Source organism: Salmo salar, chromosome 13, assembly GCF_965601325.2.
Source record: "Salmo salar chromosome 13, fSalSal1, whole genome shotgun sequence".
Taxonomy (NCBI): Eukaryota; Metazoa; Chordata; class Actinopteri; order Salmoniformes; family Salmonidae; genus Salmo; species Salmo salar.
This window is the reverse complement of record NC_138303.1, coordinates 27,868,738-27,925,687: the sequence shown is the minus strand read 5'-3', so window position 1 is coordinate 27,925,687 and position 56,950 is coordinate 27,868,738. Positions and strand designations below refer to the sequence as shown.

Here is a 56,950-nt window from a genome sequence, read left to right as displayed (position 1 = left end):
ACATGACATCACTTTAGAGTGTATCCTTCCTTCAGCACAATATGTCGGCCTTTATAAAGCACACGTTTATATCATATTCGACATTGTTACTCATGTCACATTTGACATTGGTGATTATGTCACACAGTTATGCCACATTTATCAACCCTTTATAAAGCATGACATACGGTTATAGATGCTTTGTAACACATTTATTTAGTGCTTATGAAGGTATTATGAAGGCTTTATGAAGCCTTTATAAGCTGAACGTAGTTTAAAGCGAGACCAAAAATGATTCTTCACTCAAAAATGAAGGAAAACTAACATCCAGAGGACCTATCATGCTTTCACTCCCTCCTCTCTACCTTCTCTTCCTCTGTATCTGCCACTTTCAACCGCAATTTCAAGCTTTTGCCTCTAACCCTAGGAAACTCTTTTCCACCTTCTCCTCCATTCTTAATCCTCCACCCCGTCCCCCTCCCTCCTCCCTCTCTGTGGACGACTTTGTCAACCACTTTGAAAAAAAGGTTGACAACATCCGCTACTCATTCACTCAGTCTATTGAGTAAACTGGTCTCACTCACACATAACTACCCTTCGCCTTGACCTCTTTCTCCCCTCTCTCTCCAGATGACATCCTGCGACTAGTGAGGTCTGGCCACCCGTCAACCTGCCAGCTCGACCCCATTCCCTCCACCCTTCTCCAGACCATCTCTAGAGACCTTCTCCCATTCCTCACTTCCCTCATCAACTCAGCCCTGACCTCTGGCTGCGTTCCCTCTGACTTCAAAATGGTTCGAGTTACTCCCCTCCTCAAGAAACCAACTCTCGACTCATCTGATGTCAAAAACTATAGATCTGTATCCCTTCTTTCTTTTCTTTCCAAAACACTTGAACGTGCTTTCTCTTATCAACTTTATTGTTATCTCTCTCAGAACAATCTTCTTGACCCTAACCAGTCAGGCTTCAAGACGGGCCACTCAACCAAGACTGCTCTTCTCTGTGTCATGGAGGTTCTCCACACTGCCAAAGCTAACTCTCTCTCCTCTGTTCTCATCCTCCTAGATCCATCCGCTGCCTTCAACACCGTGAACCATCAGATCCTCCTCTCCATCCTCTCCAGGCTGGGCGTCTCATGCGCTGCACACTCTTGGATTGCATCGTACCTGGCAGGCCGCTCCTACCAGGTGACGTAGAGAGGATCTGTGTTTTCACCACGTACTCTCACTACTGGTGTCCCCTAGGGCTCGGTTCCAGGCCATCTCCTCTTCTCTCTATACACCAAGTAATTTGGCTCCGTCATATCCTCACATGGTCTCTCTTATCATTGCTATGCGTTTGACACTCAACTACTTTTCTCTTTCCCCCCTTCTGACACCCAGGTGGCGACACGCATCTCTGCGTGCCTGGCAGATATCTCCAGTTGGATGTCGGCCCACCACCTCAAGCTCAACCTCGACAAGATGGAACTGCTCTTCCTCCCGGGGAAGGCCTGCCCACTCAAAGACCTCTCTGTCACGGTTGACAACTCCACAGTGTTGCCCTCCCAGAGTGCAAAGAACCTTGGTGTGACCTGAGACAACACCTAGTCGTTCTCTGTATACATCAAAGCAGTGACCCGCTCCTGCAGGTTCATGCTCTACAACATCCATAGAGTATGACCCTACCTCACACAGGAAGCGACGCAGGTCCTAATCCAGGCACTTGTCCTCTCCTGTCTGGACTACTGCAACTCACTGTTGGCAGGGCTCCCTGCGAGTGACAATTAAACCCCTGCAACTTATCCAGAACGCTGCAGCCAACCTGGTTTTCAACCTTCCCAAGTTCTCTCATGTCACCCCGCTCTTCCGCACACTCCTCTGGCTTCCAGTCGAAGCTTACATCCACTGCAAGACCATGGTGCTTACCTACGGAGCAGCAAGAGGAACTACCCCTCCCTACCTTCAGGCTATGCTCAAACCCTACACCACAACCCAAGCACTGTTCTGCCACCTCAGGTCTCTTGTGGTGGGAGGGCAGCTCCCGCTCAGCCCAGTCCAAGCTTTTCTCTGTCCTGGCACCCCCAATGGTGGAACCAGCTTCCCCATGAAGCTAGAACAACAGAGTCTGACTCTACTGACTCTACTTATAGCTACGTTATTGAGGAATCGTGTACTTTCTATGCCTCTGATATGTGGTTGTCCCACCTAGCTATCTTAAGATGAATGCACTAACTGTAAGTCGCTCTGGATAAGAGCGTCTGCTAAATTACTTAAACGTAAATGTGTAGTGTGAGTGTACATACACCTTTTGTTGTGCAAAGGTATATGGTGGATATTGTGTGCGACTGTGAGTGAATTAAAAAAAAGTTAATTCTCAGAACTGCTCTGGAAAGCCAGATACACTTCTAATAGGGTTTTCAGGAAGCAGTTAAAGACTCCTAGTAGGCTTCCGCATGCATTAACATACTGTAGGAATCAACCCATGTCCAGTCCTGATACCAAAGCAAACAAAGACGGAAAGTCTTATGGAAGGGGAGAGGAAACCCCTCTCATCAAGGTTTTTTAAATGATGTGGCTATGTGAATGGATTCACTGGACGCCTCTTCCCGACAGCTCAACAACTGTACCTTCTGCACATGTGCTTGTTCAGCTGTCCTGTGACGCCACTGAAAACTACAGTGTAGGAGTAAATGAGGCATGGAGCATGGGGCTGGAGTGAAAGTATTATTTATTGGATGGCGTTTGAGATTAGTGACAGACTGGATCCCTTCAGTAGATCATCTCCCTATGCATCAACACATCTCCTCTTGCAAGCATGCAGCTATCCCCCACTCATCCTGAGACAGAGAAGAGATGAGAACACACTCAATAAGTACATAGTACTTTAAAGTATTTTTTACTTAATTACTTTACACCACTGCAGTTCACACATCACAAACCAATGAAAATTTAGAACTGAAACTCAATATCACAAGCAGTCTATACCTTTCACCAGGGGGAAGGACATAATCCTAAAATACTAAGATCTTGCCTTGAATTGTCCAAACAAGCTCCTATCCATTGATACCAGTTGATGCAGTGTGTGAGGCCTTACCTGCCCTGTGCAGAGCGCAGTGCAGTGGCTCGGCTATGGTTGACGTTCATCTCCATCAGCAGAGGGATGGAGGAGAGGTTGCAGGGGGGAGAGGCCATCTTCCTGGCCAGCTGCATGTTGTTCATGGTCAGATTACAATGCCACAGTGTGGGTAGCTGGCCCCTCAACAGCTCCCTGAGAGAGACAAAGCACTGAGTTACTGTATCTGTACCAATTAGGAAGGGAAGGGAGAGCTGAGGCTGAACATTGCAGTATGGTTACATGACTGCAGTATCTTAATAATAATTTACTGCAGCAACATAAAGGCCATTTAATGAGTTCACAATACTGGGGTTTGACAGTGGGAGTCCCTGTACCTATATAGAACAAGAAGGCCCGCACACTGTTAAAGCTCCCAATTCACCGCTTTATTGATAACGTTTCGATCCAAAATGGATCTTCGTCAGGTCAAACACACTGAGTGTTCACATCCCAAAATATACACATTTCACCTCACATTACCATGTGACGCATGATGGGTGCAAAAAAAAACATTTGTATATCTCTAATAATTAAATAACAATGAGATGGGTACATGTAATGGTTCCAGAAAATAATATATATTTACAAAATAACCATGTGGGTAACCTGGAAGGGAAGACAAATCAAAGTAAAGTGACATATTCAGGTAACAAATGGTCTGATATCAAACTCTTGATTCAGACCTCTAGGAAACATGGTACACAAACGGTAAATCCAATAGAATTCTCTTCTCAATAATAGATTATCAGTATCTCCGCCCCTCCTAGGAGTCTTAACATGTTCGATGCCAAAGAGCTAATGTTGTGACGAGTCCTGATATTACTCCTGTGTTCTGCTATCCTTGTTTTCAGAGCTTGTTTTGTTTTTCCTACATAGCATAGACCACAAATACACTTGATCAGCTATATCACATTGTTTGGGGAACATGTAATGATGCCCTTAACCTTAATGGCCTTGCCCGTACCTGACTCCGCTCAGGGGTCCGGCCATTGGAGCGGGAATCACCAGGTGGGGGGCCTGGGCTGGAGTGGGCAGTTGGCGGCGCTGGCAACCAGGGTTCAGGGACCACGTCAGCTTGTGGGACTTGATGGCCAGATGTTGACGGGAGTGGCTGGGGCACGGGAACGGGGTGAGCAGGTGCACATTGTAGTCTTGTCTTATCTGAGGAAATTGTAGGAATTGTGGTTGATTTATTTATTTATTTTAAAGGTGCTGTGCGGGAAGTCTTTTGTATCATCGTTTACTAATCTAGCCATCTACATTTCAAAGTATAATATGAAGTATGGTTGTACAGTCCAAACAATACGCTGTGAAATACCTTCTGAACAGCCATTACTCTTGTATATTTTCTGTTGAAATACCCAACAAATACCCGACGGAGATAACAAAAGTCGGAAAACTGTACCGCCTACTGCCAGAAGCAGGATCGCTTCACATAGAACGGATATAGATCAACAGAGTTTGCTTTCCATGGGAATGACCATTCTAAAAAGTATGTGTTTGAGGAAAGGCTCTGAACCCATGGGGTTTCAAATGTTCCATTGAACAGCTTTAACATTTTAAATGACCACAACATTATTAAAGATAACCAACGATAAAGCCACATGAAAAGCCATACCTTTTCAAAAGCACTGAAATGAAAGTGAATGTAGCAACCATATTAAGGCTTGTGTCTACTATTCTTCCTCACCTCACTGAAAAGATATAGCATGCGAGCAAGGCAGGTCTTGCGGTTGTGTTCAATAGCAGCTTGTTTAGCACTCCACCGACGTAACGTCCGTTTCTGGTACACATCCAGTTTTGTCAGGAAGGAGTATATTTCTTTTACCGACTGCCCATCCTTTAGCTCCCGAGCAGCAAGTAACTGCATATTCAGATTGTAACTGAAAAGAAAAAATAGAGGTTGAAAAATAAGTTGAATTCCAAAAATACAAGTTCTGATCAATAAATGGTCACGTGAATCATATGAACAAAACAATTCTACCAAAAAAGAGTATGAGCATAAATTCTTATCATACCTGACTTGCTGCACTGATCTGTAGGCCATGAACTTGCGGAGCAGGCAGGCCAGTCTCATCTCATCCATGCCCAGAATGTGTGTGATGAGGTCCTTGGCCATGCTGTACAGCTCAGTGGAGATCTCCCCGCTGATCGCCGCCTGCCTCAGGAGATTCAGGTTGGTCCTCTGAGACACCACGTTCACCTGGTAGGTCGCCCCCACCATCACCGTTTTCTCTATCTTCCTCCCCTCCTCCTCAATCTCCATCTTATACCGCTCCATGTCCCCCTGGTTGGCTGTCTCTATAAGTCTGGGTTTCAGTACTTGCCTCGTTGTCTGATGTGGAGTATGTCTCCTCTTGATTCGCTTCTCTACCGGTACTTTGACAGTTTTCTCAATGTGGTGGTGGCGTTTCTTCTCCACTCTGATCTCCTCTTCCTCTACAAAGCTGTCAGAGGACGAGATGGAGAAATGGCTGGTGGATGGCTGTTCCTCCTCAGTCTTGGTCTCCTTATCCAACTTGTTGTTCATGTCTATGAGGTTCTCCAGGGTCAGGCGCATCTTACAGGCCTGCTGCTTGCTCATGTTGTTGATGTTCTTCAACTGGATCAGGACCTCAGACACAGAGTGACGGCATTCTTGGTGGGGTCCTTTCTTGGAAGCTGACTTGGCGTTCTTGTCTTCTTCTTTCATGAGCATGTGCACATTGGCACCCAAACTCTCAATGTTCTGGTCATGCCTGATGAACATAGAGTTGATCTCTTTGAGCATGTCCCCTGGTGACTTGGTGGTGTCGTCCCAGAACCCCTCCCGGGCCACTTTGTCCTCCTCAAACGGCATGCCCAGGATGCTGTCTGTAAATTTCCGATGGAGTTTGGAGGTGATGTTGTTGAAGGAGTCTCGGATGGTTTTCTGAAGGATGATGTAGAGTTTGATGGCGTCATTGGCCTTGTCTGCCTCTAGGCCTATACCCTTAACACTGAGGGACTTTTCAATTATGTTGAACACAGATGACTGGAAGCCATCCAAGAGGCGGGTGCTGTTCTTCTCCATGGCCTCAAAGAGGTCCAATTCATCAGGTGATGGCTCGGGCTTGATGTCCTCTTCAGACACAGGGGAAGGTGTGGGAGGTATCTCCTCTTCGTACGTCTCCTCTTCGACATACTCCTCCTCAATGGGCTCTGGCTCCGTCCCAGCCGCAGTCTTGGGTGGGCTCTTGGGTAGCTGTGGTTCCACCACTGATGGGGCTATCTTTGGCTTCTTAGACAGAGGGGGCCGTCTGGGATATTTCGGCTTGAATGAGGCTGAGGTGCTCTCTGGCTGGGTTTGGCTCTGAGTCATGGGGAATTCCATCACCGGCTCAATCACTTTAATCACAGGACCCTGTTGACCTGACCTGACCATCCCATCCAGCTTGTGGATCTGGAACTTGTGCGCTGCGATCTCCTCCTGAAGGTTATAGTTATCTCCCTCCAGTTTGGTGATCCTTGTCTTGCCCCCTTCCAGCTCTGCTCTGGCACGGGCCAGGTTAGCACGGCAGTCATCAGCCTTCATCTCATCCAGTTGGGCCTGGGCTTTGTGGGCCTCGCCAGTGCGCTCCTGCAGAGCCTCGTTTAGGTTGTGGAGCCCCGTCTGAATGAACTTAAAGGCCATGCTCATGGCCTTGTTGCAGGACATGGACTTGGCGATGTCGCCCAGCATGAAGGACAGATCTGTGGAAGACTTGGTGGCCAGGCTGGGGTCCGCCATCATGCGGTCCACTGTGGGCGGCTGCAGCTCCTGGATCTTCAGTATCGTCCTGGCATCGACTTTTGACTCCAGCCACCAGTGCCACACACCTCCCTTCTTATGTTCTGCTTCTTTCTTTTTGGTTCTCCTGGTGTCGAGTTCAAAGAGGAATCCACAAAGCTCATGAAGACGTACAATGCAAGCTTGGATGTCCGACATGAACCTCTGGATCTTGTCTTGCATCTCCTCAACCCACTCCTCAGTGATGCCATCCACCTCCCGGAAGTCCTCGTCCTCCTCAACCTCCCCCAGCTCCTGGTCTACAGCAAACAATCAATAAAATAAAATTGTATTAATAAAGCCCTAACAAATGTCACAATGTTTTTTACAGTGTCCTAACTTAAACTCCTGAAGAGCAAGCAGTGTATAAAAATGATTGTACAGAACATATATCACAACCATGGTATGAGCATTAATTGCTGAAGCACTTTGGTCCAATTCTAAAGCACTTTGAACAGCTTTTTGCACTGTGCCACTCACTCATGTTTCTGAGCCACTGGAGGACCACGCTGAGCTCATTTTCCTTGTCCAGGCTGGACTGTAGGAATGCTTGGATAGTGACGAGCTGCTGGCCACGCCTACGCTTCTCCTCCAGATGCTGTGATTGTGTTATCAGGTCATCATCCTCCTCCTCTACAGCCGAGGCAAAGCGCATGCGGTACAGCGCCTTGTTCACACTGTTCAGGATCACGTGCAGTCTCCCTGCCATGTCCTGTAGGTATTTGTATTTGTATTTATTAAGGATTCCTATTAGCTGCTGCCAAGGCCGCAGCTAATACTACTAATAATACTAATAATACTACTACTACCACATATCTACAATACAAAATCCACGTGTACGTGTGTGTAGAGTGCGTGTCTTATCATCTGCATGTGTAAGCGTGTGTCTGTGCCTCTGTGTGTGTTTCTTCACACACAGAGGCACATGTCCTGATCTCGCATCAGGATGGTTTGTATGAGGCTAGGAGATACTGGATAGGCCTACATGGAATACTACTACAAAGACTATTGTGTAACGATGGAAGGGGAACAGCAGTAGAGAGACTTGAACCTGACTCTGAGGTTACAGTGGGGCGAGTGCACTACCACCTGTGCTGTAAAAACATGAATGCCACACTACTATGAAGTGATTAGATGAAGAAGTAGAACACGTGGCATCATGAAAAAGTGCTTCTCTGCCATATGACCTACAGGTAGTGAGGGGAAATTGGTAACTATGCTCATATCTCATTCCAGCTAACACATATGTTTCTTAGAGCTTGGTGAGATCGTGGTTGTCCTATGGTTATTTTGCATACAACTTTCACACAACTTTCTGGGAATGTTGCAGGATAGTTGCTTGGCTTTGGAACATTCTCAGCACATTTAAGGAATTTGACCAAAAAAAACATACTTTACTTATGTGCTTGGAGTTTTAATAATAATTTTTAATAATCTTATGTTTCACTATTCTGCCATAATACCTATCAGACATGCTGCGCAGTAATATCGTAATATGAACCCTAAACCATGTATACCAGCCAAAGTTACGCCAAAATAAGCTAGCGGTGTTATTTAAATTGTTAATGACACATTCAGGAAGTTTTAACAAAGTTATTCAAAAACCTCCAAATAACATAATTTCTGTTCTCAGAGCATTAATAAAACCTCCCATGAAAACTTTCAAGGATCCAGAGTAAAATGTTCTCTGAACCCAGCACAGGCGAAATTTTGACTTCTGTTCTCAGAACGTTTAAAAAACGTTCAGTTTTATCGGCCAGGAAACTTGTAGCTTCATTCCAACAACCAATGTAAAACCAAAAACATATGTTCCCACAACTTCCAGGGAACCAAATATGCTAGCTGGGCTCATATGCTCTTCTTAAAATGCATATTTTTATGACAATTCTTCACAGCAATAATTGCATATGGGCATGGGCGTTACAAATGGAACCCTTTTTAGAATGTGACTCACTCGTTTAGCTCGACCCATTTCAGCAATTTCCAATTTCCTCAGTACCACCTCAACGGAATGTGGTACTTCTTGAGGTGTAGAAAGGATCTTGTCCAAATCGATATCACTCATAGTTGGTTTCTCCTCCATTTTCCCCTTTGATAAATAACTATTTCTCTGAAAATATAAATACAAATAGATATACTTTTGAAAGAAAAATAGATATGATATAATCTCCTATTTATCTCATGGGCTCTTTAAATAAATACACATTAAGTACCAAAAAATAAACATTTTTGATGAAGCCGAGGCAAAGTCTCATTCGTTCAGAACTGAGAACTTTGAAACACACTAACAAAATAATAATAAATTACGTCATATACTTTGTTACATCATAGACTCCTTTCAGTTTTGGGGAGGAAATTCGATTTTACAAGGGAAACCTAGAATTATTGTAGGCCTATGTGGATTTCTCCATCACCATTCTGAATAATAGCTTTTGCCCAGACATACTCTGCTATTTTCCCAGGAATGAGCTAACACTGCATGGCCATCTGGTCAAATTACTCTCACATCAGTGGCTTTGCCTCTATTATACTCCCTGCTATCTTTTAACACAGATACAAGACCATTCTACTGTCAATTTACAGAAAAAGACTAACAAATACAACATGTTATTCAATAAAAATAAAACAGATTGCTTAGCTAGCTACATGCGTTTGTCTTGTTGTTCATATGGCCGCCATAGAGTAAGCACAGCCAAAATAAACGTTTTTATATTTTTCTATATTATTTATTTACCATCATCAATATGTGTGGTTTGTAAATGGGGATAAAATGGTGACTACAGCCAGTGTTTTTAATGGGTGGGGTTAACTCGTTGGGGAGGATCGGGTTAAAGTTGAAAGTTGAACAATTTTCCTTTTGTTGTCTTTTGTGTTAAGCAGAAGATTGGAACCCGATCGAGCAGCAGCGTCTCTTCCCTTTTCCCCGAATCCTTTTAAAATTCCCTCCCGAACCTCTTCCCTTAATACCCTACCCTCCCCCTGAACACATCTCACAGTACGGTTCAGGTAAGGCTGCCCTAACTACTGCATTTTCTTTGGAGTGAAGGACAGGGTTAACGGCGCCTGAACGAGTCTCAGGACCTAGGCCGCAACATTCAAAAGTGCGGAGTATCGTTACACATGCTAGTTTGCTAACATTGTGATCATTCTGATTTGATTAACGTTAGTTAGCCAGTTAACGTTTGATATCTTCCTTTTTAAACTAGTTAGTTAATGGTTTTAAAAACAACCTAACGAGAAAACATGCAGCTTGCACAATATTGATGTATCCACACTACTGTACCCAAGGTATGGATAGTTCTCATTAATTGATTCATTTAGGTTTTTCAACTCTAACTAGTTTAGCTAGCTAGCCAATGTCACTGCTAGCCATACTGCTAGCTAGCTAACTCGTTGTCATTTCAAGTAGGCACGTGAAGCTTTGGCATTTTATTTCCACTATAGCAAGCATTCTGATTTATATCCATAAAAACAATGCTAGCTAGCAAACGTTACTACTAGCTAGCTACTACAGTAACTTTGTTTTAAAGTGTTTTGTATTTTCCAAGGTGTAAATAAACGTAGGTAGCTAATGTTAGCAACTAAGTCTAGTTAGCGTCGCTACACAGGGCTGTTTCTTCCAGAGTTGTTTTACGTTAGCTAATCAATAGGCCTTTAACTAGCTAGCTACTATTATTATCTGAACCGGTACACTGCAATGTGAACCGAGTCAGTGAATCTTGGGTGTAGTTAATGAATCAAGTTAATCGACGTGATTCACTTACGAGATGGCATCATCAGACTGGTACTATATCCATCTCATCTGGTCAGCACATTCAGCTGCTAGCTTCACTCTTTTCAGCTTAACACTCTATATAGAACAGTAGCTAGTTTTGGTTGTTGGTTGCCCTCTAACTTAACACTTGGCCATTTATCTCTCTGGTCCCTCTTGTCTTGCAGACCTGATACTTTTGACCAGAGACTCGACTTCTTGGCCAGTCTAGACTAAAGACACTACAACAGCTATGGACACCAGTGTGGTTGAAGGAGGGCTCAATGTCACCCTTACCATTAGACTACTTATGCACGGAAAGGTGAGTGTGAACAGGAGATGGGTGATAGTGTTATGACCATTACACCATGGTTGTTCCATTCACAAAACTCATTCATTACTGTGAATAGTCAGCATAAACCTAATCTCTTGCCACTGTCTTTAGTCAGGCACCAGAGACTAGCATAAACCTTGCACACTACATTGGATAACTTGGATATAATGGGCAAAACTAATACAGACAGGTTTCTTTCAATCTTGAGTAAAGCTATTAAGTGAATATGAAAAACGGATGGATTAGTGACTGTGTTATTGCTTTTCTTGTCTGCAGGAGGTTGGAAGCATTATTGGCAAGGTGAGTGTGCCTTTTTCCTGATGTTTCTCACTGTGTTCGGCTTTGCGCTGATCAATCATGGCTGTGACTGTTGTGTAAACATCTAGCTGCGTTTAGCAGCGTAGGTATATTTACATAGTGTTGCTCCCCATTGTATGGGTTGCACAAAAACACTCCATGGGAAGATAGAACTTAAATAATATCCATTTCAACTTACTGTGCTGGTGGGCAGGACAGTTGGTCATTATGAGAGGGGGGATTTCAGACAAAATATTGAAAGTGATGTATTATTAAAAACACTTTCCAAACGTGGGTCTGTTGTAGACTCACTTCCTATCTGCTTACCTCATGTCAAAATAAAAGTCCTGCACATGCGCCATATGTGGACAAAAAGTAATAACTTGCGGGGGACTTTTACTTTTATTTGGTCTACAACTGACCCAAGTTTGGAAAGTCGGTTTAATAATGCATTCTTTTAGATATTTTCTCAAATCCCCCCCCCCCCCGTCATAATCACCAACCGTCCTGCCCACCGGCCCAGTAAATTTGACTGTTTTTGTGCAACCCAATACAATCGGGAGAAACAGTAGTGAATGTAAATGCACCTGCCTTGCTAAAAGCAGCTAGTAAATATTGTGGTTCCTGTAATTTATCTGCAGAAAGGAGAGTCTGTGAAGAAGATGAGAGAGGAGGTGAGTTGTCTGTCATTGCATTGAGGCTGTATAGAAGTGTTGAAAGGAGTTTGAGAGAAGTAAACAATTCTATACATTTTCCATGTCTGATTCTGACTCGTGCTTCAGGGTTGACAGATTGCAATTTTAGAACCAAAATCAGGCTGGCACTGACAGCTTTAATGACTGAATTCCTAAATGCAATGAAATATATGGAGTCTTAATATTTTAGCGTTGTAATAAAGAAACAAGTGACTTTGTCTTGTGCAGAGTGGTGCTCGTATCAACATCTCAGAGGGGAACTGCCCAGAGAGGATCATCACCCTGGCAGGCCCCACCACCGCCATCTTTAAAGCCTTCTCCATGATCATCGAGAAGCTGGAGGAGGTTCGAATGACTCCTAACTACAGATTTCAAACAGGCCATGTATAACTCCCGAGTGGTGCAGCAGTCTAAGGCACTGCATCTCAGTGCAAGAGGTGACACTACAGACCCTGGTTTGAATCCAGGCTGTCTCACATCCGGCTGTGTTTGGGAGTCCCATAGGGCGGCGCACAATTGGCCCAGCGTCATCCGGGTTTGGCCCGGGGTAGGCCTTCATTGTAAATAAGAATTTGTTCTTAACTGGCTTGCCTAGCTAAATAAAAAATGTTTAAGTCTGACTGGAATTGTATTACAATGAAATTGTAAAGAAAATAGTTTTTATGCACCCATAACCACACAATTTTAGAGTAAAAATACTAGTAGCAATTTCTGATTTTTCATAGTAAAGATCCTAAAACATCTATACGACCTACATTCTAGGTCTTTGGACTGACGTCATCCTGACCAGTGTCTCCTGTTCTATTCCCCACAGGACATCAGCAGCTCAATGACTAACAGCACAGCCACCAGTAAACCGCCAGTTACCCTGCGCATCGTTGTGCCTGCCAGCCAGTGTGGCTCGCTCATCGGCAAGGGTGGCTGCAAGATCAAGGAAATCAGAGAGGTAAGTACAGTACAGCCACACAGGAGGCAGTCATCATCACAGCTGGGGGTTTCATGAGATATATTCTAAAGAGAAGTATTGACAATGGAAATTCATCCAAAACCTTTTTTGACTGTTTGGCCAGTGAATGGAAGATTATTGCCCAACACCTGTCGTTCAATACTATGATCCAACCTTTACTGACACCAGGGTTCTTTTCGCCTAAGAATAATGCATCTTTGGCACTGGGTCACCACATGAAATGTTAATGTTTATTCAAAGAACTAGCTATATTATTATTTATTATTAGTATTATTATTAGTAGTAGTATAATTGTCTGAAGATATTTTAAAGAGAACTGTATCTCTGTAGTCGACAGGAGCTCAGGTGCAGGTGGCAGGGGACATGCTGCCTAACTCCACGGAGCGTGCCATCACCATTGCAGGGACCCCCCAGCCCATCATCGAGTGTGTCAAGCAGATCTGTGTCGTCATGCTTGAGGTAGTAGTATGGGAACAATGGCGCACTACCCCTTATTTGTCTTAGATTGTCAGGAATGTTACTTAGCTTCCTGATTTGATAACCATTGTTTTTCTACATTTGAAGTGCCTGCAAAATAACTACTGTGTATGTTAGAGGTCGACCGATTATGCTTTTTCGATACCGATTATTGGAGGATCAACGATATTGATTAATCGGCCGATTTTATTATTTTTCTAATATATATTTATATATTTTTATTATTTATATATATATATATATATATATTTATTTTTTATTATTTTTATTTATTTATTTATTTTTTATTATTTATATATTTTTTATTATTTATTTATATATAATAATGATAATTACAACAATACTGAATGAACACTTATTTTAACTTAATATAATACATCAATATAATACATCAATAAAATCAATTTAGCCTCAAATAAATAATGAAACATGTTCAATTTGGTTTAAATAATGCAACAACAAAATGTTGGAGAAAGTAAAAGTGCAATATGTGCCATGTAAAAAAAAGCTACCGTTTAAGTTCCTTGCTCAGAACATGAGAACATATGAAAGCTGGTGGTTCCTTTTAACATGAGTCTTCAATATTCCCAGGTAAGAAGTTTTAGGTTGTAGTTATTATAGGACTATTTCTCTCTATACCATTTGTATTTCATATACCTTTGACTATTGGATGTTCTTATAGGCACTTTAGTATTGCCAGTGTAACAGTATAGCTTCCGTCCCTCTGCTCACCCCTACCTGGGCTCGAACCAGGAACACATCGACAACAGCCACCCTCGAAGCAGCGTTACCCATGTAGAGGAAGGGGGGAAACTATTCCAAGTCTCAGAGCGAGTGACGTTTGAAACGCTATTAGCGCGCACCCGGCTAACTAGCTAGCCATTTCACATCGGTTACACCAGCCTAATCTTGGGAGTTGACAGGCTTGAAGTCATAAACAGCGCAATGCATTGCGAAGGGCTGCTGGCAAACACACGAAGGTGCTGTTTGAATGAATGCTTACGAGCCTGCTGCTGCCTACCATCTCTCAGTCAGACTGCTCTATCAAGTCATAGACTTAACATAATAACACACAGACATACGAGCCTTAGGTCATTAATATGGTTGAATCCGGAAACTATCATCTTGAAAACAAAACGTTTTTCCTGTCAGTAAAATACGGAACCGTTCTGTATTTTATCTAACGGGTGGCATCCCTAAGTCTAAATATTCCTGTTACATTGCACAACCTTCAATGTTATGTAATAATTACGTAAAATTCTGACAAATTAGTTTGCAACGAGCCAGGCGGCCCAAACTGTTGCATATACCCTGACTCTGCGTGCAATGAACGCAAAATGACACAATTTCACCTGGTTAATATTGCCTGCTAACCTGGATTTGTTTTAGCTAAATATGCAGTTTAAAAAATATATACTTCTGTGTATTGATTTTAAGAAAGGCATTGATGGTTAGGTACAGTCGTGCAATGATTGTGCTTTTTTCGCAAATGCGCTTTTGCTAAATCATCGCCCGTTTGGCGAAGTCGGCTGTCTTTGTTAGGAAGAAATAGTCTTCACAGTTCGTAACGAGCCAGGCGGCCCAAACTGCTACATATACCCTGACTCTGTTTGCAAGAGAGGTGACACAATTTCCCTAGTTAAAATAAATTCATGTTAGCAGGCAATATTAACTAAATATGCAGGTTTAAAAATATATACTTGTGTATTGATTTTAAGAAAGGCATTAATGTTTATGGTTGGCGCAACGTGTACCTAAGCGATTATATGCAACGCAGGACAGGCTAGATAAACTAGTAATATCATCAACCATGTGCAGTTAATTAGGTATTATGATTGATTGTTTTTTATAAGATAAGTTTAATGCTAGCTAGCAACTTACCTTGGCTTCTTACTGCATTCGCGTAACAGGCAGGCTCCTCGTGGAGTGCAATGTAAGGTTAGAGTTTTTTTTTTTTTTTTTTATCTGCTAAATCGGCGTCCAAAAATAGATTTCCGATTGTTATGAAAACTTGAAATCGTCCCTAATTAATTGGCCATTCCGATTAATCGGTCAACCGCTAGTGTGTGTATGTATAGTTTCCGGTTCCTAATAGTTGATTTGTTTCTCTCTCTCTTCAGTCTCCGCCTAAGGGTGTAACCATCCCTTACAGGCCCAAACCCTCAGGCTCTCCCGTTATCTTTGCAGGTGGTCAGGTAAATAAACCAACCTAATTAATCAACTAATTAGTCTGCAATTCATGTCAGTTGTTTGTTAATTAAGTTTCCCTTCTAAAGTGATAGCATTGTCATTTGTTTTAGGGAAGTTGAATACCACTGTATCTTTAGGTCTGTGTTACTACATTTAAGTAGCATTATTCTGCACTGTGCAGATGTCAGCACCATTGCCGATTGGCCAGCGTTTCTATGTTAGAAATCCCCTCCAGTAATTGTAGAGTAGCTGAGCTGACAGATGGGTTGAATGCCAGCTGGAGGGTGCATATGCCTTACCCGCGTGACCATATCATTGTTTTGTGTGTAATATGTTCTTTGTGTGTATATACACAGTGCCTGTCTTAAGTATTCACCCCCTTTTGGATTCATTCACATTTTATTGTTACAAAGTGGGATTAAAATTGATTTCATTGTCATGTTTTGTCAACGATCTACACAAAATACTCTGTCAAATGGAAGAAAAATGTATTTATTTTTTGATTAATGAAAAATAAGACCCTAATAAACAATGATGCGTATTCACCCCCCTGAGTCAACAATGCATGTTAGAAACACTTTTGGCAGCGATTACAGCTGACTCTTCTTGAGTAAATACTTTGCACACCTGGATTTTGCAATATTTGCCTATTATTCTTTTCAAAAGCTGTCATTGTTGGGGATCATGGTTAGACAGCAATTTTCAAGTCTAGTCATATATTTTCAAGTAGATTTAAGTCAAAACTTGGCCACTCAAGAACATTTGCGGACTTCTTGATAAGCAACTCTAGTGTAGATTTGACCTTGTGTTGTAGGTTATTGTCCTGCTGAAAGGGGAGTTACTTTCCCAGTGTCTGGTGTAAAGCAGACTGAACCATGTTTTCCTCTAGGATTTTGGCTGCGCTTAGCTCCTTCCCGGTTCTTTTTATCCTGAAACTCCCCAGTCTTTACTGATGTCAAGCATACCCACAACACTGCAGTGACGTGTTGGATTTGGGCGGCAGGTAGGCTAGCGTTTAGTGTTGGGCTAGTAACGGAAAGATCGCTGACAAAAATGTGTGCCCTTGAGCAAGGCGTCTCCACAGTGGAGCTCTGTTAGAGTGACCATTGGGTTCTTGGTAACTTCTCTGACCAAGGCCCTTCTCCCCTGACTTCTCATTTTTGCCGGGTGGCCAGCTCTAGGAAGAGTATTGGTGGTTCCAATCTTCTTCTGTTTAATAATGATGGAGGCAACTGTGTTCTTGAGGACCATCAATACTGCAGAAATGTTTTGGTGCCCTTCACCAGATCTGTGCCTTGACACAATCCTCTCTCGGAGCTCCACGGACAGTTCCTTCGACTTCATGGCTTGGTTTTTGCTCTGACATGCACTATCAACTGTGGAACCTTATATAGACATGTCCAGTACATTTAATTAAAGATCAATGACTAATTACAATAAAACATTTTAAAGAAAATAAATCCATTGGTGGTGACTACTTATGATGCGTGTTGATGTATGAATTACCCCATAGCATTTTTCTCATTCCAGACATCCAAGGTCATAGGTCCCCAGTGTACTATAGCCTGTTTATTTGCGTGTTTGTCTATACATTCACTTGGTGTGTATGCATGTGCATGCACTTTGTTTCTGTTTCCCTTGCGCCCTCCTAAGTGCTGTTCTCTCATTGCAGGCATATGCTGTCCAAGGACAGCACGCCATTCCACAGCCTGACGTAAGTGAAGGTCATTCTGTAAGTGAGCCCATATATCTACACATACAGTCAACCCTCCTGGGTAGCCATGGCATCCACCCTCTATTACATGCTGTACTTTTTGTCCCTCCCCCCAAAGCACCCAAGTTCCATTTTGTGTTTCAATTCATGCAATGCTAAGGCCTACTTGTAGTTCTAAACACAGTTGGTTGTTTCAATGACTATTTGTTGCCGTGTGTATTGTTTAGTTTCTCTGCACACCAATTATGTTTGATCGGAATTCTGAATTTAGGCTTTGACTCATTGGCTTGATTGTTTGTGATCCTATGCTAGTCTTCTACTGTCAATCAATCCATTGTGTTGAGTTGCTGCATGTATGGTAATTATAAAAAATTGACAGCACATAGTACTGTAAAGTAATTGCTCAGAAGCCCCGCATTCCGGCTTCCTGAATGGCGCAGTGGTTTAAGGCACTGCATTGCAGTGCTTGAGGTGTCACTACAGTACCGGGTTCGTTCACTGGCCGTGACCAGGAGTCCAATAGGGCGGTGCACAATTGGCCCAGTGTCGCCCGGGTTAGGGGAGGGTTTGGCCAGGGGGACTTTACTTGGTTCATCGCGTTCTAGCAACTCCTTGTAGCGACTCCTTGTGTACAGCTGGCTTTTCCAGGTTAAGCGGGTGGGTGTTAATGAGCGCGGTTTGGCAGGTCATGTTTCGGAGGACGCATGACTCGACCTTCGATAATTGGATCACAATTGGGGAGAAAATAAAAGAACCCCCCCATTCTCTGATATGTAGGATGCATGCTATTTCAGCCTATGGTATCGGCTGCCAATTGCCTAAATCGTTCCAGTATCAGACGATAATTTCATAGCCAATGTTTTCTGCAGATATTTCGTAGTGTTAAATCTTCGCCAATAATTTCTGTGTTGACAGAATTTTCATTTTTATTTTATTAGGATCCCCATTAGCTGTTGCAAAAGCATCAGCTACTCTTCCTTTTGTCCACACAAAACATGACATAAATCAGAACATTAATAGACAAGAACGGCATCAATTTAGAAAAGGCACACGTAGCCTACATTTTTTTATATATATATATATATATATATATATATATATATATATATATAAAAATGTAGGCTACGTGTGCCTTTTCTAAATTGATGCCGTTCTTGTCTATATATATTTTTAACCTTTTATTTAACTAGGTAGGTCAGTTAAGAACAAATTCTTATTTACAATGACGGCCCGGACAATGCTGGGCCAATTGTGCGCCGCCCTATGGGACTCCCAATCACGGCCGGATGTTATACAGCCTAGATTCGAACCAGGGACTAGTGACGCCTCTTGCACTGAGATGCAGTGCCTTAGACCTGTGTGTGTGTGTGTGTGTAACTATTTACCTGTACTAGAATGCTTAAAAGGCTGCTAAAATTTGAAGTATCAGGGTTTTTTTGGCAAGGAAAATATCGGATATCGGCCAAAAAATGTCATATCGGTGCATCACTAACAGAAACCCAGCCTACAACCCCAAACAGCAAGCAAAGCAGATGTAGAAGCATGGTGGCTAGGAAAAGCTCCCTAGAAAGGCAGGAACCTAGGAAGAAACCAAGAGGAACCAGTCTCTGAGGGGTGGGAAGTCCTCTTCTGGCTGTGCAGGGTAGAGATTAGAACAGTACATGGCCAAGATGTTCAAATGTTCATAGATGACCAGTAGGGTCAAATAATAACAATCACAGTGGTTGTAGAGGGTGCAACAGGTCAGCACCTCCGGAGTAAATGTCAGTTGGCTTTTCAAAGCCGATCATTGAGTTAGAGACAGCAGGTGCGGTAAAGAGAGAGAGAGAGTCGAAAACAGCAGGTACAGGACAAGGTAGCACGTCCGGTGAACAGGTCAGGGTTCCATAGCTGCAGGCAGAACAGTTGACACTGGAGCAGCAGTACGACCAGGTGGACTGCGGCATGGTCCTAGGGCTCAGGTCCTCTGAGAGAAGATTGAGAATTAGAGGGAACATACTTAAATTCACACAGGACACTGGATAAGACAGGAGAAATACTCCATATATAACAGACTGACCCTAGCCTCCCGACACAAACTATTGCAGCATAATTACTGGAGACTGAGACCGGAGGGGTCGGGAGACACTGTGGCCCCGTCCGACTATACCCCCGGACAGGGCCAACCAGGCAGGATATAACCCCACCCACTTTGCCAAAGCACAGCCTCCACACCACTAGAGGGATATCTTCAACCACCAACTTACTACCCTGAGACAAGGCAGAGTATAGCCCACGAAGATCTCCCCCACGGCACAAACCCGAGGGGGGCGCCAACCCTGAAAGGAAGATCACGTCAGTGACTCAACCCACTCAAGTGATGCACCCCTCCTAGGGACGGCATGGATGAGCACCAGTAAGCCAGTGACTCAGCCCCGTAATGGGGTTAGTGGCAGAGAATCCCAGTGGAGAGAGGGGAATTGGGCAGACAGCAAGGGTGGTTCGTCGCTCCAGTGCCTTTCTGTTCACCTTCACACCTCTGGGTCAGGCTACACTCAATCATAGGATCCTGAAGAGATGAGTCTTCAATAAAGAGCTCTATAGGAGAAAGCCCTGCCTCCAGCTGTTTGCTTAGAAATTCTAGGGACAATAAGGAGGCCTGCATCTTGTGACTGTAGGGGTAGGTATGTACGGCAAGACCAAATCGGAAAGATGGATAGGAGCAAGCCCATGTAATGCTTTGTAGGTTAGCAGTAAAACCTTGAAATGAGCCCTAGCCTTAACAGGAAGCCGGTGTAGAGAGGCTAGCACTGGAGTAATATGATCACATTTTTTGCTTCTACTCATTTTATTTAGTGCTTTATCCGGGTAGCCGGAAAGTAGAGCGTTGCAGTAGTCCAATTTAGAAGTGACAAAAGCATTGATTAATTTTTCTGCATAATTTTTGGACAGAAAGTTTCTGATTTTTGCAATGTTACGTAGATGGAAAAAAAGCTGTCCTTGATATGTTCATCAAAAGCGAGATCAGGGTCCCGACTAACGCCGAGGTCCTTTACAGTTTTGTTTGAGACGACTGTACAACCATCAAGATTGTCAGATCCAACAGAAGATTTCTTTGTTTCTTGGGACATAGAACTAGCATCTCTGTTATGTCTGAGTTTTAAAAGTAAAACATTTGCTGCCATCCACTTCCTTATGTCTGAAACACAGGATTCCAGGGAGGGCAATTTTGGGGCTTCACCATGTTTCATCGAAATGTACAGCTGTGTCGTCCTCTTAGCAGTGAAAGTTAACATTGTTTCTGAATGACACCACCAAGAGGTAATATATATATATATATATATATATATATATATATATATATATATATATATATATACTGCTCAAAAAAATAAAGGGAACACTAAAATAACACATCCTAGATCTGAATGAATGAAATAATCTTATTAAATACATTTTTCTTTACATAGTTGAATGTGCTGACAACAAAATCACACACAAATAATCAATGGAAATCCAATTTATCAACCCATGGAGGTCTGGATTTGGAGTCGCACTCAAAATTAAAGTGGAAAACCACACTACAGGCTGATCCAACTTTGATGTAATGTCCTTAAAACAAGTCAAAATGAGGCTCAGTAGTGTGTGTGGCCTCCATGTGCCTGTATGACCTCCCTACAACGCCTGGGCATGCTCCTGATGAGGTGGCGGATGGTCTCCTGAGGGATCTCCTCCCAACTCCCGGACAGTCTGTGGTGCAACGTGGCGTTGGTGGATGGAGCGAGACATGATGTCCCAGATGTGCTCAATTGGATTCAGGTCTGGGGAACGGGCGGGCCAGTCCATAGCATCAATGCCTTCCTCTTGCAGGAACTGCTGACACACTCCAGCCACATAAGGTCTAGCATTGTCTTGCATTAGGAGGAACCCAGGGCCAACCGCACCAGCATATGGTCTCACAAGGGGTCTGAGGATCTCATCTCGGTACCTAATGGCAGTCAGGCTACCTCTGGCGAGCACATGGAGGGCTGTGCGGCCCCCCCAAAGAAATGCCACCCCACACCATGACTAACCCACCGCCATACCGGTCATGCTGGAGGATGTTGCAGGCAGCAGAACGTTCTCCACGGCGTCTCCAGACTCTGTCACGTCTGTCACGTGCTCAGTGTGAACCTGCTTTCATCTGTGAAGAGCACAGGGCGCCAGTGGCGAATTTGCCAATCTTGGTGTTCTCTGGCAAATGCCAAACGTCCTGCACGGTGTTGGGCTGTAAGCACAACCCCCACCTGTGGACGTCGGGCCCTCATACCACCCTCATGGAGTCTGTTTCTGACCGTTTGAGCAGACACATGCACATTTGTGGCCTGCTGGAGGTCATTTTGCAGGGCTCTGGCAGTGCTCCTCCTGCTCCTTCTTGCACAAAGGCGGAGGTAGCGGTCCTGCTGCTGGGTTGTTGCCCTCCTACGGCCTCCTCCACGTCTCCTGACGTACTGGCCTGTCGCCTGGTAGCGCCTCCATGCTCTGGACACTACGCTGACAGACACAGCAAACCTTCTTGCCACAGCTCGCATTGATGTGCCATCCTGGATGAGCTGCACTACCTGAGCCACTTGTGTGGGTTGTAGACTCCGTCTCATGCTACCACTAGAGTGAAAGCACTGCCAGCATTCAAAAGTGACCAAACATCAGCCAGGAAGCATAGGAACTGAGAAGTGGTCTGTGGTCACCACCTGCAGAACCACTCCTTTATTGGGGGTGTCTTGCTAATTGCCTATAATTTCCACCTGTTGTCTATTCCATTTGCACAACAGCATGTGAAATGTATTGTCAATCAGTGTTGCTTCCTAAGTGGACAGTTTGATGTCACAGAAGTATGATTGACTTGGAGTTACATTGTGTTGTTTAAGTGTTCCATTTATTTTTTTGAGCAGTGTATGTAGTGAAAACAAGAGGTCCTAAAATGGAACCTTGAGGAACACTGAAATTTTACAGTTGATTTGTCAGAGGACAAACCATCCACAGAGACAAACTGATATCTTTCCGACAGATCAAATCTAAACCAGGCCAGATCTTGTCCTTGTAGAACAATATCCAAAAGATGGTATCAAAAGCAAGTGCAGTCTCGGTACTATGATGGGGTCTAAAACCAGACTGAAGTGTTTCGTATACATTCTTAGTCTTCAACAGCTTTTTCTAAAAATGTTGAGAGCAGTGGGAGATTTGAAATAAGCTGACATTTTTGTACATTTTCTTTTTAGTCTTAAGTTTTTTTATTTTATTTTTCTGGATCAAGGTTTGGCTTTTTCAAGAGGTTTTTATTACTGCCACTTTTAGTGAGTTTGATACACATCCGGTGGATAGGGAGCCATTTTATGCTCAACATATGAGGGCCAAGAACAGGAAGCAGCTATTTCATTAGTTTAGTTGGAATAGGGTCCGGTATGCAGCTTGAAGGTTTAGAGGCCATGACTATTTTCACCAATGTGTCAAGAGATATAGTATTAAGAAACTTCAGTGTCTCCCTTGATCCTCGGTCCTGGCAGTGTTGTGCAGACTCCGGACAACTGAGCTTTGGAGAAATATGCAGATTTAAAGAGGAGTCCGTAATTTGCTTTCAAATGATCATTAACTTTTTCGTCAAAGAAGTTCATGAATTTATCACTGCTGAAGTGAAAGCCATCCTCTCTTGGGGAATGCTGCTTTTTAGTTAGCTTTGCAACAGTATCAAAAATAAATGTATGATTGTTCTTATTCTCCTAAATTAAGTTGGAAAAATATGATCGAGCAGCAGTGAGGGCTCTTCAATACGGTACTGTCTTTCCAATCTAATCGGAAGACTTACAGTTTGGTGTAACACCATTTCAGTTCCAATTTTCTGGAAGCTTGCTTCAGGGCTCGGGTATTTTCTGTATACCGGGGAGCTACTTTCTTATGACAAATGTTTTTAGGGGTGCGACTGCGTCTAGAGTATTACGCAAGGTTAAATTAAGTTCCTCCGATGGTTAACCAATTGTTGTACTCTGATGTCCTTGGGTAGGTGGGGGGGGGGAGTCTGGAAGGGCATCTAGGAATCTTTGGGTTGTCTGAGATTTTATAGCACGGCTTTTGATGATCCTTGGTTGGGGTCTGAGCAGATTATTTGTTGTGATTGCAAACTTAATAAATTGGTGGTCCGATAGTCTAGGATTATGAAGAAAAACATTTAGATCTACAACATTTATTCCACAGGACAAAACTAGGTCCAGAATATGACTGTGGCAGTGAGTACGTCCGGAGACATGTTGGACAAAACCCACGTAGTCGATGATGGCTCCGAAAGCCTTTTGGAGTGGGTCTGTGGACTTTTCCATGTGAATATTAAAGTCACCAAAAATTAGAATATCTGCCATGACTACAAGATCCAGTAGGAACTCAGTGAGGAACGCTGTATACGGCCCAGGAGGCCTGTAAACAGTAGCTATAAAAAGTGATTGAGTAGGCTGCATAGATTTCATGACTAGAAGCTCAAAAGACCAAAACGTGGTCATTTTTTTGATGTTGTGTGAATTGAAATTTGGAATTGTAAGTGTTAGCAACACCTCTGCCTTTGCGGGAGATATGGTCACTCGTGTAACCAGGAGAAGAGGCCTCATTTAACACAGTAAATTCATCAGGCTTAAGCCATGTTTCAGTCAGGCCAATCACATCAAGATTATGATCAGTGATTAGTTCATTGACTATATCTGCCTTGGAAGTGAGGGATCTAACATTATGTACCTTCCGCGTTCAACAGGAAGTGACGTCAATATGCGGGCTATGGATTCAAGTTGTTTCCCCTCATCAATCTACACACTACCCCATGTATAAAAAAAAATTTATAATAATGAAATACTACATTTACATAAGTATTCAGACCCTTTACTCAGTACTTTGTTGAAGCACCTTTTGGCAGTGATTACTGCCTCGAGTCTTGGGTATGACCCTACAAGCTTGGCACACCTGTATTTGGGGAGTTTCTCACATTCTTCTCTGCAGATCCTCTAAAACTCTCAGGTTGGATGGGGAGCATCACTGCACAGCTTTTCAGGTCTCTCCATAGATGTTAGGTTGCGTCAAAGTCCGGGGTCTGGCTGGGCCACTCGAGGACATTGAGACTTATCCCGAAGCCACTCCTGCGTTGTCTTAGCTATGGTTGGGTTGTTTGTCCTGTTGGAAGGTGAACCTTTGCCCCAGTCTGATGTCCTGAGCACTCTGGAGCAGGTTTTCATCATGGATCGCTCCGTACTTTGCTCCGTTCATCTTTCTCTCGATCTTGACTGATCTCCCAGTCCCTGCTGCTGGAAAAACATCCCCACAGCATGATGCTGCCACCACCATGCTTCACCGTAGGGATGTTGCCAAGTTTCCTCCAGAGGTGACGCTTGGCATTCAGTTCAATCTTGGTTTCATCAGACCAGAGAATCTTGTTTCTCATGGTCGGAGACTCTTTTTGGCAAACTACAAGCATGCTGTCATGCGCCTTTTACTGAGGAGTGGCTTCCGTCTGGCCACTCTACCATAAAGGGCTGCTTTGGTGGAGTGCTGTGGAGATGGTTGTCCTTCTGGCAGGTTCGCCCATCTCCACAGAGGAACTCTGTCAGTGACCACCGATTTCTCAGTTTGGCCGGGCGGCCCGCTCTAGGAAGAGTCTTGGCAGTTCTAAACTTATTCCATTTAAAATTGGAGTCCGCCGTGTTCTTGGACACATGCTGCAGACATTTTTTTTGGTACCTTTCCCCAGATCTGTGCCTTGACACAATCCCGTCTCGGAACTCGACAGACAATTCCTTCGACCTCATGGCTTGGTGTTTGCTCTGACATGCACTGTCAACTGTGGGACCTCATTTAGACAGGTGTGTGTGCCTTTCCAAATCATGTCCAATCAATTTAAATTACCACAGGTGGACTCCAAGTTGTAGAAAACAGGATGCACCTGAGCTCAATTTCGAGTTTCATAGCAAAGGCTTCTGTTTTAAAATGTATAATTTTGCAAATATTTCTAAAAACCTGTTTTCACTTTGTCATTATGGGTTGTTTAGAATAAGGCTGTAACGTAAGAAAATGTGGAGTCTGAATACTTTCTGAATGCACTGTATGTGTACTCACTCACAGGCCAGTCTATTTGGTACACACATCTAGTACCGGGTTGGACCCCCCTTTGCCCTCAGAACAGCCTGAATTCTTTGGGGCATTCTAAAAGGTGTCAGACACGTTCCACAGGGATTTTGTATGTTCCAAGATGCTCCATTGGCTTGAGGTCTGGGGACTGCGCAGGCCACTTAAGTAAACTGAACTCACTTTCATATTCCAGGCAAAGTTTTTCCAGTCCTCAATTGTCCAGTGTTGGTGATCGCGTACCCACTGGAGCCGCTTTTTCTTGTTTTTAGCTGATAGGAGTGGAACCCGGTGTGATCGTCTGCTGCAACAGCCCGTCCGTGACATGGATAGACTAGTTATGCATTCCGAGATGCCGTTCTGCACACCACTTGTACTGCGCCGTTATTTGTCTGTTTGTGAGCCGCCTGTTAGCTTGCAGAGTTCTTGCCATTCTCCTTCGACCCGTCTCAACAAGCTGTTTTCCCTCGGGGGACTGACGCTGACGGGATGTTTGTTTGTTACACGATTCTCGGTAAACCCTAGACACTGTCGTGTGTGTGAAAAGACACGTGATTCATTCACTGTCTGTAGGTGCGATACATTTTTGTGAACTGGGTTGTGTACTTAATGAAAGTGTGTGTACAGTACCAGTCAAGTTTGGACACGCCTACTCATTCAAGGGTTTTCTTTATTTTCACTATTTTCTACATTGTAGAATAATTGTGAAGACATCAAAATGATTAAATAACAAATGGAACCATGTAGTAACCAAAAAAAGTGTTAAGCAAATCAAATTATATTTTAGATTCTTCGAAGTAGCCACCCTTTGCATTGATGACAGCTTTGCACACGCTTGGCATTCTCTCAAACCGCTTTCCCAACAGTCTTGAAGGAGCTCCCACATATACTGAGCACTTATTGGCTCCTTTCCCTTCACTCTGCGGTCCAACTCATCCCAGACCATCTCAATTCGGTTGAGGTCGGGTGATTGTGGAGGCCAGGTCATCGGATGCAGTACTCCATCACTCTCCTTGGTCAAATAGCCCTCACACAGCCTGGAGGTGTTTTGGGTCATTTGTCCTGTTGAAAAACAAATTAAAGGCCAAACCAGATGGGATGGCATATTGTTGCAGAATGCTGTGGTAGCCATGCTGGTTAAGTGTGCCTTGAATTCTAAATAAATCACAGACAGTGTCACCAGCAAAGCACTATCACACCACCTCCATGCTTCAGTGGGAACCACACATGCGGAGATCATCCGTTCACCTACTCTGCGTCTCAGAAAGACACGGCGGTTGGAACCAATAATCTCAGATTGCCACCGGTCTAATGTCCATTGCTTGTGTTTCTTGGCCCAAGCAAGTCTCTTATTCTTATTGGTGTCCTTTTTAGTAGTGGTTTCTTTGCAGTATATTGACCATGTCCTGGTTCACGCAGTCTCCTCTGAACAGTTGATGTATTTCTTATGGATCCCCATTAACTAAGGCAGCAGTTACTCTTCCTGGGGTCTAGCAAAATTAAGGCAGTTAAATGTTGAGATGTCTGTTAATTGAACTGATAAGATTTATTTGGGCTACAATTTCTGAGGTGTAGATAACTCGAATGAACTTCCTCTGCAGCAGAGGTCACTGGGTCTTCCTTTCCTCTGGCAGTCCTCATGAGAGCCAGTTTCAGCATAGCGCTTGATGGTTTTTGCGACTGCACTTGAAGAAACTTTCAACGTTCCTGAAATTTTCCAGATTGACTGACCATGTCGTAATGTAATGATGGACTGTCATTTCTCTTTGCTTATTTTGAGCTGTTCTTGCCATAATATGGACTTAGCCCTATTTGGTAAAAGACCATCTTCTGTATACCACCCCTACCTTGTCATAACAACTGATTGGCTCAAACGCTTTAAGAAGGAATGAAATTCCACAAATTAGGTTTTAACAAGGCACACCTGTTAATTCAAATGCATTCCAGGTGACCACCTCATGAAGCTGGTTGAGGGATTGCCAAGAGTGTGCAAAGCTGTCATCAATGCGGATACTTTGAAGAATCTAAAATATATATTTTGATTTAACACTTTTGGTTACTACATGATTCCATATGATATTTCATAGTTTTGATGTATTCACTATTATTCTACAATGTAGAAAATAGTACAAATAAAAACCCGTGTGTGTACAATCCTTTGACTGGTACTGTATATATAATTGTGTTGATCATAGCCCTCTGTCTCCTGACTTATGATGTCTGTCTCCTTTCATTTTCCCCTCTTCATCTCTTTCCATCTCTCGCTCTTCCTCTCCACCTTTCCATCTCTCTCCACAGCTTACCAAACTCCACCAGCTGGCCATGCAGCAGAGCCCTTTCCCCATCGCTCCCAACAACCAGGGTTTCCAAGGTAGGTCACAGAGGAAGGATGGAGACAGGAAGCATTTGATTGACATGTTATTTGTTTATACGGTGCATTGTGTGCAATGTTTGCTTTGTAGGTACTGAGTGTTTTTCTCTCTTTAGCTGGGATGGATTCTTCTGCACAAACTAGTTCCCATGAGCTGACCATTCCAAACGATGTAAGTGTCCCAGTCCACCCTTGAATTCTCTCACCTGTTCTCGTTACTTCAGCTGAAGTTTCATGTAAATAATTCAGCCATTTGGTTAGTCTAATTGTCTAATATACTTGTCTGATCTGTGTTTTTAGCAGAAACATGTTTAAATCCAACTTCCATTTACAGTGCGTTCGGGAAGTAGTCAGACCCCTTTGACTTTTTCCATATTTTGTTACAGCCTTATTTTAAGATGGATTAAATCAATTTTTTTCCTCAATCTACACTCAATACCCCATAATGAAGAGAGAACCAGGTTTTTAGAAATGTTGGCAAATCCATTAAAAAGAAAAAACATACCATATTTACGTAAGTATTCGGACCCATTGCTATGAGACTCGAAATTGAGCTCAGGTGCATCCTGTTCCATTGATCATCTTTGATGTTTCTATGACTTGATTGGAGTCCATCTGTGACAAATTAAATTGATTGGACATGATTTGGAAAGGCACACACCTGTCTATATAATGTCCTGCAGTTGACAGTGCATGTCAGAACAAAAACCAAGCCATGAGGTCTAAGGAATTGTCCGTAGAGCTCTGAGACAGGATTGTGTCGAAGCACAGATCTGGGGAAAGGTACCAAAAAATGTCTGCAGCATTGAATGTCCCCAAGGACACAATGGCCTCCATCATTCTTAAATGGAAGAAGTTTGGAACCACCAAGAACCCGATGGTCACTCTGACAGAGCTCCAGAGTTCCTCTGTGGAGATGGGAGAACAGCCATCTCTGCAGCACTCCACCAATCAGGCCTTTTTATGTTTGAGTGGCCAGACAGAAGCCACACTTCAGTAAAAGGCACATGATGGCCTGCTTGGAGTTTGCCAAAAGGCACCTAAGGACTCTGACCATGAGAAACAAGATTCTCTGGTCTGATGAAACCAAGATTGACCTCTTTGGCCTGACTGCCAAGCGTCACATCTGGAGGAAACCTAGCACCATCCCTATGGTGAAGCACGGTGGTGGCAGCATCATGCTGTGGGGATGTTTTTCACCGGCATGGACTAGGAGACTAGTCAGGATCGAAGCAAAGATGAATGACGCAAAGTACAGAGATCCTTGATGAAAACCTGCTCAGGACCTCCGACTGGGGCAAAGGTTCACCTTCCAACAGGACAACAACCCTAAGCACACAGCCAAGACAACGCAGGAATGGCTTCGGGACAAGTCTCTGAATGTCCTTAAGTGGTCCGGGCTTGAACCCGATCTAACATGTCTGGAGAGACCAGAAATGGGTGTGCAGTGACGCTCCCCATCCAACCTGACAGAGCTTGAGAGGATCTGCAGCGAGGATATGCAGAGAAGAATGGGATAAACTCCGCAAATACAGGTGTGCCAAGCTTGAAGCGTTATACCCAAGAAGACTAGAGGCAGTAATTGCTGCCAAAGGTGGTTCAACAAAGTACTGAGTAAAGAGTCTGAATACCTATGTACATGTGATATTTCCGTGTTTCATTTTTAAAAAATACATTTGCAAGAATTTCTAAAAACCTGTTTTTTCTTGTGAGTGGATCGATGAGAAAATAGAATACGTTTTTAACATAACAAAATGTGGATAAGGTCAAGGGTTCTGAATACTTTCCGAATGCATTGCATCTCTTGAAGTGGTTGAAATGTCTTGTATTCTCTGACTCGTTCTCTCTTCCCTTCCTTGCCTCAGTTGATTGGCTGCATCATTGGCCGTCAGGGGGCTAAGATCAATGAAATCCGTCAGATGTCTGGGGCTCAGATCAAGATCGCCAACCAAGTGGAGGGCTCCTCTGACAGGCAGGTTACCATCACCGGCTCCCCTGCCGGCATCAGCCTGGCTGAGTACCTGATCAACGCCAGGTAAGGGACAACACACTGGAACTACTGATATGTCATGGTTCAGAATAAGAGGACTAGACTAGCATGATGGAAATCAAAGCAGCTTGTATACAAACGGTAGTTTGTTTTGATTCACCTTTTGTTTGTTGTGTTGCTGTAGGCTGTCCTCTGAAGCTACTGGACTGGCAGCCAACTGACACGGAGGATCTTCATCAGCACCTGACGTAACCCCCCCTGCTTTTTTTACAGAGTCCCTCACTGAAGTTAATGCAAAAACCAAGTATTCTCAACTTACTGTTTTCTCTTTTCCTTTGGTTAAACACCTACATACTCAGTTGTAATTACATCAATGTATTTTATTTATTTATGTTTTAAATTCCCTTTGCAAATAGTTATTTTGAAAGATATTTTGTTTTTGGTAATTCTTTTGGTGTTTTTCTGTTTTGAAATGGGAAAAATCTGAAAAGGCATATTTTGTCAGACTTTTCTTACAAAATGTAAAAAAAAAAAAAAGAAGACCCAATAATAACATACTAGATGGACTGTTTTTTTCCTCCCTGCATTTGATTAATTTTTATCTGTATTTATTTTTTATTTAATACACACCAGTCCTCGTGTTAGAATTCACTGATATTTGACATTCTTTAAAGCTGAACTTCCAGAACGAGGCATTGTGGGCAATGGGTATACGTGGGGTGTAAATGATGTTCTCTTTAAAAAAAAAAAAATGTAATGAAAGACTGTCAGAAAATAATTGAAACGTCTCTCTAAAGTGGGACTATGAAGAGAATTTTAAACTGAATTCTGTGTCACCTCTTATTTGATGTATAATTATTTTGTCATTCCTGTTTCCATCCTCTTTTTTTTTTTTTTTTTTTTTTTTATCTGGACATTTGAGTGTTGTTGTGTACTGGATTCTGATAGGGTTGGGTGGGTGGGGGCATGGTAACCCGGAGACAACGGGCCAGAGGAATGGATTTCTTTTCTCAGAAATTACTAAAATAATAATGATAATAACATTGGAATATTTGTTTTAAATAGAGAAAATATTTTTTTTAACTGCTGGGGTGGGGGCTAGGGGCAAAACTCCCCAAAAGACTTGTGGGTCTTTATATGATCAGACTTGAGGTATTAATTTAAAACAACTAGAAGGAAGATTATATAACTAACACTAGTTTCCTCCTTTGCCTGGGTCAGGTTTTATTTTGTATTATTCTTTGCAGGATGAAGAAACATGTTTTTGTGCACGTTTTCAAACTATTGTAGATTTGGGTGCAACTGAATTGTTGAACTTAAATACAGAAATAAAAATATGTCAAACGCTTAAACTACCTCTGGCTGTAAGCAGTCTTTTTATTTTAAACTTTCCTGGGGTAAACATGAGTAACTTTCCTACTACTAATGTAAAAATAAACTGCCTGAACTCAATGAATAGAAATGGTACAATGTAGTTGTTGCGCGTTTTGGTTTTATTTGTATTGGATTTTACTTGTCATACAGGGGTATCTCCTAGGGTTTAAGGCTACATGTTCCGAAATATAACACACCTGTCACACCTCGAAGATTTACCAATATTTTATTGTTCCTCATATTTGGATTTTGATATCATTCCTATTTTACAGTTACAATGTGTAAACCTCTATTGAAATTCAAAGGATGCTTAATATTCCACTACTTCTACCAGAGAGCAGTATTCTCTCTGTTCTGGCTAATTCCTGTGTGATCTTAAAGGGATGTGTATTCAAAACTCAGTGGTAGGAGAGTTAAGATCAAAGTATGAATTTAACATTACCAGCTGAGGGACCTATCCATGAAAGAGAACATTTCGGTGAGATTTTCATTCCCCTTTGACATAACTATTTAAGTGCCGACATCAATAATAATAAAAAATATATGGAAATAATACAGGGTAAAAAAGTGTAAACCTTCTCACAAAATATAAAATGGATACATCCAGAACTTAAAATATAACCATGTGTAGTCATGCATTTGTTCGTTGGGCTGCATACTGCTTTTTCTTACATCAGTTCTTGTCTTACACTTAAAATACATTTAGATTTTTGTCATGTGATATTCACATATCTACATTATTAATTTCCATGGGAGAAAAAAGCTAATTGGAAATTGGGCTCCTCCAAGAGCAGTGATGGTAAAGTACCAGATGGCAAGTTACCAAAGGGGACAGTTTGTATTTCTGAGTATTTTTTTCTTCCTGAATGGGAGCAGTGGCTGTTGGTACTTGTATTAACAGTATCTAAAGTCTATTTAAAAAAAAAAAAAAAAGTAATCTAAATAAGTCAGATATTACAAACTGTCATAACTGCTATCAGTTTATAACAAATCACCTGTGTTGTCTTATGAAGGCTTGCTAACGAACAAACCCATATTGCTTTATAAGACACTGGTAGATAACTTGTCATAGCCTGAGCTAAGTTGATGTGACCCCACATCACATTCATTCAAGTCCTGCTTTAGAGACTGGCTAATGTAGGCTCTTGTGATGGTTGTTTACTGTAAGGTAGCTGTAGTTCTATAGTGTCCAGTGTGTTGGCTCTATGGGGGCCCCTGTGGAGACCCTTGTTGGTGCCCAAAATGGGACCCTGATGGAGGTGCACAGGCCCCAGCGCTGGGTGGACGACTGGGCTCCCCACTTCCTGACTGGTCAAGCTCAGCGCTGTCGCAGTCCGAGTCGTCGCACAGGGCCTGACTCTGAGGGGTAAAGATGGAGGAGAGAGAAACATTATGCTAGAGGTAGATCACAGAATCAACTGAAACCTCAGAGTTATGGGAACCGTTAATGTTCCTAGTCTGACGTCACTATCGAAGAAGAGATTGCGGTAGGAGAAAAAAACTTCACACTAGAAGTTGTAGATTAGAAACTGGTGGTAATGAATGGATAAATTATAGGTACAAGTACAGTGCCTTCAGAAGTATTTATAACCCTTGACTTATTACACATTTTGTTGTGTTACAGCCTGAATTAAATACAGCTGTGAAGTTGGACCCATTCCAAAATGGACCTGGGGCTTTCCCACCTGGACTCGACATGCATAAATAAAACAATTTAAACACAGAGACCTGTTCCAAACGGACCCGAGGACAACTAGACCCGTTCCGTATAGACATGGTCGGATCCAAATCAGGTCCGATCCGAGTGAGGGTAGCAGCAGAAAATCATGTTTGATTAACCAGAGCTGGTAAAGCACGAGAGGGAGAGAGCGGTGCCGCTCTAGCAAGCGGGGGAGGGGACGTACTGTGTGAGCGAGTGACACAAGAAGCAGCGAGGGAGAGACAGCAACCAACCAAGCCGACTTGTGCAATAGCAGACGAATAGCTGCTATAGAGCCCCACAGTGGAGGTGTCATAATACCCATAAAACCTAGCGGTCAAACAGCGAAATGGTTCCAATCGTTTTCCCACCATTAATTTTTCCCATAGGGGATTTTAGATACGATTAAATTAAGGGCTGTGTTTCGTGTGGCGTGACATTTTGATAATCATGTAAATCTCTCTCGTACAAGGTGACTTTCATAAATATATTTGTCTCTATTTACTCATGTTCGAACATGCTACTTAATTAGTACAAATTTCAAAAAACATCATTCCACTTGACGTTATGCGGTATTGTTTGTAGGCCAGTGACACAAAATTGCAATGTAATCAATTTTAAATTCAGGCTGTAACACAAAATGTGGAAAAGGTCGCAGCTTCAATTCTTGTTAATCTAACTGCACTGTCCAATTTACAGTAGCTATTACAGTGAAAGAATACCATGCTATTGTTTGAGGAGAGTGCACAATTAGGAACTTGAAAATGTATTAATACGCGATGTCTGAGTAAAGACTCTATTTTTGCCATGGGGCAGAGAGAAAAAATGGCAGTTTTATAGCTAATCTCATGCTATTTTACACATTATGCTATAAGGCTGACAGAATATTTTGCTGTTTTAGAGCTCAGGGATTCTTTTTTTCCACAAATATTTGTCTTAAAATTTACAAAATGTTTAATATACATTTTGATAGACCAAAGTATCAGTTATCACTCCAGGTGAAGGAACAACCTCCTTTTTTTCCTTAAAAAAAGAAGAAATGCAATTAACTGGTTTTAACTCTTTCAGACACCATAAAAAGCATGCATGTATTTCTAGGTTTAAAACAAAAAACAACATTTCTAAAACAAACATTATCCCTTAGGGCTTGCACAGCAAATACTTCAATTGTTTAACCTCTAATCAAATAACCATAATTTCGAAGTAAATTTGGAGTCACGCAATGATATGGTGTGTGGTTCTCCCACTACGACTCAGGAAACCATGTAGTTTATAGGCTACTTATGAAATAAGTTATGATGAACTTCACAGGGTGTGGAAAGTACACGGTTATGAGCTTGATGCTGCTTTCCAATAAATAACGAGGGTCTTATTCTGGTAATATGATGATCGATGCTTGACTGCCGTTTAACAAATACAAATATTCTTGCTCTTATCCATAAGAATCTCATCATGTAGACTAGACAACCCGCACTGCCTACTCGCACTGTATCTGCAAGCTGTTGGCTAGAGCACAGGCGCCAAGACCGATGTAGGCACTATTTGCTATTAAACGCAACAGTTTTTGTGGAAAAACTATCGCGAAAAAGTACATTTTGTATATACTACGTCATCACTCACTCGTTTTTTTCCCTCCAACAAATCCATTTACTGGAAACATACCACTGGTGGGAAAATGCGCATATTTTCTTTTTGGAGATTCTGGAGTATTCGCATGAAAATCTGTATCTAATTGGATGGAAACCTAGCTAGTAATAAAAAACATAATTCAGAATATTGACAAAAATATATATTTTAAGGGGGTTAGCCATCAGCGACGGGTTGACAAGCCACTGACGGATTTGACAACAGATACTCAAAACAGACATATTTTTGCCTCAAAAATTAAAGTTCAATACAAACATTTGTAAAGTATGGAAAATGATTCATTTGAAAATCCCAAATAAAAACAATCTTTCTATCAGATCTTTCAGTACTCTGATGGAGTTGAGTTGACATTAGACAAAAATCTGAAGGATTTGGTGTTATACGGACTTTTTCTTCAAGTGGTATACACAGGAGTTGACCACTGGAAACATCTTTGAGGAATTACAGTTTTGAGAAAAATATTCTTTAATGTCACAGAGGGCTCTTACAAGAAACTACATAAGATCATTTTTCAGCTAATATCCATTATTGCAACAAAAATTGGGATGCTTTGCTCCATACAACGGCATTTCCAAGCATAGAACTGACATGGACATTTATAATATTGAAAGTATTTCAAAAACAAAAACTTTTCCCTTATAAAATTCCCGTAAATGTAAATTTTAAGGTCAAATAATGGAACTGAATAAAAAACATTTAACTATAAAAAAGGGATTTTTAAGCTAGGTCAAAGCTCATGGACCCCCCATCTTGCAGGGGCTGCTGGGGTGTGCGCTACGCAAGTGCCAGTATCAGATTGTGTTACCTCATTAGGATTCTGTGCAGCATCTAGCAGGGCTTTGACCTGGCCCAGAGCACTTTTCCTCTCAGACAGCCCGTCAGAGGCCTGCACCAGGTCCGTGTTGTCTGCCGGGAACTCTGACCCCTGCGACAGGAGGTCATCGCTGCGGTCGTACAGACGGTCATCCGTGTTGGTGCTGACCACATCCGGCGTGCCGCTGTGGGAGTGGTCGGTGGTGTGACCTTCCTCGCCGTCTGACACAGAGAGGTTCTCTGAACTGAAGGTGGACCCCGACTGGCACTGGTTGATGCTGGTCGGACGTCTGGGGAGAATGAACAAGAGAGAAGAGGGAGATAAAAGAAAGGAAGAATCCACTTTTGTTTCAGTTTTGATTAATTCCATAATTAATAGTCATCATACTGCATGTCACTTGCAGATTCACTTATACTAGCAACACAAAACATCTCTGATTGGAATTACAAATGTCATTTTTATAATGGTGTCAAACCCTGTGACTCCTAAAATCATATCACAGATCAATGATGAGACAAAGGTAAATTACGGGCAGTTTTTTGGGTACTGGAGTACAGCAACATTCTCACCGTCTCCGTGGCAACTCCACTTCGCTGTCAACCTCCCCCTCCTCCTCCTCTGAAGACACACCACGCCTCTGTGGGCACAGCCCATAGAACAGAGGGAGTTAGCTAAACACATTCACAGAGATGAAAGGAATACATACTGAACATGACTAGCTTTTCATTGGGACTGTACCTGTTTGCGTGTGATGGCTGCCCTGTACAGGATAGCTGAGGGGGTGAGGTGCCCTGACGCCACCCGGGGTAACCTCACACCACTCACTCCCTCCTCCTTATCGTCCCCATCGTGGGGCAGGCGTGAGGCACCCAGCACAGACCCCCTCCCGGCGGCCACCCCCCTCCCACATGGCGAGTCTGGGCTGCTAGAGAAGGGGAACGATGCTGCGTCCTCGCTGGGTGTGTTGCTACGCGGGGGCGTCTCCGTGAGGTCATCCAGACCTGCCGCGCCACGCTCGGACCCCCCCAGGCCCGCGGAGGCACTCAGGCTGCCACCCTTCTCCAGCCCCCCCATGGTGGTCTCTCCTTTCCCCTGGCCCTCAGCTGCCAGCGTGGTGCATATGAGGTCTGGGCTGGAGGAGGACAACTGCCTCTGCTGCTGCTCGTGGCCCAGGGCCCGCAAGACTGCGCTGGGGTCCAGGAGCTGCTTGGAGGGGTCCGTGCTGAAGCTGTTGGCCTGGGCAGGGTTGTCCCCGCCAGGGGAGGGTTGAGTGGCCTTCAGGCCAGCCAGGTCCCCGCTGCTGCCCTTGCCAGGCTTGCGGTGGCGAGTCTTGACTCTCCGTGAGCGGTTAGGAGACGTGGAGCCCCTGTTGGGGCAGGAGGGGATGGTGACCTGCATCACGGAGGAATCCATCTTGGGAATGATCACCTCTGACTTGAGGATGTCTGGCCTATGAGAACAGGATAGAATAGAAAACAATGGTCAGATACATTGTGATATAATCTGATTACACATTTATTTAAAGTGCTTTCAATTGGGTTACATGAGTAAGTTAATTCTGCATTGGGTTCACATTAGAACTACCCTTGCCTCCTATGCTTTTGGCTCTCGGAATTAACTCTCACCTCTTTCCAGAGGGCAGTTTCTGTGGGACGTTTCTCTTCTTGATGAGTTTGTCCATGGAGTTGGAGGAGCTAGTCTGTCTGGAGCTGTGGTGCTTGAACAGTCCTGGAAACTTCTTATCTAAAGACTGCTCTCTCCTAGGCACACATCAACACGATTAAAGTTGATTGCATGCAAAATCCAGTAACTACTCTGTTCTACATATTCTATTTCTATGACTTGTATCTTCTATAACCCTAATTACCAAATACTTATTATCCACTTATTTTCAAACACTGCATGTCCAGTATGTCTATATACCATACTAGCTGATATGATTGATGTGCTAAATTAGAATTTTTTTATACAAATGATCTGAGAATTTGCTGAACAACTCCACATGCATTGAAGTGCTCTGCCTGACGGATCCACCTACTTCTGTAGCTCTTTCTCTTTGAGCTCCAGCTGCAGCATGACAGCATTGAGCTCCATGTAGAGGTTGTTGGCCCTCTCCAGCTTCCTCTCATAGTGCTCACGGATGTCCAGAGCGTGCCTGAATAGAAAACAGTGCACAAGAAGTGACATCATGTTTACGCATGAAAGAATCCAAATGCTGTGTAACAGAAACGTGCCCTGAGCCTATTTATTTTATTTTTTCCCTCCATCTCTTTCTTTCTTTTTTATATCTCCAAAGGTAGATAAAGGAAGAACAAAGGAACTAGAGCCATTTGATGTTAGTGAAACTGCCTGTCTACATGACCCTGGACTGCTGTACTGTAGTTACACAGCTCGTAACAACAAGGCACTGGTGGCTTTCTGTTATACAATACTGGCATTGCATCACTTCCAGCAGGTAAAAGAGAAGAGTAACTGTCTGTCAGAGTGTTGTGGTACAGACCTGAGCTCCTCTCTGCGTCGGTTGATCAGTTCCTCGTCCAGTCGGTGCAGACAGGTCCCATCAGACTTAATCTTCTCAAAGTGCTGCTTCACCTCCTCCCGCCACTCAGCCTGCTCAACACACACACAAACTTAGACACTCTCTGTGTGTGTGTGTGTGTGTGTGTGTGTGTGTGTGTGTGTGTGTGTGTGTGTGTGTGTGTGTGTGTGTGTGTGTGTGTGTGTGTGTGTGTGTGTGTGTGTGTGTGTGTGTGTGTGTGTGTGTGTGTGTGTGTATACATTCATTATGTTGTGTGTGTGTGGCATAGTGTACAGTAGGCTACCTGAGACTTGAAGTATGTCTCCTGTGGGGTGGAGAGTACATCAGCTGAGGCTATATCCAGATGGAGGAGGATCTGACGGAAAGAGGGTCTATTTCTGGGTTTACAGTTCCTGCAAAACCAAGTCAGAGACAAGTTTGGTATATCTACTGTATAATCATTATGCATCTACATGGGCCAAGTCTACCTAGGAAAGATTTCAAAGGAAAGAATTTCCCTCTATCTATTTCCACTACCTCCTCTTTCCTCTCTCTCCTCTTCTCCACCATCCCTCTCTTTCTCCCCCTCCTTCCCTCCCTCCCACCATCCCTTCCTCCATCTCCACTCACCAGCACTGCCTCAGGAGGATTTTGAAGCCATCGGGGCAGCTCTTGGGGATAGGGAGGTTCAGGCTGTTGTTGCCCACCCCCCAGATGATGGCGGAGGAGTCCACATCCTTATAGGGGACCTCCCCGGTCAGCATTTCCCACAACACCACCCCAAACGACCTGCAGTTCACAACACTCTTTATATTAGTGATCACTGATCAGAGATGGAATTGCATTGGTCCTCTTTTCTATGGTCAATAAGTTGAATTCCTTCACTTACCAGATGTCCACCTTCTCTGATACGGGTTCATTCCGAATGACCTCTGGGGCCATCCAGGCCACCGTACCAGCAAAAGACATCTTCATGCTCTTATCAAAGAGCTCCTTGGAGGTGCCAAAGTCAGAGATCTTCACCAAGTCATCATGTGTAATCAGCATACTGCCATGGATAGAGCAAAAATATATATTTTTTAGATGTCCTTAAGCCAGAAAATACATTTTCTAAAGAAAGAGCTAATTGATTTACTTTGGGGCCTTCTGGTCTATAGGCGGATGGTTTTGATAATACCCAGCACAGTGACTCACTTGGGGGACTTGAGGTCTCTGTGGATGATCTTGTGGAGGTGTAGGTAGTTCATGCCCCCGGCAATGCCCATGGCCCAGTCGATGAGTAGGGAGGGGGTGATGTTCCTGCCCGCCCTTAGCACCTCATACAGCTGGCCCTGCGCACAGTACTCCATCAGGATACAATAGCAGGGAGCCTGGGTGCAGATACCCCTGGGGGAGTGAGAGAGGGGGTAGGAGGAATGGGGAGAGGGAGGGAGGAGGCAGAGGGACAAGTATAAACAAGAGAACATTTGAAAAAGTCAGTGTCTGATGATGTCATAGTCTTGATGGAGTGCTAGTTACTGCTGGTCAAGGCTACAATAGCTCGGACGAACAGTTGACATGTTCATATACATCTATTCTGTTTTCTTGGGGTCTGGGTCAGGGAGTTTTCCTCACTTGAAGGTGATTATGTTGGGATGCTTGAGTTTGCGTAGGTGCTTGATCTCCGTCTCCTTGATGTCCCGGACTTTCTTGACAGCCACGTCCTCTCCATGGAACTTCCCCAAGAAGACGGCACCCTGGGCCCCACTGCCCACCCACTGCAGGTCTGAGATCTCCTCAAACGGAACTTCCCAGGATTCTAAAAACACAACATCAAAACAAGGAAAGAGTCAGTCACAGGCAATGAGCGGCAGATGGAGAGGACTCCAGGCCAGTAAGCAGACCAGCTGAGATGTATCATATACAGTGGGGGAAAAAAGTATTTGATCCCATGCTGATTTTGTACGTTTTCCCACTGACAAAGAAATGATCAGTCTAGCATTTTAATGGTAGGTTTATTTGAACAGTGAGAGACAGAATAAACCAAAAAATCCAGAAAAACGCATGTCAAAAATGTTATAAATTGATTTGCATTTTAATGAGGGAAATAAGTATTTAACCCTTCTGCAAAAGATGACTTAGTACTTGGTGGCAAAACCCTTGTTGGCAATCACAGAGGTCAGACGTTTCTTGTAGTTAGCCACCAGGTTTGCACACATCTCAGGAGGGACTTTGCAGATCTTCTCCAAGTCATTACGGTTTCGAGGCTGACGTTTGGCAACTCGAACCTTCAGCTCCCTCCACAGATTTTCTATGGGATTAAGGTCTGGAGACTGGCTAGGCCACTCCAGGACCTTAATGTGCTTCTTCTTGAGCCACTCCTTTGTTGCCTTGGCCGTGTGTTTTGGGTCATTGTCATGCTGGAATACCCATCCACGACCCATTTTCAATGCCCTGGCTGAGGGAAGGAGGTTCTCACCCAAGATTTGACGGTACATGGCCCCGTCCATCGTCCCTTTGATGCGGTGAAGTTGTCCTGTCCCCTTAGCAGAAAAACACCCCCAAAGCATAATGTTTCCACCTCCATGTTTGACGGTGGGGATGGTGTTCTTGGGCTCATAGGCAGCATTCCTCCTCCTCCAAACACGGCAAGTTGAGTTGATGCCAAAGAGCTCCATTTTGGTCTCATCTGACCACAACACTTTCACCCAGTTGTCCTCTGAATCATTCAGATGTTCATTGGCAAACTTCAGACAGGCATGTATATGGGCTTTCTTGAGCAGGGGGACCTTGCGGGCGCTGAAGGATTTCAGTCCTTCACGGCATAGCATGTTACCAATTGTTTTCTTGGTGACTATGGTCCCAGCTGCCTTGAGATCATTGACAAGATCCTCCCATGTAGTTCTGGGCTGATTCCTCACCGTTCCCATGATCATTGCAACTCCAGAGATCTTGCATGGAGATCTTGCATGGAGCCCCAGGCTGAGGGAGATTGACAGTTCTTTTGTGTTTCTTCCATTTGCGAATAATCGCACCAACTCTTGTTACCTTCTCACCAAGCTGCTTGACGATGGTCTTGTAGCCCATTCCAGCCTTGTGTAGGTCTACAATCTTGTCCCTGACATCCTTGGAGAGCTCTTTGGTCTTGGCCATGGTGGAGAGTTTGGAATCTGATTGATGGATTGCTTCTGTGGACAGGTGTCTTTTATACAGGTAACAAACTAAGATTAGGAGCACTCCCTTTAAGAGTGTGCTCCTAATCTCAGCTTGTTACCTGTATAAAAGACACCTGGGAGCCAGAAATCTTTCTGATCAATTCATAACATTTTTGACATGCGTTTTTCTGGATTTTTTGGTTGTTATTCTGTCTCTCACTGTTCAAATAAACCTACCATTAAAATTATAGATTGATAATTTCTGTGTCAGTGGGCAAATGTACAAAATCAGCAGGGAATCAAATACTTTGTTTCCTCACTGTAAACGGCATCATCTGTTTATATTAGTCTACAGATAGGAAGCTTTTCTGTGAAAAAAAGTATTTTACATCGACACATGAGTAGGTGTTTTCCCCTTGTGGTACCACCATAGATACGATTCGATCAATATGCTCAGTGTACAGTATAGTACGATGGCAGTTGGGGAGAGATGTAGAGGCAAACAGCTGCACATCTCCCCAAATCGAATCGTTCCTCCCTACATCACCTGTCATGAGAGTACATTAGATAGATGAATGACTGAGAATTTGGTCACTGTGAGGAAAGAGAAGCCAGTAGGCGGGATAAGAGAGACAAGCAGAAGAATTCTTCATGAGAAGTGTTGTGGTCTCCAGGGACCTGCTGCTGTGGAGGCAGCTGCTCATGTCATCTGTAGCTAACTGTGAATAAGTCTAGTGCACAGGTAACGTCAGCAGCATTGTAGGGGGCGTGTAAAGAGAAAGTGGGGCACGGTGGCAGGAGTGAGAGATAAACAGAGAGGAAAATGGAAGCCATTTTAGTGATGTACCTCCATAATGAAATTAAGTCAAGTTGAACCTTTATATATAATGCATCACCATGGTTACGGATTTACCTCAACATCTTGACCATATAACATTTCAAGTGACAAAAGATTTGGTGTCGTACATTACATATCCTACGCAGAGTGAAATATCCTGAAGTGTGTCTCATGAATTGGTTAGGTATTCAGTATCCTAAAAGTTTACAAACGTCTTTGTAAAACACAGGAGTCCTTGTGCAAATAGTGAAGTGACATAGAATTGGCTGTTATACTCACTCCACGCACCTTCCTGGTTATGCTTGTGTTCGGTGGAGTAGGCTTTCCCGATCATGGTCCAGACGGGTTTCAGGCAGCCAAACAGCCCCTCCAGGAACCCTCCACTTCCTTGCTGCAGCCGGATGTTGTCTGATTGGCTGTGGATGGCCCCAGCCTCTGAGCTAAGCCCTGCCTCCTCCCCGCCCCCACACTGGCAGGCTTCTAGCTCGTGCAACTTCAGCACGCTGTTGTCAAAGTGGGGCAGGGGCCTGTCGCTAGGGGTCGGGCTGCTGCCACAGGTGTGGGGGCACCCCTCACCTCCGCCTGACACAACTGGTGCCCCACCTGTGTCGATGCACAGCACGTTGCGGAGGACACACTGGGTGGGGGTCAGGTCGGTCTCTGGGGTGCAGGCGGGGGGGTCTGCATCCAGCCTGCGGAAGGTAGGTTCTGAGAGGGAGGGGGAGGGGGCGTGGGGCTCATGGAGGCAGGTCCCACTCATCAGGGGGTCCCACAACACAGTAACCAAGGATGTACGGGAGTAGAGAGGGAGAAGGGGAGGCCTGGATGGAGTGACACAAAGATGAAGAGGAGAGGAAAAAATGCAATGAGTAACTATAAATCAGTATAATTCATTGATGCCTAGTCTTTTGGCTGTTTCAGAGCTGTCCATTGATGAAATAGACCTGTATCTAGACTTCTCATTTTAAAACAGCGTTTGATGTGTGTTTGGCCTTGTCAGTACTGTTCATAGTTGAAGTAAATTATAGATTATTGTAATCAAGTACTATGCAGAATGACTGTCTGTAACAGATGAACCATCAGACAGATGGGCCTTACTATGCAGGAGAGGAGAGGGAGTGAAAAAAAAGAAATCTTACTCTGCCTTTCTTAAAAAAAACTCCTGTGAGAGCAAGTCAACCATTACATCCAGTTTCTCCTCAATAAAGACAAAAGCCTCAATTATTCAGCAGACCACGTCTTAATATTTAGGAATGGGATTGAGGCAGTCAAACGGTTGCCTCTCAAGCCGCCTGATCTTGCACGCTTACATGAATGTTCGCAACAGTGGTAATCAGTCTGGTAATTACAAGGCTAGTCAATGGGGAATAGTTTATGAATGAACCAAGGACATAGTACTGACTACAAAATAGACCTGACCTTTATCCCCAGGGTGATTCCTGTAGGAGTGTCACCATAGGTCAGGATAGCCTATATCTTGTTTTACACTGTGATGATATGGATGGTGCACTGCTGGAATCAATAAGGATGAGTACTATGCCTCTTCTGGTACTGTATGCATTGAATGACACTTATGGTCCTGATACATGCTTGGCTTGACAGTTTTATGCTGCAAACTATACATATACAATACTGTATGTGTTTCAGTCCTGACATGTTAGTTCTGCAGAATGTGACGAAATTGCAACCCTAACCACTGAGGTGTGTGTGTGTGTGTGTGTGTGTGTGTGTGTGTGTGTGTGTGTGTGTGTGTGTGTGTGTGTGTGTGTGTGTGTGTGTGTGTGTGTGTTACATTACACGGTAGCCCAGTATGAGAACCGCATGAGAACCACTACTCTCGAGCGAATGGAGAACTTGAAATGGGAAAAACACTGGGCCTGTGTGAAGGAGCACTTTCTCACACAAGCGCAGGAAGATCAATCTTTAAATAACCACGGATGTGATGATGACACTCACTAGCATCACAGTCGACGTACGTCAATTAATGCCCGAAACGTACGAGTCCATGCCAAGTCTAACTGCCGCAGCGTCTGTAGATTCACTGAATTTTGGCACCAACACAAAATATTTCGTAATAGACTATGATGCTGATGCAGAAATATGATTTTTCGCATTAATCGACGAGTATGCATTTTCTGCCAGATTGACCTGGTGGTAGCCTATGCTAATGTGAACAGAGTACATTGCACAACATTGCATGAGGCAACGCACCTGAATATCTCATAATAATATTTGATCTAATATAATTGATAGAATGACATTCCATTACCTTTCTGCCTGGTTGCTGTCGCGTTCTCAAGTAAGGGGTGGGTTCAGCTTCCTACATGCAATAATGAAGAGCAATCGTCGTTTTTTCCTCTCCGGGCTGTCTGTCGTTTTATTGCATGAAAGACCCTTCCCACGAGTTCACGTTATCAGAACGAATCCCAGCGGGCAAATTGTGTTATCAATAACCGGGGACCCATGGAACGTGAGGCGCGCAGGGTTGGGAGAGGGAGGGAGCTGTCTCCTTCCCAGTGCTGAATTGACGTCACGGAGTTGCAAACCCACAAGGGGGCGTGAATATCGCCCCCACAAAACTGTACAGTGGTTTCCATCTTTTCAGCAAAGTTTAAACAATTGTCTTCGTGTCATGTCTGTTCCACTGACTTAGTTCTGTCTTTGGAAATCTCTAAATAACACACACAATTAATGGTTCAAATGTGCTATAGCTAATCATTTTTCCACCAAGGTCTACACACCATGCATGCACTCATCAAAACGGCATTTGAATGGCAAACAACCAGCACGTTTTTACAGTTTGCTTATTTCATCCATGTTTTGAAACAAACAGCACCAATGTGAACTGAGAAACAGAAGTTGGATGTAATGCCACTATTTATCCGATAGATGACAGCAGCGTATTCACCTCTGGGCAAAGTATGTCCGCGTTGTGGAAATTCGCTGTATTGTATGCCTTCTACAGGCCTCCGTAGTTTATGAATCCAGCACGGCGGGATTTGCTAACTGGCCAATCTGTTTGAAGCTGCTGTAAACCTAGCTACATTTTACAGGAGAAGAAAGGTAACGTTAACAACGGTACATTGGCAATGTACCACTACATGGATAACTGTGTAGTTGTATTTTGTAAATCTCGGTCTAGCTAGCTTGCTAAGTAGCTAGCAAGTCTAAAGTGTCAATCCAATCTAGCTAGCCAAGTTTGATACATAGCCAACGGTAACTAGTTAGCTAACGTTAGTGACTAGCTAGCTGATTTAGCTAGCATCTGCATGTGATAACTGAATGCTGAGCTACTAAATGTGATGTCTTTTTCAGGAGTAATGTGGTTATAATGTGTTCCTTGGCTCTGTTCCCCCCTCCGCTGCCCGGCTATGGAGAGACTTCTCAATACGACGAGTCCAACACAGATCCAGCAGTCTGGTTTGGGGTGGGTGGGCGGGCGGGCGGGCTATCATATCAATGCCAATCCGTGTACTAGTCACCACAAACTTCAGTTACCAAAAACTGTTTGTCACTGTAATGTTTAGATGTTTATTCTTATTAGGTGGTGTGTGTGTGTGTGTGTGTGTGTGTGTGTGTGTGTGTGTGTGTGTGTGTGTGTGTGTGTGTGTGTGTGTGTGTGTGTGTGTGTGTGTGTGTGTGATGTATTTCCATTTGCTGTAGGATTAACGTGCTCTGAATCTGTACTTCCCGGGAGAGTCACTGAAACCTCACAGCTGCCAAGAGAGCAGCAGCAAGGCAGCCTTTCGGGACCACTGTGAGACACTGTACACACGGAGTGCAGAGGCTTGGTGTGTGAGACACACCCATAGACACAGACAGAGACACACACAGTCAATTCTCTAAGGCCCTGTTCACAAATCCCTACCTCTGTGTCTGTCTGCTTGGCGTGATGCAGGCCTCTCTGGACTCTTAAATGAAATAGCCAACTCCAGTGCAGAGGGTGAGTGCCATGTTATCTTTATTATTTCACGGTCTTGAAAGTATTACATGCAGACTGCGCTTCAGATAAGAAAGTGTTCTATCATGCAAGAGTTTGTGTAACTCTTTAATGTGTGTGTGTTCCCAGCGCCCAAGTGGCTAGAGGTTAGCTCTAGCTGTGTCCTGGCTTTGCTACGGTGGGTCTCCTCCTTCCACGGCTCTCTGTTTCCTCATCTCACAGTAAGTGGCCCAGTCTCAGTCAATTCACATGGCACAATTTCCATCAGTAACAATCAGACAATACAAAACTTGCCAGAGTGTTTTGGAATCTGCAGGCTTCTCTAATTGACTGTTGTTGTCTGCCCTTTGTCTTCAGTTAAGCAGCGAGGACATGACCGCTGTGTTTTCCCAGGTGCTCGACTGGTAAGACCACCTTTTTAGTTTCAGTCCCCAATTAGATCCTTAAATATACCCTCTCTTATGTCCTTGTCAAATATGAGTTATTTATTAACTAGGACAATGGTCACCAACCGGTCGATCACGATCGATTGGTCAGGTCAATCTTCAAGGCATTCCTAGTCGATCACTTGCTTGCGCTCCTTTTTAAATTGTATTTGTGCTGGATCGCTCAAATCACCTTGCCTACAGTTTCCACAACCCCGGCCACAGAAAATGTTATACTAGCCTACCCGAGATTCATAAAACCTTGTCCAGAGAGAGAGGGAGACCGTCAAAGAATACAGCAAAGAGCTGCTGTTTTTGAGTGAGTTCGTCTGTTTTTATTCATCACTGTCAACACTGTTTTATTATTTTATAGTTTGTGTGTGTGCATTGATATGTAGGCTACGTGTGCCTTTTAAAAAATGTATGTAGTTCTGTCCTTGAGCTGTTCTTGTCTATTAATGTTCTGTATTATGTCATTCTGTATTATATTTCATGTTTTGTGTGGACCCCAGGAGGAGTAGCTGCTGCTTTTCCAACAGCTAATGGGGATCCGAATAAAATACCAAAATCCACACTATTACAAAACATAAAATGTGTTTCTCCCTACTTCCACTGGCGCTGCAATGAATAATGAATGAGTAGACAAGTGAATCGATAGACCTGCGTTTATATTATTATTAGCAGCTCATCGTGTCTATTTTAATAATGAGGAATATTTAACATTCTCTGTTCATAGGAACAACATGAATTTGTACGAGGCAAATGTGGTGCAAGTAGAGTTTTGCCATCAAGTGGAAGACGATGTCCCCTCTCTCTGGTCAGTCTCACCGGAGGAGAGAACAGGAGCCATGAGAGGCGGACCCTCTGCTGCTCCCTCCCTCCGCTGAGACTAGTGCTGTATTCAAAACAACTGGGAACTCGGAAATTTCCGACTTTAGTGTGTTCCAAGACAACTGGGAACTTTAAAACAAAATGTGATCCGACTGGGAAAAATCGTTTTGAACGGTCATATAACTCGGAATTTCAAGTTGCAAACTTGGGTATCTTTCTAGAGCTCAGACTTTCCGACCAGAAGATCACTGATGTTATGATTTGACCACGTTTTCTTTTCAGAGTTCCCAGTTGTCTTGAAATCACCATGACTATCAGATGCAGTCCAGTAAAATAAAAAAGCAAATTATTTCAAATGATGCTCAGTTGTGCCTTGCAAGTGCGACACCAACTGATCTATTTTCTTATCAAAGCTCGACTTTTGAAATATAATATGGTCTGAGAAGAACAGTATTGGCAGGCCAAGTAGACAATAATGTTTTAGTCCTACTGCACAAACCACATTTTTATTAGGTTAATGTTTTTTCGTTTTTTTATCATGTAAGAAAAGTTTAAAAAATCTGAGCGGTAGATCTTTCTTTTTAACTTCGAAAGTTATCTTGATTCAGAAAAGGTTGGTGACCACTGCTTTATGGTATATGGTGTTGTTCTGGGGCCAGTTGCACCACTTGGTCGTAAGTGGGTTGTAACTCTACGTCCGACGGAAAATGGGCTCTACGCCAGACCAAAGAATTATACTTGTTGCTAATATATACACTTCACAATAAATTATATTAAGAAATGTTTTATTTCAGAAAAACAGAATATGAGTCGGCCTACAGTGCATTCGTAAAGTATTCAGACCCGTTCACTTTTTCCACATTTTGTTATGTTACAACCTTATTCTAAAATTGATTAAATTGTTTTTCCCCCTCATCAATCTACACACAATACCCCATAATGACAAAGTCAAAACAGGTTATCAATTTTTACAAAAAAAAAATAAAAAATGTGTCTGATTTACATACAGTACCTTTCAAAAGTTTGGGTCACTTAGAAATGTCCTTGTTTTTGAAAGGAAAGCATATTTGTTGTCCATTAAAATAACATCAAATTGATCAGAAATACAGTGTAGATAGACATTGTTAATGTTGTAAATGACTATTGTAGCTGAAAACGGCAGATTTTTTAAAATGGAATATCTACATAGGTGTAACAGTATAGCTTCCATCCCTCTCCTCGCCCCTACCTGAGCTCGAACCAGGGACCCTCTACACATCAACAACTGCCTCCCCACGAAGCATCGTTACCCACCACTCCACAAAAGACGCGGCCCTTGCAGAGCAAGGGGAACAACTACTTCAAGGCCTCAGAGCGAGTGACGTCACCGATTGAAACGCTATTAGCGTGCATCCTGCTAACTAGCTAGCCATTTCACACTGGTTGCACTCACCCCCCTTTTGACCTCCCCCTTTTCCGCAGCAACCAGTGATCCGGGTCAACAGCATCAATGTATCAGTATAGCTTCCATCCCTCTCCTCGCCCCTACCTGAGCTCGAACCAGGGACCCTCTACACATCAACAACTGCCTCCCCACGAAGCATCGTTACCCACCACTCCACAAAAGCCGCGGCCCTTGTGGAGAAAGGGGAACAACTACTTCAAGGTCTCAGAGCAAGTGACGTCACGGATTGCAACGCTATTAGCTCGCACCCCACTAACTAGCTAGCCATTTCACACCGGTTACATAGGCGTACAGAGGCCCATTATCAGCAACCATCACTCCTGTGTTCCAATGTCACGTTGTGTTAGCTAATCCAAGTTTACAATTTTAAAAGGCTAATTGATCATCAGAAAACCCTTTTGCAATTGTAAGCACAGCTGAAACTGTTGTTCTGATTAAAGAAGCAATAAAACTGGCCTTCTTGAGACTAGTTGAGTATCTGGAGCATCAGCATTTGTGGGTTCGATTACAGGCTCAAAATGGCAAGAAACAGATAACTTTCTTCTGAAACTCATCAGTCTATTCTTGTTCTGTGAAATGAATGCTATTCCATGCGAGAAATTGCCAAGAAACTAAAGATCTCGTACAACGCCATGTACTACTCCCTTCACAGAACAGCTCAAACTGGTCCCAGCTTTGATGCACCTGTACTGACCTCGCCTTCTGGATGATAGCGGGGTGAACAGGCCGTGGCTAGGGTGGTTGATGTCCTTGATGATCTTTTTGGCCTTCCTGTGACATTGGGTGCTGTAGGTGTCCTGGAGGGCAGGTAGTTTGCCCCCGGTGATGCGTTGGGCAGATCGCACCACCCTCTGGAGAGCCCTGCGGTTGCGGGCAGTGCAGTTGCCGTACCAGGCTGGGATACAGCCTGACAGGATGCTCTCAATTGTGCATCTGTAAAAGTATGAGGGTTTTAGGGGCCAAGCCAAATTGGCGCGGATGCGCCTTCTTCACTACACTATCTGTGTGGGTGGACCATTTCAGATCGTAAGTGATGTGTACGCCAAGGAACTTGAAGCTTTCCACCTTCTCCACTGCGGTCCCGTCGATGTGGATAGGGGCGTGCTCCCACTGCTGTTTCCTGAAGTCCACGATCAGCTCCTTTGTTTGTTTTGTTGATGTTGAGTGAGAAGTTATTTTCCTGGCACTACTCTCCCAGGGCCCTCACCTCCTCTCTGTTGGCTGTCTCGTCATTGTTAGTAATCAGGCCTACTACTGTTTTGTCGTCTGCAAACTTGATGATTGAGTTGGAGGCTTGCGTGGCCACCCAGTCATGGGTGAACAGGGAGTACAGGAGGGGGCTGAGCACGCACCATTGTCGGGTCCCTGTGTTGAGGATCAGCGAAGTGGAGGTGTTGTTTCCTACCTTCACCACCTGAGGGCGGCCCATCAGGAAGTCCAGGACCCAGTTGCACAGGACGGGGTTCAGACCCAGGGCCCCAAACTTAATGATGAGCTTGGAGTGTACTATGGTGTTGAATGCTGATGAATAGTCAATGGATACATAAGTATTCCTCTTGTCCAGGTGGGATAGGGCAGTATGCAGTACGATGGCGATTGCATTGTCTGTGGATCTATTGGGGTGGTAAGTAAATCGAAGTGGCTCTAGGGTGTCAGGTAAGGTGGAGGTGATATGATCCTTAACTAGCCTCTCAAAGCACTTCATGATGACAGAAGTGAGTGCTATAGGGCGATAGTCTTTTAGTTCAGTTACCTTTGCTTTCTTGGGTACAGAAACAATGGTGGACATCTAGAAGCAAGTGAGGACAGCAGACTGGGATAGGGAGAGATTGAATATGTCCGTAAATACTCCAGCCAGCTGGTATGCGCATGCTCTGAGGACGGGGCAGGGATGCCGTCTTGGCCGGCAGCCTTGCCGGGGTTAACACGCTTAAATGTCTTACTCACGTCAGTCACCAGAGAAGCAGAGCCCACAGACCTTGGTAGCGGGCTGCGTCGGTGGCACTGTGTTATCCACAAAGCGGGCGAAGGTGTTGAGCTTGTCCGGAAGCAAGACGTCAGTGTTCGCGACGTGGCTGGTTTCCCCTTTGTAGTCCGTGATTGTCTGTTGACCCTGCCACATACGTCTCGTGTCTGACCCGTTGAATTGCGACTCCACTTTGTCTCTGTACTGAAGTTTTGCCTATTTCATTGGCTTACGGAGGGAATAACTACAATGTTTGTATTCGGTCATATTCCCAGTCACCTTGCCATGGTTAAATGCGGTGGTTCGTGCTTTCAGTTTTGCGCGAATGCTGCCATCTATTCATGGTTTCCGATTTGGGTTCACACACTTGCACTTCTACACTCGCTTACATGCACCCATTCACACGCACACAAACCCATCCATTTAAAACATGTACAGTCGTGGCCAAAAGTTTTGAGAATGACACAAATATTAATTTCCACAAAGTTTGCAGCTTCAGTGTCTTCAGATATTTTTGTCAGATGTTACTATGGAATACTGAAGTATAATTACAAGCATTTCGTAAGTGTCAAAGGCTTCTATTGACAATTACATGAAGTTGATGCGAAGAGTCAATATTTGCAGTGTTGACCCTTCTTTTTACAGACCTCTGCAATCCACCTTGGCATGCTGTCAATTAACTTCTGGGCCACATCCTGACTGATGGCAGCCCATTCTTGCATAATCAATGCTTGGAGTTTGTCAGAATTTGTGGGGTTTTGTTTATCCACCTGCCTCTTGAGGATTGACCACAAGTTCTCAATGGGATTAAGGTCTGGGGAGTTTCCTGGCCATGGACCCAAAATATCGATGTTTTGTTCCCCAAGCCACTTAGTTATCACCTTTGCCTTATGGCAAGGTGCTCCATCATGCTGGAAAAGGCATTGTTCGTCACCAAACTGTTCCTGGATGGTTGGGAGAAGTTGCTCTCGGAGGATGTGTTGGTACCACTCTTTATTCATGGCTGTGTTCTTAGGCAAAATTGTGAGTGAGCCTACTCCCTTGGCTGAGAAGCAACCCCACACATGAATGGTCTCAGGATGCTTTACTGTTGGCATGACACAGGACTGATGGTAGTGCTCACCTTGTCTTCTCCGGACAAGCTTTTTTACGGATGCCCCAAACAATTGGAAAGGGGATTCATCAGAGAAAATGACTTTACCCCAGTCCTCAGGAGTCCAATCCCTGAACCTTTTGCAGAATATCAGTCTGTCCCTGGTGTTTTTCCTGGAGAGAAGTGGCTTCTTTGCTGCCCTTCTTGACACCAGGCCATCCTCCAAAAGTCTTCGCCTCACTGTGCGTGCAGATGCACTCACACATGCCTGCTGCCATTTCTGAGCAAGCTCTGCACTGGTGGTGCCCCGATCCCGCAGCGGAATCAACTTTAGGAGACGGTCCTGGCGCTTGCTGGACTTTCTTGGGCTCCCTGAAGCCTTCTTCTCAACAATTGAACAGCTCTCTTTACAGGTCTTGATGATCCAATACATGGTTGATTTTGGTGCAATCTTACTGGCAGCAATATCCTTGCCTGTGAAGCCCTTTTTGTGCAAAGCAATGATGACGGCACATGTTTCCATCCAAAACATTAGGAACACCTTCCTAACATTGAGTTGCACCCCCTTTTGCCCTCCGAACAGCCTCAATTGTCGAAAGCGTTCCACAGGGATGCTGGCCCATATTGACTGCAATGCTTCCCACAGTTGTGTCAAGTTGGCTGGATGTCCTTTGGGTGGTGGACCATTCTTGATACACACCGGAAACTGTTGAGCGTGAAAAACCCAGCAGCGTGCAGTTCTTGCCACAGTCAAACCGATGCACTTGGCACCTACTACCATACCCCGTTCAAAGGCACTTAAATACACTGCTCAAAAAAATAAAGGGAACACTTAAACAACACAATGTAACTCCAAGTTAATCACACTTCTGTGAAATCAAACTGTCCACTTAGGAAGCAACACTGATTGACAATAAATTTCGTATGCTGTTGTGCAAATGGAATAGACAACAGGTGGAAATTATAGGCAATTAGCAAGACACCCCCAATAAAGGAGTGGTTCTGCAGGTGGGGACCACAGAATCAAATCAAATGTATTTATATAGCCCTTCGTACATCAGCTGATATCTCAAAGTGTTGTACAGAAACCCAGCCTAAAACCCCAAACAGCAAGCAATGCATGTGAAAGAAGCACGGTGGCTAGGAAAAACTCCCTAGGAAAAACTCCCTAGAAAGGCCAAAAACCTAGGAAGAAACCTAGAGAGGAACCAGGCTATGAGGGGTGGCCAGTCATCTTCTGGCTGTGCAGGGTGGATATTATAACAGAACATGGTCAAGATGTTAAAATGTTCATAAATGACCAGCATGGTCAAATAATAATAATCATAGTAGTTGTCGAGGGTGCAACAAGCACGTCCGGTGAACAGGTCAGGGTTCCATAGCCGCAGGCAGAACAGTTGAAACTGGAGCAGCAGCACGGCCAGGTGGACTGGGGACAGCAAGGAGTCATCATACCAGGTAGTCCTGAGGCATGGTCCTAGGGCTCAGGTCCTCCGAGAGAAAGACAGAAAGAGAGAATTAGAGAGAGCATATTTAAATTGACACATGACACCGGATAAGACAAGAGAAATACTCCAGATGTAACAGACTGACCCTAGCCCCCCAACACATAAACTACTGCAGCATAAATACTGGAGGCTGAGACAGGAGGGATCAGAAGACACGGTGGCCCCATCCGATGATACCCCCGGACAGGGCCAAACAGGCAGGATATAACCCCACCCACTTTGCCAAAGCACAGCCCCCACACCACTAGAGGGATGTCTCCAACCACCAACTTACCGTCCTAAGACAAGGCCGAGTATAGCCCACAACGATCTCCGCCATGGCACAACCCAGACCACTTCTCAGTTCCTATGCTTCCTGGCTGATGTTTTGGTCACTTTTGAATGCTGGCGGTGCTTTCACTCTAGTGGTAGCATGAGACGGAGTCTACAACCCACACAAGTGGCTCAGGTAGTGCAGCTCATCCAGGATGGCACATCAATGCGAGCTATGGCAAGAAGGTTTGCTGTGTCTGTCAGCGTAGTGTCCAGAGCATGGAGGCGCTACCAGGAGACAGGCCAGTACATCAGGAGACGTGGAGGAGGCCGTAGGAGGGCAACAACCCAGCAGCAGGACCGCTACCTCCGCCTTTGTGCAAGGAGGAGCAGGAGAAGCACTGCCAGAGCCCTGCAAAATGACCTCCAGCAGGCCACAAATGTGCATGTGTCTGCTCAAACGGTCAGAAACAGACTCCATGAGGGTGGTATGAGGGCCCGACGTCCACAGGTGGGGGTTGTGCTTACAGCCCAACACCGTGCAGGACGTTTGGTATTTGCCAGAGAACACCAGGATTGGCAAATTCTCCACTGGCGCCCTGTGCTCTTCACAGATGAAAGCAGGTTCACACTGAGCACGTGACAGACGTGACAGAGTCTGGAGATGCCGTGGAGAACGTTCTGCTGCCTGCAACATCCTCCAGCATGACCGGTTTGGCGGTGGGTCAGTCATGGTGTGGGGTGGCATTTCTTTGGGGGGCCGCACAGCCCTCCATGTGCTCGCCAGAGGTAGCCTGACTGCCATTAGGTACCGAGATGAGATCCTCAGACCCCTTGTGAGACCATATGCTGGTGCGGTTGGCCCTGGGTTCCTCCTAATGCAAGACAATGCTAGACCTCATGTGGCTGGAGTGTGTCAGCAGTTCCTGCAAGAGGAAGGCATTGATGCTATGGACTGGCCCACCCGTTCCCCAGACCTGAATCCAATTGAGCACATCTGGGACATCATGTCTCGCTCCATCCACCAACGCCACGTTGCACCACAGACTGTCCAGGAGTTGGCGGATGCTTTAGTCCAGGTCTGGGAGGAGATCCCTCAGGAGACGATCCGCCACCTCATCAGGAGCATGCCCAGGCGTTGTAGGGAGGTCATACAGGCACGTGGAGGCCACACACACTACTGAGCCTCATTTTGACTTGTTTTAAGGACATTACATCAAAGTTGGATCAGCCTGTAGTGTGGTTTTCCACTTTCATTTTGAGTGTGACTCCAAATCCAGACCTCCATGGGTTGATAAATTGGATTTCCATTGATTATTTTTGTGTGATTTTGTTGTCAGCACATTCAACTATGTAAAGAAAAAAAGTATTTAATAAGATTATTTCTTTCATTCAGATCTAGGATGTGTTGTTTAAGTGTTCCCTTTATTTTTTTGAGCAGTATATTTTGTCTGGCACATTCACCCTCTGAATGGCACACATACACAATCCATGTCTCAATTGTATCGAGGCTTAAAAATCCTTTAACTGGTCTTCTCCCCTGCATCTGCACTGATTGAAGTGTATTTAACAGGTGACCTCAATAAGGGATCATAGCTTTCACCTGGTCAGTCTGTCATGGAAAGAGCAGGTGCTCCTAATGTTTTGTACACTGAGTGTATAATGGCACAATCTTTATTTTAATAACTTTTTTTCTTCCGGTTTGCGCTCATATATACCGATTAATCGGCCGATTTTAGAATTAAATTTAAAAAAAAAAGAAGTTATTTGTAATAATGACAATTACAACAATACTGAATGAACACTTATTTTAACTTAATATAATACATCAATAAAATCAATTTAGCCTCAAATAAATAATGAAACATGTTCAATTTGGTTTAAATAATGCAAAAACAAAGTGTTGGAGAAGAAAGTAAAAGTGCAATATGTGCCATGTAAAAAAAAAAAAGCTAACATTTAAGTTCCTTGCTCAGAACATGAGAACATATGAAAGCTGGTGGTTCCTTTTAACATGAGTCTTCAGTATTCCCAGGTAAGAAGTTTTAGGTTGTTGTTATTATAGGAATTATAGGACTATTTCTCTCTATACGATTTGTATTTCATATACCTTTGACTATTGGATGTTCTTATAGGCACTTTAGTATTGCCAGTGTAACAGTATAGCTTCCGTCCCTCTCCTCGCTCCTACCTGGACTCGAACCAGGAACCCATCGACAACAGCCACCCTCGAAGCAGCGTTACCCATGCAGAGCAAGGGGAACAACTACTCCAAGTCTCAGAGGGAGTGACGTTTGAAACGCTATTAGCGCGCACCCCGCTAACTAGCTAGCCATTTCACATCGGTTACACCAGACTAATCTCGGGAGTTGATAGGCTTGAAGTCATAAACAGCACAATGCTTGAAGCATTGCGAAGAGCTGCTGGCAAACGCACGAAAGTGCTGTTTGAATGAATGCTTACGAGCCTGCTGGTGCCTACCATTGCTCAGTCAGACTGCTCTATCAAATCATAGACTTAATTATAACATAATAACACACAGAAATACGAGCCTTTTGTCATTAAAATGGTCGAATCCGGAAACTATCATTTCGAAAACAAAAAGTTTATTCTTTCAGTGAAATACGGAACCGTTCCGTATTTTATTTAATGGATGGCATCCCTAAGTCAAAATATTGCTGTTACATTATACAACCTTCAATGTTATGTCATAATTAATTACGGCCTTTGTTAGGAATAAATGGACTTCACACAGTTCGCAATGAGCCATGCGGCCCAAACTGCTGCATATACCCTGACTTCTTGCACGGAACGCAAGAGAAGTGACACAATTTCCCTAGTTATAAGAAATTCATGTTAGCAGGCAATATTAACTAAATATGCAGGTTTAAAAATATATATTTCTGTATTCATTTTAAAGAAAGGCATTGATGTTTATAGTTAGGTACATTGGTGCAACGACAGTGCTTTTTTCGCAAATGCGCTTGTTAAATCATCACTCGTTTGTCGAAGTAGGCTGTGATTCGATGAGAAACTAACAGGCACCGCATCGATTATATGCAACGCAGGACCAGCTAGATAAACTAGTAATATCATCAACCATGTGTAGTTAACTAGTGATTATGTTAAGATTGATTGATTGTTTTTCATAAGATAAGTTTAATGCTAGCTAGCAACTTACCTTGGCTTATTGCTGCCCTCGCGTAACAGGTAGTCAGCCTGCCACGCAGGCTCCTCATGGAGTGCAATGTAAGGCAGGTGGAGCGTTGGACTAGTAACTGGAAGGTTGCAAAAACGAATCCCCGAGCTGACATGGTCAAAATCTGTCGTTTTGCCCCTGAACAAGGCAGTTAACCCACCGTTCCTAGGCCGTCATTGAAAATAAGAATGTGTTCTTAACTGACTTGCCTAGTTAAATAAAGGTGTATAAAAAATATATATATAATAAAAAAAATAAAATTTTAAAACGCCAAATCGGTGTCCAAAAATACAGATGACCGATTGTTATGAAATCTTGAAATCGGCCCTAATTAATCGGCCATTCCAATTAATCGGTCGACCTCTAATATAGGCCTATATGTATGCATAAGCTATAATATGCATATGGGTGTTTTGAATTAATCATCACCTTAGAAAGCGCTGTCCATTTCCGTGTTTGAATTTGAAACAACATCCACAAGGAACATATTTTCCACTCAGTTTCAACC

At 43.8% G+C, this 56,950-nt stretch overlaps 3 protein-coding genes and 1 long non-coding RNA gene across 8 annotated transcripts; 2 read left to right on the top strand and 2 right to left on the bottom strand.

Moving 5' to 3' along the window:
* Nucleotides 1-2,273: 2,273 nt before the first annotated feature.
* On the bottom strand, nt 2,274-9,636 carry LOC106566705 (uncharacterized). The gene is made up of 8 exons (XM_014135004.3): nt 9,597-9,636; nt 8,817-8,972; nt 7,343-7,574; nt 5,094-7,122; nt 4,766-4,958; nt 4,040-4,236; nt 3,055-3,228; nt 2,274-2,797 (listed from the first exon to the last, which is right to left on the bottom strand). Exons 1-8 carry the CDS (start codon nt 9,600-9,602, stop codon nt 2,782-2,784), a joined length of 3,003 nt encoding a protein of 1,000 aa, XP_013990479.1. The 5' UTR covers nt 9,603-9,636; the 3' UTR covers nt 2,274-2,781.
* A 53-nt stretch (nt 9,637-9,689) lies between these two features.
* Nucleotides 9,690-31,115, top strand: LOC106566707 (poly(rC)-binding protein 2). Of its 5 annotated transcripts, none has more exons than XM_014135017.3 (13): nt 9,690-9,868; nt 10,802-10,935; nt 11,224-11,247; nt 11,886-11,918; nt 12,168-12,284; nt 12,754-12,885; nt 13,237-13,365; nt 15,504-15,578; nt 17,246-17,287; nt 27,698-27,770; nt 27,887-27,942; nt 29,636-29,805; nt 29,945-31,115. In XM_014135017.3, the coding sequence occupies exons 2-13, from the start codon at nt 10,867-10,869 to the stop codon at nt 29,979-29,981; spliced, it is 957 nt and encodes a 318-aa protein (XP_013990492.1). In that variant the 5' UTR covers nt 9,690-9,868; nt 10,802-10,866; the 3' UTR covers nt 29,982-31,115. The 5 variants fall into 5 exon arrangements, with proteins under 5 accessions (XP_013990492.1, XP_013990490.1, XP_013990491.1 ...); XM_014135015.3 differs by having other exon boundaries at nt 17,246-17,305; XM_014135016.3 differs by having other exon boundaries at nt 13,237-13,368.
* A 229-nt stretch (nt 31,116-31,344) lies between these two features.
* LOC106566706 (mitogen-activated protein kinase kinase kinase 12) lies at nt 31,345-44,295 on the bottom strand. Its single transcript, XM_014135010.3, has 14 exons — nt 44,054-44,295; nt 42,064-42,605; nt 39,427-39,610; nt 39,007-39,198; nt 38,702-38,860; nt 38,443-38,601; nt 38,117-38,225; nt 37,795-37,904; nt 37,333-37,449; nt 36,920-37,054; nt 36,033-36,744; nt 35,864-35,931; nt 35,286-35,583; nt 31,345-32,493 (listed from the first exon to the last, which is right to left on the bottom strand). Exons 2-14 carry the CDS (start codon nt 42,542-42,544, stop codon nt 32,338-32,340), a joined length of 2,880 nt encoding a protein of 959 aa, XP_013990485.3. The 5' UTR covers nt 42,545-42,605; nt 44,054-44,295; the 3' UTR covers nt 31,345-32,337.
* Nucleotides 44,296-44,759: 464 nt separating this feature from the next.
* LOC145850342 (uncharacterized) lies at nt 44,760-53,556 on the top strand. The gene is made up of 5 exons (XR_014380005.1): nt 44,760-44,847; nt 45,100-45,211; nt 45,448-45,727; nt 45,854-45,945; nt 46,082-53,556. It is a non-coding gene; the product is annotated as an uncharacterized LOC145850342 (long non-coding RNA).
* The last annotated feature ends 3,394 nt before the right edge of the window (nt 53,557-56,950 follow it).

What these genes read in the sequence shown, in the direction of transcription:
- LOC106566706 (XM_014135010.3), bottom strand. Translation starts at nt 42,544, where the DNA reads ATGAGTGGGACCTGCCTCCATGAGCCCCACGCCCCCTCCCCCTCCCTC. An exon ending in TCAGAGAAGGTGGACATCTG is followed by an intron (nt 38,602 to 38,701) that starts GTAAGTGAAGGA and finishes TGTGAACTGCAG; the next exon opens with GTCGTTTGGGGTGGTGTTGT. An exon ending in AGACATACTTCAAGTCTCAG is followed by an intron (nt 37,905 to 38,116) that starts GTAGCCTACTGT and finishes TGTGTTGAGCAG; the next exon opens with GCTGAGTGGCGGGAGGAGGT.
- LOC106566705 (XM_014135004.3), bottom strand. An exon ending in AAATGGGTCGAGCTAAACGA is followed by an intron (nt 7,575 to 8,816) that starts GTGAGTCACATT and finishes AAATACCTACAG; the next exon opens with GACATGGCAGGGAGACTGCA. An exon ending in TGCTATATCTTTTCAGTGAG is followed by an intron (nt 4,237 to 4,765) that starts GTGAGGAAGAAT and finishes CAATTTCCTCAG; the next exon opens with ATAAGACAAGACTACAATGT.
- LOC106566707 (XM_014135013.3), top strand. Translation starts at nt 10,867, where the DNA reads ATGGACACCAGTGTGGTTGAAGGAGGGCTCAATGTCACCCTTACCATT. An exon ending in TTGGAAGCATTATTGGCAAG is followed by an intron (nt 11,248 to 11,885) that starts GTGAGTGTGCCT and finishes ATTTATCTGCAG; the next exon opens with AAAGGAGAGTCTGTGAAGAA. An exon ending in TGAAGAAGATGAGAGAGGAG is followed by an intron (nt 11,919 to 12,167) that starts GTGAGTTGTCTG and finishes TGTCTTGTGCAG; the next exon opens with AGTGGTGCTCGTATCAACAT.